Here is a 60,948-nt window from a genome sequence, read left to right as displayed (position 1 = left end):
CAATAGATCAACAATGAAATTCAGTAGCTTTTATTTACAAGTGTTGCCATCTTCACGTTTACGTTGGAAACTTTTCAGACCACCCTCGTATATAATAGTGTGTATTTTACATGAATAATAAACATATATAGGTTTGAATGATGATGTGCACAGCTAGCAAAATAGTGTCTGACTTTAAGGGAATTTCAACAGCTAGATTTTATGTGTGGAAAGTTACGTTTTGGAGGCCATGATGTTGAAATGTCTGAAATGACTATTACATATTTTAATTAATAATCCAAAATGTGTTTAAGGACTGGGTTATAAATAACAAAAGAGAGTTTATAAGTACCATTTCTTTTATATTTGTTCTAAGTATTATCTAGGCAACAGAATATACACAAGAAATATTTACAAGTATACGATAGATACAGGCAAACTATATACAAATCAGTCAGGTGCTGAAGCGATAGCATTCCGTAACTTTCCAACCAGTAGGCTACCTTTGACACTTCAGCTCAGTCTTATAGCTATCTCAGGCCAGTCATAGTCTTAGCTAGGCAAGATCTGCCCCCTTGGGGTATAACATCTGTAAAATTTACACACATTCAGACAGTTCCTTCTGTCAGAGCAGTAAGTTGAAAATTTCATACGTTCTTGTAAATTATTAATAATGACTTCAAACAAATATACTTTAGTGATTTTACTTATAATGCTATTGAAGTTTTATTATTTCATTAAATCTCTCTCATAAACACTTTGCCATAAAAATTTCTACCTGACCCCACAAGAATTTCTGTTGGATCTTTTTTGAGAGTATTCTAAACATTTTAGAACGGTCGCAGTTTGAAGATTTTACAGGTACAGGTAAAATCTACCTTTTAGTAATAGTAATAATTATTACCTTTCAGTAATAAATAACTTTTCAGTAAAACAGCTGAGGTACCTTTGCTTGAAGTCGTTATTTTTGATATTACAGGCAAAATCTCAAACTTAATGCTTACAATACTGCCAGAAGATATTGCTGAGTAGGTAAAATTTATTATGAAATAATTTATTGGCAATCAAAGAAAATTTTTAATTTTGCTTTTGATTTCAAAAAATGCCCATATCCAATCATCAGACAACATTTTACTTAAATGATCAGTTATTAGGCTAATGTAAGAGACTCCAGTTGTCCAATATGGCAATTGAAATGTTAGGAGAGTAAAAGAAGGTTCACAAAATTTAGCGTATCACTTGTTTTTGAGTCAAGTAATATACTGAAACAACTGTTCATTATATTTATTTTTTGTATGTTGGATAGTCCCCACAAAAAAAGTAAAAACAATTTATGATTTGTTAATGTTAATGATCTGAAGAAAGTAGCCAGCTAAGACCTCGGACCTTGTTCACAATTACTGACCTCATTTATGTTATCACCTTATGATAGTTATGGAATCACAATCATTTCAATAGACGTCTACAAGCTTATGTTAGGACTAAAGTACGGTACATGATTAATTTATTTTCAACTTGATATGTGACAGGTTAATGTAAACACTCATGGAAGTACTAGTGATAGGCAATATTTAATTTCACGGTTTCTTGCATTACGATACAATAATCATTTTGATTTAATAAACTAAAATTCATACTTCAACTTCATGTTATTACTGTCTAAGCTACTAATAAATAAATATCTTGAAAACACACAGTAGACTTTGTGAAATAAAAATCTAGAATGGTGCAACAAAACCATAACAAACTTAAAATAATAATTACTTATTTATAAGTAAACCAAATATTTAATGTTAACATGATTGTGTCTTTCTGTTGTGTTTGGGTAAATTATAATCCTGTTTTTACTTGGAGTATAACAATTAAAAATTAAATTTTATGTTCTTTGTTAAATCTTTTAAAAATATAAACACCATACTAACATATAATAAATTATCTAGTATTAATTTTTTATTAAAATTTTTAGCCCCATCATAAATGGCACAACCTTGCAGAAAAACACAATTTTCTGTTTCAAAAATCACTTCAATGAAACATTTTTTTAAACAACATGAACACAATGAGACAAATTTATACTACTGGCTGACAAAAATACTGAAATAATCCAGTAAACAAAAGTTACTGATTTACTTGAATATTTTTGATATTTTTTACAAAATATTGATTACTGCTCTTTCAATTAATAGTAAAATAAATATATAACTCAATTTTTAATCAATTGGTATACTTTATCCATGCAAATCATTTAGGGAATTTTTGAATTGTACAAAATAAAACATTTGTAAGTAACGTAAGAGTTTTTGTTGGCAGTTGTTTTAAATATACAGTATATTTTAATTTTTAACTTAGTAAATAAAATTAAATCAATTTACCAAATACAAAGTGAAGTCCAGAGTTGTTATGAAAAAGTTAACACTGCAGTTAAGGACTGAAAATGGCCTATGAATTTGTACATGAAAGAGCAATAACTGCATATAATCCAGATTATTTTGCTACTTAAGATAATTAATTACTAGTACAGTAAATTTAATAATATAATTATTGGTGCCCATTTCAACACTTGATATCACATTATATAAACTACACCCTGTAACAAAATTACAGTTCTTAATAAATTTGAAGAAAAAACAAACAGATCACTCTAATGGAGTTTGGTAAAGGAAAAAATTGAGCTTATATGAGAGTGGAAGAAATGTATTGGTCAAGAAAAGGAGGAAAGTTAAAATAAAACTAAAGCAAAGATTATCATAAAAGTCCATTTGCATTGCAAAAACAGATATTATTATCACAATGATGTATTAGTTTGTACATAAAAACTATAGATTACGCTGAAGATCTAACCCACTGGATTCTCCGAACACACTTGCTAGCCAGTACCCTGAAAACTCAATAACTTAATTTACATCTAAATGCCACGGATGCCGACTTCGAAGTTGAGCAGCCATTTCGACTTCCTGAGATCTCGAATATTCAGAGCACAATAATATATTGTGCTCGGGTCCGATACAATTTAGAAACGCTCACGAATTAAACAAAATACTCAGGTTAAAGGAACAATTATTTAAATGTCCTACTTAATTGAAACAGTTTTAAGGTGGAGTTAGCTTAAAGAGGAACACAGTCCGGGACGAGTTGGTCCTGATGGTGGGCAGGCGGTGAATATCGCTCCTCTCTTGTCAACCATGGGTGTAGCAACACATCATCCGCAGTGAGCCGCTCGCAGGGGTCTCGCCTCAGCAGACTGCGGATCAGACACTTGGCGCGCGACGACAGGCATTCTGGCACCACGAAGTGCCCTCGGCTGATCTTCGCAAATAAACTGGCATGTTCACTGTCGTTAAAGGGGTACCTGGAATCAAAAATAGAGTTTAGGGACAATAAAAATGATGGGAAGTATAGCAACATAAAACTAACAAGAGGGACTAATTTCTCATTAGATATATATTCTTCTGATACAATTAGGAATTTCTGAAATTTTCATAAAAAGACACTTAAAAAACTACACTGGGGGTACTCAATTAAGGACTTAGTTAAAAAAGAGATTCCTGGAAGAAAAATCTTTTATGTTTTAATATGATTGGTGCAATAAGAAGATTGAATTGCTGTCGTAAAATGTAGTGTTTCAACTTTCTACAAGACTTAACAATGGCAAATATTTGTAACAATCTTTCAAGTAATCCTTAATAGGTTCTTAATAGTAGTAATACAAAACATTAAAACTGAACGTTTCAAACTCTGATGTAATAAAATCGTCTAAAAACAATATTTGTTAAATTTACTTTAACAATTATATAAACTTATTAAAATTCTTTAGGCACACTAAATAGAAAGCACAGCTTACCTTCCAACAAGCATGGTATAGAGGATGACACCAAGGCTCCACATATCAGCAGCACGACCAGAATAGCGAGCATGGCTCCTGAGGATCTCGGGACTGACATAGGCAGGACAACCACGCTTATCCTGCAGAATGTCATCTTCTGGATCCTTCAGGAGCACAGCATCCTCTAGTGTCTCTAACTTCAGCTCACTCCTGCAACATAGGAGAGTTTTGTTATTGAAAGTTCGAGATCTTTCAGAATGTATGGATGATACCATTAGTGCTTAGATTTAGAAAATTCATACATTAACCTCACCCACAAAGTAGCCATCGCCATCATTTGTGGTGAAAATTTATCAAAGGATCTAAGAGCAATCAAAATAAAATCACTATGTAAATATGGCTTCAAGAAGCACGAGTATCTAAAATGATGAGTCACACAATTCACACTGACGAGATAATTGTTAGCACTAACAGTAGTAAACGTTGTACACGTTCCTCTTCACAACACCTATCGGTAGTTACGCAAAGCGAGTGAAGCAATCCGGAATAAAATGTAGCAACGCCACCGTATGAATCCGGAAAGCAAAGGCACTGCGTATTCTTCTAGTTCTAGAGTCGACCGCCGGGACTTGCGTAAGGGTTCTGTGCCTGGAGCAGCGTTACCCAAGGGATTTCATCAGCTGGCAGGCAAGCTGAGGGATTTGACATTTGGCATGCATATGTGACAGAGGTAGTCACGTAAGAGGGAAAGGAGTCGGCTGCCCGTGCCCGATATAGATGGTGCAGGTGGCGTAACCGCCAGGCTACAGGTATAGGTACTGATCCTTTCAACTATTGGTGCAACTTCCATGCCTCTGCCGTGCCGCGCCGCTGGGCTTGCCCAACCCCTGCCCACCTGGGCCTGACCTCTGGGACCTATAACCCCCTACCTTTTTCACCTACCTCGAAAATTATGTTCCACCGCACCAATGATGAAATTGAAAAAGTTTCAATAGCCAAGAGATTAACGGGATCAAAATTATCACTAGAAGTCTGAAAAACTTTCAAATTTTGATAAAGTAATGCGTCAAATTAAATCATTTCTGAAATAGAAAGTCAATGGAAAGGTAATCTCCGGGAGATATTTTGCAGGAAAGAAACAATTGATTAAAAAAAACAAGATAAAAAAGGAACTATTCCTCCAACCACGATTCATTACGCTTTTTGCGACACGATTAATTAATTTTTTGGAACCTTCCTCGAGTCACAGCGGCGTTAATTACCGAAGCGGATCGCGAACAAAAGTTGTTGTAGAGTTGAGGTTATGTAAATTCTGCAGACCGTATCGCATGATCAATCAGATGAGTTTGAAACAAAGCAGCAAGTCAGTCTATTGTTGCGTTCCGAGGTGACAACACGGAATCCATTGTTACCCAATATCAGGTGTACCAACTGATAATAATTCTAATGTTTAACGACTCAGCGACTGGTGGCCTATCACGCGGAGAAAGGCTGAGCCTGCTGCTGAGAGGAGCGCGTCTGGTACGGAACCCTTCTGTCTGGAATGAGTCAAGGATTCTACGGCAAAAACTAACTCCAAGAACATTTTCCTTCTTGATGACGATATCTGAACCGCTACATGTTTTCGTAATGCAAGCTTAAGACGACATGAACGATCCAGTACCTCGTATATTAAGTTAAAAAGTATCAATCCTACATTATTCTATGAGAGAGGACATAGGAGATGCGATAAATATCGGCACAGACTTCTCTAACTAGTTGCAAAACCGCGAACACGTACGGGTTAAGGCAAGAATCTGTTGACGAAACGGGGGCAAAAGGAGCGAAGCAAGAGGTCTTTACCATAACAGGTTGCGGGCATTGGTAGAAATAAAACAATGACACAAGACATCGGTGTTGAAACGCGGTCAAAATAAATTGCGTCACGCGAGCTGGTATCGGCTTGTGCAAATGAATTTCAGTGCACTGGCTGATCGTCTTACTTCATACGTACGCGGGTCGGGTCGGCCTACCTTACGCTTACGTCACGTGGGGAGAGCGGTTGCTGCTGTGAGCGACAGAGCGCTAGTGTTGCGTCATCAGGTCACTGACCTAGCCCACAATCAAGTTCAAGCACTTAGCTCTCCCCGGTCTTGCTTTCTCCCAAGGATTTTATTAACACCTTAGGACTTTTCGAGAAGAACCAGTACTTCACTAATCACAGCTCAGGTATGCACTATTAATTCGACTTCTTTATAGCCCTATTTCCAAACTTAGGTGAGATATTTTATACAATAACACATTTGGTAAGCAACAGCCATGTCTCCTTGCATAATACGGTGTGTAGAAGACTATATACTAAATCATATTTACCTCTTTGAAGTTGGTACCCAGAATACAGACTTATTATAACCGAATCAACTACAACACATCGAATGGAAGGACCGGAGTGCCTGACGCCGCGCAGCCCCTGCAGATCTAGTAGTAATCGATACAAAAGGTCGCATCATAGAACTCCGCATACCGCAGTCCTCCGCAGTAATAAGATAATCGTACCAAGAATTCTGCGCTCTGAAACCAGAATTCTGCACCAAGAACGACGTAACGTTTAATGGTTATTTTGGGATATAACGAGAGTCAACGATAGATGATTTCAATATTTAATAATTTTGATCGAGTAAAACTCTTACTTCAGGTAGAAACCCCACTCACAACTGATAAAAACACACAAGTCGTCGCCTAATATGCAGATCATATCGGGTTCATTTTGAGTAAAATATCTTGTCAAATCTCGCAAATACACAATAGACCGTAGAGTAAAAAAAAGATGGGCTACCTGTGTAAAATGACAAACTATAGCATCAACCAAATAAATTTAAATATATCAAGGCTTTACGGGCAATAACTGCTAAGGACCATTCACAATTAATATTCGGGGAATATTGGTCGTAAACAATTCATCGATACTGCATATGGCGCCGCGCGCGCCCAGACTTCAGTAAACACAATGTTTGTCAATTTGCTAGATGTTTCACAATCATATCATGTACATCCAGACACGTCTTGTGTTGCGACACGATATCGACTAGATGATAACAATTACGATAGGATGCCATCCATACTTGAGAGGTCTGATGAAACTCGAGAGCTCTCGGTGGCGAGTGACGTGTGCACGTAGGCGTGGAATTTCTGTTACAGATTTTTGTAAGCGTTCGTGGAAAAACATAACAACACGTATGTCATTAAGTGAGATTTTGTTTGCGCGATTTCATCATTACTGAAAGAACGTTTAAAAAATGTGATCGTTTGTCTGTCTGTAATCAGACCGTATCGTGTGAGATAACCCGACCGGTTTTGAAAACACTGATTCGGTGCACCGAGGATCAAAAGCAAAAACTTCACTATCAGCAGTCCAAAGTTTGCAATGAAACCGATCACGAGTACCGTAAAGACGCAAAAATTAACAATAACAACAACACGTTTAGCTAATTCCTAACTTTGCACATGAGTCCAACTGGATGGGATGGAGTGAGGTAGTGATTATACACAATTTGAAAACATTATGCAGTCGCGAGAAAGTAGCGGAAGAAAGGGATACTCCTAGTTAACTTAGTCACTCATAAACAAGACAACGAGTTGAGAAATGAGGAACTGCAGATACGAGATGCAAGAATGCCTATAGTCAGTTTCCCCGTCGAGCCAATACATTACATAAACATCTGTTTTATAATTGCACTTCCTGCTCGACAATCGTTTCCTCGTGGTGGCGCAAGGGGATGGCGTCAGGCACTAGAGGCGCGCGGCTCGGCGCGCGATTTACGCAAAGAAAGCGTGGGTGAACGACCTGCCCGGAGAAAGTGTCAGACGGGCAGTGTGAAAGTACGCGCGGTGCAGTGCAGGCTGCAGAGCGAGAGCACCGTGGCGCTGGCGTAAGGTAGTTTCCGCATTTCTACATCTTCGGTTGGCAATGGCCAAGCTAGGCAACGGCAGTGATGCAAGCAGGTTGCGTCCAGTGTTGCGTCGCCCGGCACACGCTTGCGTCCTCGACCGGACCGAACAATCGTCTGACAGGAAGTTGCTCACACAAGACCTTCAAACTGACAGGAACATGATTATAACCGAAGTCAACCCAAGGATACCTAAGCCTGTGTCTTCTCAACTTGATTAAAGTCAATGGCTGAAGAATTAGACGAAACATAAGATAAACTCGCATCTGTCAAGAAGATACAAGGATCTTCTCAATTTGATCATTGTCAATTACTGAAGAATTAGATGAAATATAAAATAAACTAAGTTCTGGCAAGAATGTCCGGAAATACCTAAACCTATGTCTTCTCAATTTGATCAATATCAAATGCTGAAGAATTAGACTAAACATAAGATAAACTCGCATACGTCAAGAAGATACAAGGATCTTCTCAAATCTCCTCACTTTGATCAATGTCAATTGCTGAAGAAATAGACGAAACATAAGATAAACTCGCATACTTCAAGAAGATACAAGGATCCTATCATGTCTTCTCAAATCTCCTCAATTTGATCAATGTCAATTGCTGAAGAAATAGACGAAACATAAGATAAACTCGCATACTTCAAGAAGATACAAGGATCCTATCATGTCTTCTCAAATCTCCTCAATTTGATCAATGTCAATTGCTGAAGAATAAGACAAAACATAAGATAAACTCGCATACATCAAGAAGATACAAGGATCTTCTCATGTCTTCACACTAAAGTGGTTCCTTCTTATACGAGCAATCCATCCAATTGAAACAAAATTATCTGAATAGAATTGATCAGTAACTAAAATTGAAAACTTTGAGTCCACATCGACCACTCAATAGGATTCATTGTTTAGAAATGCACTCAATGCTGTTAAGATTTGGAATATTTTGTGATAACAACGTATATCGCACCACACATCTGTGGTTGCTTTTCAGAAGGTATTGACGAGCTAAACTTTCTTAAGGGAATTATTATGAAATTTAGCCAGAAATATTCAGTTATCGAGTAAGAAACGCTTACCAAGTAAAGTTCTAAAAGCAAACTGGCTATACAAAGAACTACGTAGAAACTCCACGGCCGATGAATCAAAAGCTCATCACACAACCAAATGAGATGCGACGGGAAACACAAATCGTATTGAATTCCAAATAGGGTCGAAAACAAAGAAGCCATGAAGGAAGTAACCTCCACCTCCTCAACCTTTCTCTAACCCGCAGCCGGAGTTGCGACACACGCTTTTAATCGGGCAAGAGATGGTTTCATACTTCTCTCCTCGTGTTATTCGCTGTTTGGTGTTTTTTATCTATTTACATTTAGCTTATAGTGTTTTTAATTTAAACAACCTTTTGACATACTCGTACACTTGATCAAGGAGGATTGCCTTCTTTCTTCCCTCTCACAGAGGCGAAGGACAGGCTCTCGCTCGTAATTACACGGGTAGAGATTTAGGTATGCTTTCCCACTGTTTTGGATGAAAACGATGCTCGGAGAGAAATTGAGGTCTGCGGTGCAGAAAGCGTGGGTGGACGACCTGTAGTGAAAGTGTGCAATTGAAGACTTTCAGCCAGGGCGTGACTTGAACTGCACGTGAGGCAGGGTTCGTCTAACTCTGTAGTCATCGATGGTTCGAATTGCAACTATTGCTGAACCGACTATACTGAGGAGATGAAATAGCAGCCGACCCTGAGAACAATGGGGAGGCGAGCCGCTGTCGCTTGCTGACGGTTGCCGATAGACTTGATCTGTGCTGATCAAACCAGATCGGACACTTGCAGAACTGTTATCCAACAGTGCAACGCCCGCCGCCGCTGGACTCGCCCCGTGGAATGCGGCAAAACCGACGCCTTCTTTGGCAAGCCGGTCGCGTAACGGCCCGGTCCCGCTTGCGACATCCAACGGCCATTTCGCCAGCTTTATTCAAATACATAATGACCCAAGTTTATTTGACTGCGAGCGTAGTTATGGGTCTCATTAGACGGTTTAAAAGGTTCACAACATTGTAATTTGTTTTACCTTTGCTATATTTCGAAACAGAATTGAAACAACACTGATAGCAGAGACCCCCGTGGTTCGAATCTTACTTAAAACCGTTCGTTGTCATTACTCATTAGGACAAATCACATTAACGAAACAGTCGATCCTCGCTAGTAACCAACAAAGTTACCACCTCTCCCACATTCACGTACCTCCACGTACTTGGAAATGTCAGCAACGTAAGTCGGCAATTAACAACAATTGATAATCCAACAAGCTTTGACAAGTCATCTCAAAGTGGCCGATGAGATCACCTCCTCGCAACTTCTCGAGCTGCCTCCGATCGCCATACCACGGGGAATTACACATCACGCGTCGCATTGCTCAACACCGAGTACACGCAGAGGAAGTTCGGGCGTAAGGCGCTCAGCTGATACGAGGAAATCCCAGATTAGAACTTCTGTAGTGAAGTGATCCAAGTTACACAATGTGTTTGTGAGCCGAGACTGTCGCAACGGAGGCTAGGACAGTCTGTTGAGCAACCCATCTACTTGACCTGCCTATAGTAGACTAGACTATCTCGCCACCGCTCCTCGCTACATTTCCCAACTACGATATTTTCGAAACAAGTAGCAAGAGCCAATTAGGGTATCTAGGGTATTAATGAAACGTGTTATCCTCTTCACTATTCAATAAGATATTCTGTAGCATTGCTGAATATGAAGTATATTTGGTTTATGTAAGTGCTTCAGTTTTCCTTTGCGATACCATATACTTTTCCTTGTACGTAATAAAATACAGTAAGAAGTTATCAATAAGGAAAACCGAAGTGCTACTTCATCAGCTATGCCTCTTTGTGTAATTTTTCGCACACAACTTTAATTTTAATAAATTAAGTTGTCACTATACAATGCTAAGGTTTAAACATTATTATTATGTGGCATATGTTTGTCGAAAATTATAGAACATTATTCGTTGTGTGGATAAATAAGTGTGGACACATTCCACACTCATCACAGATACTCAATATCAGAGCCTTAGCCCATTAGTAAGAAGTTGAGCAAAAGGCTACTGACCGATAAGTGAGGCGATATTCGTGATTAGCTCAGAAGGAATGTGCACTGAATCGAATATTCGCTGGAAATCACCGAGTCCCGAGCTTCAGACCAGGATATGTGGCCGCCATACGTTTCGTGGGTGAACGAACCTCTGCCAGAAGCTTGGCCTAGTGCGAGAGCACGGTCATGGGTCCCGCTTTCTCCCGGGTTCCGACATCCGCGAGAGCTTCCTCCACACGGCGAACTATCTGGGTTACCGTCGGTCGATGTACTTCCGGAATCCGGGTCGTACCCCGGCAAAACGTGAATACGACTTGCCAAAACTGGATACAGTACAATAATTCCACTTTTCTGGAGTTTTGGATCTCCAATATCAATAATAAATAAAGGAGTCAATAATTTAAAGCAGCGTAAATGGGTGTGATAATTTTGAAATGGACACATACGAAACAATTATTGGTCATGGTGGGTTATTAAATGTAATCAATGGTTTTCTCGAGCAATGCAAATAGATGTATAATACAAATGGAAACCATCGTCAACCCAAACCTGTCCTAAAACATCCGAGTAGAGTTCATTCTTATGACTAAACTAATTTCATGGGGAAGGAGGAATACTTGACGATATCCTTGTAGGGCAAGATGCCGAGGCGAGATGAGACCGATGCGGGACGCGGGTGCAGGTGAGAGGAGAGCGGGAATGTTGGGATAAGCCGGAAGAGCCAGCCAGGTGATGCGGCGGCAGCTGACAGCTGGTCGGTCCATCACCTGGCCTCTGTCTCACCTGCCTTTCCCGCCACATTCCGATACCGGCAGACGCTCGCTCGACCGCCCGCCATCGCGCGCCGGCTGCATCACTTTTTGTTGTCGTCTGCTTTTGCCGCCCAGGTAGACCGGATGAGAAAAAAACTCGAGGCAATTGTTATTAAGGAGTAGCTAAGTGAAGTACAATACACAGACCGACTCATCTGCGTTGGAAACGAAGCTGGAATACCCGTAAATGGGTTTTTACTAATTGTTCACTGCATGTTTGATACTTAATTTCCGAGGTCGATAGAAGACAAAGCATTTCACAGCACTTGCTAATTTATTCCGATTGCCTTAGGAATCTCTTATTAGTTTCTGAATCAGAACTCGAAACTTTCGAACATACATACCTGCAAAAAAACTCCATGACAGCAAAATATAGTACTTCACAAACTATATATAAATAATCTATACATTATGTGCCACATATGGTAGGCTATATTGGAATACGTGAACTAAGCCAGATATATTTCACAAACAATAATATATTAATAACCTATACATTTAAATGGGCCACATGTGGTATATTGGAATACGTGAACTGTTTAAAACTGTGTATCTTATGCTGCAACATAAATAAATAATACGAAATTAACTGTTGACAAAAATGTTAATTTTTAAATGTAAATGAAGCACACGCTCAGTAATATAGAACAGTCTTATTCACAAAGTAATGCTGAGATGTACACTGTCCTCAGCATAACCATTACGGGAAATCTCTAATAAAGTTAATCTGACCTTCAGACGTGTTTATTGTGAATGAGGACAAGCGATGTTGCAAAAACGATCATGTAAGGTTATTGAAGTGTCCGGGCAACAGTGATGAAACCCGCCTGTGCCTCTGTTATCGTTCACTATTAATTAATACCCGTGTTGAAACATGTGATGAAACGAAATATAGGCAACAGTGCCAGTGAGTGGCTGAGTGCTCAGCTGTTTGGCCTTTATACGTTTTATTGGATCATAGCGGAGAGGAAAGAACATAATAACTTACTGTAGTATGTACGTAAAATAAGACAACAGTAGGGTCGTTCAAATGTGATCAGGAGATAATTTTATTATTTCATCCATCGTGTTGATCAAGAAGCATCTGCAATCAACATTTCAGCCAAAATTGTATTGGTATCTCTTAAAATGATGAAGAGGAGAAAACAAATCAGTTCAACATCATTCCAGTTTCATATCCTATTTTAATGCAACCCTATAGGGACATATCAGACTGTGTGTATTGAATACCCTTGTTAACCTATAAATCCGTAATTCATTCAGAGACCTATCCTTAATTTTACTGTGGTTTTTGCAATTTTACCGTTAACTCATTCACCTTGAATAGATTTATCTAAAGCCACACAGTTTGAACGAAGCAAAAAAACGGCGTTGCAAAAGCGTTGTCCAAGACAAGTGGCGGCAACATTCAGAGAAATGTCTCGGCCGCAGTTTTGTTTCTGAAACGGTCCGACTGAAAGATACAATTACACCGATCTGCGAGGTTGTCTTGGCGAATAAGCATCGCATTTGCGTCAGTCGCGAAATAGGCCAAGGCGAACTTTATCAGTGACAGTGCCACAGCCTCGCGGTATCTCGCAACTCTGTTGACTGCTGCCATCTAGCGGAGCTCCCAGCAAGCGACAAGTGCGCCATTTCAGCATTACAGCAACTGGCGATAACGTATCAGCCTAAATTGTGCTTAGTAACAGATCAGGTGGTCCGTTATCGAAGTTGTACTTATTGTTTTGCGTCGTTAGTGTCACGTGGCTTGACTCCGGGATATTTCAATTCGGCCAATAACATTCTATGAAAATAGTAGTTTCACTGAACCAAAGTTGAATACGTTCTATCATTCGAATTTCCAAAAGCTTACAGGGCACATACATATAATCAATCACTTCTGGACACCCTAAGGGGGAACAACTTTTGGTCGTTATCCTGACCACGATCGATGTTCCGATTTTTCCTCTGGAAGTAACTAGGAAGTGTACATCCATGCGTACGAAAAGAAATTACAACGGGACTCCAAAACAGAAGATAAAATATTCTCGGAATACCAGCAATTTAAAAGAGGGTAGAAGAAAGCAAGGCCATGATCAAAGTCACACAGAGTTAACAATGTTCATGCGGACTAGCATTGCCTAAGTTAAATTATCATCAAAGAAGGCGATGACTTCGAGTTGCATCCACAAATATCAGCCACCACAGACAGCGTCAGGAATAGCTAGCCGCATGCAGGATATTGCTAATCAGTAGGCGATTCATTAGGCCATGCCTGTCCAACTGTGACGCAGCGACTCTGCCCGCCTCAACGACCGGAAAGCGGAAAGACTTCCGGTAATATTTCTGCACTTCTGTTCGCAATAGTGGGAGTGAAGTACGTCACACATCCTCTGCCCGGAATAGACCAGCCTCCGTCGTCACCCCCCCCCCCTTCTGTGGTCCTACCTCCTACATAGCTTCCAAAAAAGTAGGTATTGATCTGGGATGACAGTACGGGTGACGAAACTGACTCACTGACATTGAAGTCAATAATCTCACGTAATAAGTGAGAAACACAACAAGCTTTATCTTATTATAGTCCAACCCAAACTAAATAATTTATATTGAGTCAGCCATGACTACTACTATCATTGTGATTGATAATGAAGACAATAGATCTTGAATGTTTCCAAGACAATCTGTTGTGTCGATGGCTTCAATAACTACACAATAAAAGGTCTTTTTAATCTACAATTCATCGCATTCAGTGGAATACGGAAACTTCTGTGACCTCCATACTCTTTACTTTTCGTAAACCTATGTATTTTATTTTCATGACGTATGTTCCGAATCAAAGCCCATGTGGAGATATTAGTTTCAATTTCTTAAAATTCCACGATAATGGAATGAATTAAAGTTGTTAAATGTTACAATCTTAACGCAATAACAAGGATTCATTTATTTAAATTCGGACATACGGATATGGGGGTTTGGAATCTCGTGCGTTCGATGGAGGAGAAGTTTTGAGGTACATGATATGATGATACTATATACAGGAACATAAGGTGGTAGGTACAACCAGGGCTACCCAAAAGATGTACGAAACATTTAACCAATTTGCGCTTTTTAGACGTAGTCCTCCTCTGGAATATAAATTGGTCTTGTCAGATACATATTCATTATACCTTGAACAAGTGCCAAACTACTTATATAAGTATAGTTATAAAACATCGGATATTTTCAGAATAAAAAGATCACTGAATTATTCATAAGAAAAATATTAATCACTTACACATCGTAAGCTTAATCCTGGCTGACGATACAGAATGCTTAACCAAGTAAATCAGCACACGAACGTATGTAGATAAAGAAAGCGAGCACATAAGATAAAGAATCGCTGTATCGCTGATGTTCTGTGAGATAATGCGATAAGGTGAAGCGCGTGCAGAAGCAAATTCGCAAAACGTCTGAACGCCTGTCGCACAGCTGCGTGAGCGAAGTAGGCCTGGCCGGACGGTGACATTGTAGCCGCTGACACCTTGAAATGTGGCCATGTTGCCAAATCTGGGCGCCGCGCCGTTGCGTCATACAAGTCGACGTTTCAAGGCCGTTCAGTGTAACGACAGGTGAATTCGAATATCCAGACGCACTACAATATCCTTTTCATGACGCAAAATACTGTACTGATGGAAATTAAACAAATGATAAAAAGTGTGTCACTGACGAAGAATATTTCGTAATACTTAGAAACGTAAGAAAAAAATGAAAAGCAAGAGATAATAAATTCAGAGAAATGACGACAGATTATGTTTGTTCGGTTATGTGTGTAGTGCTTTCGTAATCTTTAAGTAAGGCTTCTTTTGCGACAAAAATGATTGGTTTGGCTGGGTATTTCAAAAGTTTTAAACGTCAGTTGACTCAAGAAATATAATAGCCACAAGTCAAGGAACGAATTTTTGCACAAGATTTAGCGATATGCAAAGCACATTTTTGGGACGTTTGAGTGAGTTGCCAAAATTCGAATCTATTTCAAAAGGCAATTTTGTGGGCTCATGCTACTCCAATAATTCATAAAAATCTCAAAGTCTGGGATCTATGTAAAATTGATTTCATGCCCAAAACAGCATTTTGGCTGCCGAAGAGAATTCACAATAGCTGGAATGCCCAAGGTTCGAGAGATGCCCAAGATGAGATCCGCGAAGAGCCGGTCCGAGACCGGGGCAGGGCAGCGCTGCGCATACCGGAGGGTCATTCACTCGCAATTGAACCCAATGACTTCGCTTTGTGCGGCCCAGACTTCACACCGGATGTGCTTTGTACTTTACGATTGTGAGACGGTTTCGATTTCTATGGCCTTTTCCGGCTTAGTCCAACCCCACTTTTACTTGGGCACTATGCAGGATGTACCAACGATTTATCATGTCTGTCTTCGCAGGGCATTTAATTCGTTAGAACAATATAGAACACTAATCTATGAGGAATTCTCTTTTGTATGTCTAATTGTTCGATGCCAAATTATTTAATTAGCAGTATGATAAATTATTAAGATGAACAAATATCCATCTAGTAAAAGCGATAAAATATAAAATCAACAGGCAATCGAGTGTATACTGACATATTTGATCGAGTGAGGAAGCTATAGCATCATTGATCTTTCATAGAAATCTCATGAACCAGCGATTCACACTGACACACGTATTGCAATCAATGAGAGTTCAAAGATCACCTGACTTGTGACCTGATACACAAATGTACCCTAATATTTCATCAGCGACAGTCCGGCAAAGGATTGCGTAACCGGGCGGATCTCTAACCTTGCCACTCGGTCGGTCTAACGATCGATTACTGATTATTGTGTTGCAACGCTCGGGCTTCACGGCTAGGGCTCGGGTTATCGGATCGGATCTTTCATTTCGTAACGCAACATGGATGCCTCAGTTACACAACTGAAGAACGTCACCACATTTTTGGCCGCCTCGTCTAAATATAGACATATCAATAAACATTTTCTGAAGTGCAGTTAGAGTTGTACTTCCAGAGACACAGAAGTTCGCTGTTGTGCGTTAAAAATGAAGAGGCATCAGACAAACTTACGGATTCTGTTTATCTTTCAAATTCACTCAAAAATAACATATGGATATTTGGAAAGTACTTTTCCGCGCAGCATTTGCTGGACTTGGATTTGTCAGCCATGAATTGAGGTCACCCATTTTCATCCCTTGTTTGTTACACAGAAGTGGACAGAAAAGAAACTGTATAACCTCTGGCGGGAAGTAACCTTCAGCTGAGGTCGACCGCCCGCCTCTCATTAGTCCTAACCTCCGCTCGCTCTGATGTAACTCTCTTGCGAAACATCCTCTCTTCCAAAAAAAACATCGAACAAACAACTGCTTTAGCCTAACTACTTCTGGAGATAATAAATAGGTTCTACCGCCCATCCGTCGCTCACTAATTACTTGGACAGTTCATAATTTACACAGCATCCAATTGGGAAAAAATTGGAAAAGTACAAATTTTCTGAAAATTTATGTTGAGGCATGGAAAAGTATGAAATTCAATTTCAATGCACAGTACATTATTAGATATGGCACACACATTCTTTACACTGTAAGACTAGAAATGTTTATTCTGATAGTCATGACAATAGTGATAACGATCTATAGTGTTCGTAAATCACACAATATGTACATTGTACATGCATTAGATAACCTAGAGTAAATTAAATATGTAAAATACGGTAGCCTACAAAGAAATTTGATATTTATTAGAGTTGTACTTCCAGAGACGCAGAAATACGCTCTTGGGCGTTAAAAATGAAGAGACATCAGACAAACTTACGGATTCTGTTTATCTTTCAAATTCACTCAAAAACAACACATGGATATTTGGAAATATGACGCTATTATTGATCATAATAGTTTTTTTTAAAATATTTTATTACAGTGCTCGCCCAATTAGCACAGCTGCTGATGAAGTTGGGGGTTATCCACACAAAAATCATATACTGAAAATTTTGGTTTTTCCGTTTGAGAACAATAACAGATTAATTTTGTATTGGTTCTCAAACGTTATGTTCAGAAATGGAATCAAGCAGGGTACCAATATCATGATCCAAGCGCGATAAAAGCGCGCAGTGACGAATTGATCAATTCCGCCTTGATAAACCGCCAGTAATTATCGCGGAGATAACGACAATGACCGCGGAGAAGCAGGTGCGAGACACATGTGCGAGCGAGAGAGGTAGAGAGGAGACACGTGGAGACCTCTGTGTAGGTCTGCCCGTATTAATAGTTGGGATGCATTTCGTCAGAGGGCGGACCTTGGTGCAAGATGACGCTAGGCCTCCGCTTGCAACACCGACTCTAGTGAAGCAACAACCGCGGCGCGACGTTGCCACACAACGCACTGCCCGGCTCGCCTACCTCGGAACCAGGTCCAAATACTTTTTGGGAACGATCAACAATTGGAATATTTTTGGGGAATTCAAATTTATTGATTAAAGTAACACAATTAGATGGTTCTAATTTTTATAAAAGAGTTTGTATTAGAAATATTTAATATAAATATTCAAAACAAATTATATTTATATTTTATTATATTTATTAAAGGAAATATTTCATTTTCCTTTAGTTGAATTATTATTAATTATTTTCACTTGAGTTGAATATAATTTTATACAGAATATTACTGTAATTAAAAAATGGATAATTTTTTCTTAGGAATAAAATGATTGCTCAGTATTGTGTTATTTTAACAATTATAGCAAATGAGATGCCGTAGCTTCCGGAAAGAACGTTGAGGAAAGTGAGAACACTACGGAATTTTCCATCTCATCTCGTGATGTTGTTAATGTCTCAAAAGTAAAAAATAAACAGTCGAAAACCCCGAAATGTTCCAGCACAAAACAAATGTTCTGTTGGATGGAATATTCGCTTCAGCGTTATGCTAATCTCGTGTTGTGCAAGTACAGAGTCAGGCAGGATGCGTCAAGTTGTTAGTTGGAAGTTGTGCAAACACTAGAAATGACAAATAACGAGTCATGTTTATTCATGATGCAATGACGTGCTGATATGTGAATTGACGCGTGGCCACGAGCACGAGCTCCTAGCTTGGTACGACATGACATCTGAAAAAGGCTTATTAGGATTTGCAATTCGTATTAAAACAAGATAAGATAAGGACGGCCTGGGAATAGTTAGCGATGATAAGTCAGAGAGAGCGAAGGTCATGTGAACTTACGCTGATCAAAGGAGTTTTTTCAACAGAATAACTGCAACGAGATAATGTGTTGATCAAGTTTAAAGAATCTATACACTGATTTATAAGAAGTGTCCATCATCACAATTCATACTAAGCGAACATTCAATGTATTTACAGGGTTAAACGAAGGGCAGAGAGGTCTTCCAAATCGGATAAGACAAGGAATAGCGGTCGATAAATCAATCAGCTAGCTGAATGTGGCAATCTGTTTATCAATAACCAAAGTCGCTGTTACTCCACAGCCTGAATGTGTCACTGATCTATTTTCACGGTGCCAAACGACACCGATAGTGTCCGGCTGAGACACTCAATAATTAGCCATTTCAGCCAATCGAAAACTAAAATAAAGAATTTCCGTATTTTTTATATTTAAATGTTTTAATCTGAATTATTCCAATTAGTAGGCCTAGTAGTGACATTGGAAAGGTCTTACATCCTACTTGGATCATGGGCGGAATTTCACTTACCTATGAGGATCAGCGAAGACGAATTTCCTCAACTTGAGATCCCTGAGCACGATACCCTGCTCGTGACACGCCCTCACGGTCTCCGCCATTTGTCTGAAGAGCCGCCTCGCTTCCGGCTCCCGTAACCTCTTCCGGTGTCTGACGTGGGAGTGGAGATCGCCGTGGGACGGAGGGAAGACCAGGTACATGAGTTTGTCCCCCAGGAGGACTTCGTGGAGGGAGTTGACGTGGGGATGACAGTCGAGACGATAGTGCGCCGTCAGCAGAGAGTTCGCTTCCCTGCCGACAACCTGGAGGAAAGAGGATTTGTTAGTGTCTTCAGCAGACGCTGCGAGCGTATGATGTGCCAGCAGCCTATACTCTTTCATCTCACATCATTCAATCTACTGAATCCATCTTTTCAGCAAGAAATATCTAAATCTCCATTAGCGCGGGAAAGGTATGCGAGGGAAACGGCGATGGCTGCAGATTCGCACGTTGCCGCCAGCCGGTAACCTCGAAGATCCGTGTCCGTGACCCCGGGGTCATCCACTCGTCCTGGCCGCAGTGGCACGGTCGTACATACATCTCGCGAACTCAGACCCAAAACCAAGGTTAGAGCAGTTGGGATATTTGTTTGTTTATTGTTACATATATGTTACATTTGTGTATGTACTATTCTTTGGTAATGACATTGTCAACTAGAGATGGACAACGATAATTAATATGAGCAGAGTAAAACAATTTCTATTGAGTACACATTACATTAGGACTATGATATTTTCGTAGAGCACTATTTTAGAAAAAGAATTCTTTTAAGCTCACACCGATGTTGTAACTGGATGTGAATTATTGTGAAGTGACAACGGTTATTTAATCATTCAGGTAATCAGGGTATCCAAGGGACGTAGAATTTAAAGTAGGATCCAGGACACAGGTATTGGTCCTATTGTCCAAATGGAATGACAAGGTCAGGGTCCACCTAGGCCCATGGGAAGGACCCCACCCCGCGCATCACGATTCACGAGCCCCTCTCTCCACATCACGTATACCGAAGCCGAGTCTTCTGGTTTCTAGCAAACGCGAGACTACCTGAGGGTCGGTCTCAATGCCAAATCAGTAACCCTCACCTAACCCACACCTGGTCAACGAAAAAGAACGCGGATATTTACATAAGTACATTCTGTAGTTCGCTCGTATATCTTAGAAAAATGTCGATGCTCGTACATCTTTCGCTATACTACCGATGTGACTTACGTTAACGTTTAATACTCATTACTTAAGCACATCCCAATTCCATTGCTTCGCATGCTTAGGGGAAATTATGAGAATATATTATCAGAATTTTAGTTGTTTGAGTACGATTACAACGTTACCATTTATCTCATGTAGCGGATCCCTCTTGGCAAGAAAACGCTTGCAAAATCTGACTACATAATCGACTTTCAAGCAAACCTATTTGGCTTGCAGGAATTTCTAAAGTTGGCAAATAATTGGCGAGCGGGATGTGACACAACAGGGGAAACTAGGACCGAACGAGTCCCGGAATAGAGGATGGTACACGGAACAGCGAAGAGAAGGGGCGTATCGCGGTCACCGACCGACAGCGAGCCGGGCGTTCACTGCTTTCTCCCGGTAAAATGTCATCGACCGCGGTGAAAGTATAGGAAAGTCGGGTATCTCGATCCGCCCGCAATTTCGAAATCCCTGACAAGCCGTTTTGGTCACGCATTTGCACGTGTTCTGAGGCCACTAATACTTCTTGACGAGCTTGTAATTTGACTTGCATGTCCCATGGTCCGCGATAACATCAATTACTTGAATAGCAAAGAAAGCAGAGCAAACCCTAATTACCAGATCTCGATATTTTGACGTTATTGTATACTTAAATTTGAATCCAAACCATGGTTTATATTATTTTCCAAAATTGGAAACAGAAAACTATTGGTCGAAAGCTGTCCAATATCCACTGTGCTGCCCGATGCCGTGAGATGGACCACGAAGACCTTGCGAGTTTTACGACGTCAGACGGGCTTTATTTGGGTCAATTGGCAGAAGTGCGCGGCATTGTGTTAATCTAAATTCGCAACTAGGCCACTCGGCTGTTTGCAAAATCCAGCTGCTATATTTAACCCACTCTATCATCTCGCAATATGTACGCAAGTCGCGTTCCGCAGTCCGTACGAGCAACGGCTATTTCTGCAAGTTCCGCCCGCGCAACGAGACCTCGAGTGTGCTTCACAACGGCTGGGAAGTGTCGAATGTCCAAAACTGACGCAGTTGCTAAACTGTATATCTTCGAATCCGGGAAGAAAATAAAAATAACTCGACTTGTTTTAGTGCCTTGGAACATTTACTTAAACAACCCTAATACGTAGTTGATTGAAAATAATCACAAATTGATTAATCTTAGCCTGAACCAAATTCTAAATGTATGTAGCAAAAATCACTTATACATTTTTAACTCATTAGAATACTTCAACCATAATAAGCTCTCTAATGAATCCTGGTTTAAATTGATTTGTTTGCCACCTAAATGAAAAGCTATAAACCGTTAGCTTCCGTAATACTAATGACAATAACCTACAGTAAGTTAAAACATAATGCTACAATACATAATACAACAATAATCTTTTGATTACAATACAAATAATATTTTCCTATGAGGTCAAATGTAAATATTGAATCATTAATCATTCGTAAATTTACGCCTATCTTAATCATTACACAAAGAAAGACTGATGTATAGCAGCAAGTGTAATTTTCCTATACAACAAAATGTCCTCTATTTGTTCGTTTTGATAGCCATAAAGGGTGAAATATGAGACTAGCCCAAAATAAGTATCAAATTCCACTTAAGTCTGGAATGCACACGACAATCGTGGGAGGGGAAGGGTAATGGTTGGTGGGGGAGGGGGTGTAAGGAATAATTTTGAATAAGTCAAAATTAAAATAAATCATATATGCCTAATTCAAAGTAACCTGATGTGTTTCAAATAAGTTGTATACTGCTTTACATATATTTTAAAATGTTTAAAACATTCATATGGCAGGGGGTATATAGGGTAATCTTCCTTTTAAATTCAGGTAACGCTTGGAATTAATTATGGTAGTGAGAAAAGGGGTTTTGAATAAATATTTGACAGTGGGACCGGTACTATAACGTTTAAATCCAGTGACGTATTCAAAACGTAACGTAAAACGTATTCAAAACCTTGAATATCGGAAAATTCAGTTGTTTTGCTAGCGTATCGCTCTGTGGTGTAATGGTAGCACATAATTGAAAAGTTGAGAGATTTTCGACTCCCGGCAGACTAAGTATCCATATATTCAGATTCAATGTTAACGTTAAAAAATTAAATGAAAAATGCCTTTGTTAAAGAGGCGGGAGTTGGGGGTATTAAGCCCTCTCTACCACTCAACCTCGTGATATATATACATTCAATTTACAATAGTTTGATACAATTTCGGTAAATAATTTCGTTTTACGGTGTTTATTTCATTCGGCAATTAAGTTACACAAGGCTTAGTGTAATAATAATTTTTATTTGACATTACTGTACATCGTTTACATAAAACCACTTGGCAGGTGAGAATGTAAAAGAACATGAATTATTTTCCGATCTGGAGCGAGATAAAAAAACCATTTCGGAGACAACTCGCATAGATTTGCCAACAACGTATATCTAGCGAGGTGAATTCAAGTTTAGTTCGGCCATTAAATATTAAAGTTGCTTCAATTATTGAAAATTTTGCCTAAACACACATGCTCTAAATAGGTGACAGTATTAATTTTAAAATAATTAACAACGGCTAGTAACCATGCGGTACAGTGTCATTGTGTACCTCGTAAATTCAAAGTTTACTCGGGTTTTGAAACTTTTGTATGGTTTTATTTATATATATATATATATATATATATGTATGTATGTATGTATTTATGTATTCCGTTTTATCATAGTAATTTAAGAAAGTAATGTTTAGAACATACTTTTCTGCAAAATAAGTTTCGAATTGCATGCATATTGTTATAAATTGTGTTATTCTTACACCATTCCCCCAATAAACAATTTTGCATACGGCCCTGTAGCGGCTATAAGTACTAGACCACACGACGGTCAGTGGACAGTAGGCTACAAGGATTATTGTCCCCGAAGGTCAAAAGGTCCGAGTCGACTGTAGCGCCCCTAACGACGAGGGACAGGTATTACGGCACTTGTAAGGTCGTCTGTACAGGGATTATACGGGTACATAAAAACGTGGAACGTGGACGCTTGTGCTCCCAGTGACGTATGTGACCCACGTGACTGTGGGGAGTTACAGAAGTCGATATTATATGATTATGTAAGAATTAAGTTTCGCTGTAAGGAAGCGGGATTTATTTTCCTTATGCGAACTTTGTTTGAATATCTGTAAAATACTGAAGGAAATATATAGAAAACGCAATAGACATGACGATGGAACTCAAACCATTTTAAATAGAATTTATAAATTTAAATAAATCATGTACATTGTGAGCTATTATAGTATATCTGTACCGCATACGACAATCCAACTTAAGATCAACATGAGGTAGGGGCGTATCTAGAGGTGCAAAAAGGGGACATGAACATCCTGCACAATTTTGGGGCTTAAATTTATTAAAGAATAATTTATGTGTTAAATCTAGGTTCATGTTCACTTATTTCAACTTGACAACTTAGACCGCTGGCTTTTCATATAAATAATGAAAATCGTAATAGGCAATTTATAATAATGGTGATTCAAAAACGAAATTCTGGGTGATACCCATACTGTTGAGTAATGAATAGGCTGTTTCTAAACCTTAATTAAAAAAAAAAAACTAATACTTAACAATATAACATTAGCGCATAAGTGCTAAATAATAAAATGTGAACATTTTGCAAGAGATGGAGGAGAAAATATAATATGAGTACACCATTTTTTTTAATTAGCGTTTTGGTTCGATGTTAAGTTTATGTTAGTATTAGACATTTTTGTACTGGAATATGCACCACAATTTACTTCATACGATTAATTTATAAGTTTTAATTAGTAACAGTCCTGCTATGGAAAGCAAACTTTTGTACCTAAGGTATGTATGCCTACCAATTTATTAGTTTTGAAGACGATTAATTTTGTTATACACGGTTTTACAGTCATTAACTGTAATATACAGTTCACAACTAGGACTGCGTTCATGTACACACAACTAATTGTTCTATGTACGCCATTATGAAACAAATCTGTTTATTAAAGAAACTGCTTTCACACATAGACACCAAAATACCATATTATCAAAGTGGGTTTCTAAAGAAAAAAAACAATTTCAACTTTTAGGTTATAAAAATATTAAAAATAGTGCTGATGTTTCAAAATACAATAAATAACTTGCAGTTAAATACAAAATAAATACAAACAGTTAAAAATGTTTGGTTCTCATTCCGAACTCTTAAAATCCTATAAGGATACAAGATAAATATTTCCGATAGGTAGTTTCTTTAATAGTTATCTCTGTTCAAAATTTGATTCTGACATCCGTTTTCGTCCAAAGCCCATTTAAAAGAATTAAGTTCTTTTATTAGTCCTAAAATATTAAATGATATATAACATAATAGTTAAATAAAAATTTACAAATAGTTACTTAAAGCTAAATTGTACGCCAGGTGGTAACAACATAAGTCAATTACAACTAAAAATTTAAAATGTAGTAAGTTTGAAGTTAACTGATAATTTATTTTAGGTTCTTGTTTTAATTCTCTTTAGATTTATCAAGCAAATAGATTGTAACTATTTGGAGAACGCCACAGCTCGTAATTTTAATTAAAAGGTCAGAACCCCTAAGTAGATCAAGAATTGTGAACCAAATATAAAGATTTTGAAAATGTTGGAATTTTGGAAGTGAAGGTCTCCTCACTCTTCAATGGAATAATGAAATCTAGATCAGACTAGAGGAGGGAAACGAGGGATATGGATGGTATAAGGGCGACAAGCCAGGACGCTAGCGCCGCCGCCGTGGAGCTGGGCTTGGCAAGGCAGGATGTGACAAGGCTCAAGGTCAGAGACAAGGTCAGGCGGGCCTCCCGCCTTGCCGCGAAACCCCCACAAAGCGGCGCTTTGTCTGTCCAGCCACCGGAGGTTGTTCATCTCTACAACCTCGCAGCGCCGCGCCTGCCCCTCTCCACAGTCCCATTTGTTCCGTCGGCCGTCCCCCACGACCGAAACTGACAGCACAAAAGGGAGAAAATGTCGTGGAAATAGATCTTTGTGTCGGCCTGAAAACCTTTCTTATAAATTGATCAAACAAGAATTTAATATGTACAAAACAAAAACAGAATAAAATAACAATAATCACGAATGAAACTAGTAAAAAATTTAAAGTAAATAAGTTTACTTAGTTGAAAGTATTTTGTGTGTTGTAACACGATGAGTACCATAGGAAGTAGTTTTTTTTAACATCAAACATTAAATAACAATAAAAATTGGGGTTGCTTAAGTAAGGCCTCAGGCGATGACCCTACTCCGACAATGCTTTTTATAGGTAGGTAAGTACACAATGCGCTCTTGAAAAGAGGCGACGGAGTTGACAACAACTAGGCCTATACGTAATGACGATGCTACAGCTGAAAGTCATTAGTTAGCAAGAGACTACATACGTCTTGGTCATCAAGTGCTGTAAGAATTTAGTCCATTTGGGCGTTCACAATGAAAATTTAACTAGCATTGGTCTGATAACCGGTATTTCAAAAATCCCATAAGAAAAGATCCTAACTGACAAATGGGGTCAGAACCACTAAACAACAAAGTAAGGTGTACAGAGAAGGCCGTGAGACAAAGAAGGAAGAAAGACAACCTGCTGAAGTAACCTACATAGGGAACCTTGAGGCTGCGTCAAGGAGAGCGGCGCGGCGGGCGCGGGGCCGAGATCTGCATATGAATGCAACCTTGCCCGCTATCTGGTAGCGAGGCGAGTAACCCACCTCTGGTAGTCAGGTATGGCCAATAACTGTTGATACTGTAGTTAATACGGTACACCTTGTAGACCCCTCTCTTCCCAACTTTCCAATCGACAAACGGGACCTTTCTTCCGTTATCGGAATTGCAACAGTGACCAACCGAATTCCTTAGTCTACAAATAGACAATATTTCCACACCTCTTCCAGATTCCTTGTTATCTTTAGAAAGAAACTAGGATTATCTCAATCCCACTGGTTGTTGCTTCAAATCACAAGTAACATCCAGAGGATCCATTAACATTCAAATTATGCTGGAATTCGGTCTTTGATCTCTCGGAAAGACATTTCAGGCGAGAAACGTAATCCTTCTTCTACTGTTGGAATTGGGAAGAGTGAATAACCCTAGAAAATATCCAGAAACAGCTCAAATTGCCCACTAATGGATGTTAAAATTGGGTCTCAGAGAGAAAAATGTTAAAATGTTGATAAGCTAGATTAAAGACATGCTGGGTACTAAAATTAATTTGTTAAGGGATGGTTTCAACTCATTGTTTGTACATACTTAAAATCAGTACAATAACAGGGATTTAATTGATTGCTTCAATCCATCTGTTACATATCGTAAAATCTCACTAAATGAATCTAAAACAGGACATTCCTTGTGGAAATCAATATGGTAGGCCTAATATTCAGATACAGTGGAAAATTAACCACCCCACACTTAAATATTCAATTAGTCTACAAACAAATTTCAAATCATGCATCAGTCTTTAACAATTTACAGGAAGAGGGAATCCATCTTTTAGAACTTAGTGCGCCAAAACAAAAATGTACAATAAATAAATAAAAAAGGCATGCGTAACACCTTTTCCATTAATTGTACAACAAAACAATGACAAAATCTAACTTATTACACTATTTTTGTCAGACACGTTTATGCAAATATGTGCATAATAGGATCAACATTGTACTTTTAATGTGAGAAATTGTGATGAAACCAAAGCAGATTAAAATCTCGTATAGAATAAAAAAAATGTTTCAATCTAAATTCGTGATAATAAGGCTTAAATAAGTCATAACAAAGATTTACATTCCTGGCCACCGAATTTCAGAGACATAAATTAATTGGATAATTCGATTAGCCTATTCCTCAAAACTTAACAAGACAAAGTCTGTATTGGAACCACAGAATATATCATTAATTTGTAGAAAAGTTGAATTTTGAATACCAGAATGGGTTTCATAAATTAACTTGTAAGAAAAAAAATAAATATTGGCATTTAAGTTATCAGTGAAAAAAACCAGTTGTCATTTGACAATGATTATTTAAAAATGAATAAATTATAATTATTTCTTGACCCCTGAATTACTATTTCATCTCATCTGACCTAGGCATTTAAAATTATGGCAATGCATAATTTGAAATAAACTGTACAAAGTTTCCAAAACTATCTTGGAACGCCAATGATAGAATTAATATTCTTGCACTCAGGTGTTGCCAATAAAATCAAACAACTTGTGTTGGTTAAAACATATATAAAATGGCAAACTTATTTGGCAAGTTCTTTAAATAAATAAAAAATAATAGTTGCCTTTTTTAAATTACTGATGGAGATGAGAAACATTATTTATGATCAGCTAAAATAGGCTATGCATTTATGCAAAAATAGTTCTTACCTTACAGACTAGATCCTCTTGAGTATGGACATTAACACAGGAATATAACGAGCTCCCTTCAATCTGGTCCATTATCAGGTACTTATCAGCGACTAGAGATGCAGCAAGGGGGCTCCTCGTTTGTTGATAGTCGCCAGGGGGGCCTAGGGGTGCCGGGGTGGGGTGGGTCGTCTGAACAAGTCCCGCACACAACTTCTTCAGAGGAGGTTCCTCAACCTGGAGGTCCTGTAGGGGATCGTCCTCCTTGATCCTCTGAAGAAGCGCCGAACCGAGCTGTTCCACTTCCATGATTTCACTCACTACACTTCACTCACTGTCACTACACTAGCGGTGGTATCCTTTTCTTCCTTCCACTTCTTGTCCCACTCTGGCGCTGCAAACTATCTGAAACAACAAGGCTCATTTCAGTCACTGATAAAGACTCTCGGAGGTTTCGACTAATTAAAATTACTCTAAACGCCACTGAAGATAAGGAAATGACCTTTGTCACCTGCAGGACCCTCCCTTCCTTCCTCAAAAGACTAGGGTTTGATGAGAAGTCCTTTGTTGGGTTCCAAGTAATAGGTTAAATTATTAGAAGATAATTATGTTGATAAACCCTTTATATTCTTTTCTATAATGGCTCTTTCCTGTAAGGGGCTTTATCTAAAAAAAGACTACTTGATAATAAACTGGATTTTACAATCTATTTTGTAAAAGGATATGATACTTGCAAAAGAATAATATTGATAAAGCCTATAAATATATGATTTGTTATTTTGTGTGACAATTAGAAGAAGAAGGCTTGTCTATTTTTCAAACAAAGGAGCCCAAATCGCGCCGGCGCTTCGGCAGGATCAATACCGGCACACAAGCGTCAGCCTACTGCAACAACTGCAAAGTCTCCTCGACAGTTATTATTGCAAAATTCCTGCCCCCTCGTTTCAACATCCTGTCGGAATCGGAAGAAAAACTTGAATAAACTGCACTTGAATAAGTTTTAACGGTCGATTCCTTTCCCCTCCCACCCTTTCTTCGGCTACAACCCTCCTTTAAAGTCAACCGTCACCCCTTTATTTGAAGCTGCTATTGAGAAAGCCCTTTACCGGTTTTAAAGGGCCTCTCACCGGCCCACTATGGCAATTACCGAAACATTCTCAGACCGATTCTTGGGCCAGACGCAATTCAGTAGATACACAAAAAACTCCCTTGGATTATTAACTGTTATATATATCTTACCAGTTCTAAAGACTATAAAATAATTTAATCCTCACACATACTGTAAACAACTACAGTATAATGAAATATTAGACTCAATTACCAATTTAAAAAGTATTTCAACATTTAATTCCAATCAAGTTAGTATAATTATTGTTTAACTAATTTAAGTATTCAACAAGAATTTTCTGTATTCAAATTCAACAGCCCATGTAATAAGTACCGTACTTAATGAAAATCTAATCCAAAACAGAGTTTAAAAAAGCAGAACTGGAACATTAAATGTTCTTCTACACATTAATTTACCTATATGCAGCAAAAGAAGGGTTCTTTAACTGAAGTACTACTTCAAACATACGTGTTCCCCGTACAACAATGATTGATCAAACACTACGTAACGAGTGATACTGATACGTGTACAAAACTCATTGGCAGTGAGTGGTGTGCCCAGCTGTTACAGTGGCACGGCACGAAGCTTACAATCTGAAACTACAGGAATATTGAGTGTAATTACCTTGTTGCTATTTTGTTGTGGAGGGAGAACAGTCCAGAGAGTTGCCGAGCGGGGGCTGATGGGCCGGTTTCCCTCAACAACAAAAAGAACACCGATCCCAAACGAACGCCATCCTGCTACCAACTGACGATCTACCGACTGCGGCGGTGCGGCGCTAGCACCCCCTCCCCGCCATCAGACTCTCCCCCCACCAATGCCGCCCCCCGCAGCTCATTCATGCCCGTCCGGATATCGCGCTGTCTATCAACTATTTCCCGCCTCTGGGCGATTATGAGGTTGCCTTGTTCAATACAAGTCCTGCCTATGCTTGTCAACACATTTTTTTATAACTATCAAAAACGTGTCGCTATCAATTTTAATTTGCAGGTCTTGTTGTCTCCGGAAACTTAAGGATGAGTGAGAATTCAGTTTCTGATTGAAGTGTAAAAATAATCCAAACATTTAAATGTTAATTCTAAAACACACATAACAAATGAGGAAATTTAAAAACAAACTTTCAAAAACGTACACAAAAGTTTTTGATTTTGGTATTTATTTACAATACCGTGACCATGAAAAATGGACTTTTTTTCATGGGTTGGGCATTTATAGCCAAGTGTTATTATCACAGGTGCATATAAACTGGGGGGAAAGTATATCATTGTATTATATTGATGCCTTTCGGGCATTATTGCATTAAAGATGGAAAGTAACCGACAAAATTTTGTCGAACAACACTTGGAGGGTTAAGGATCAGGGGCATCACGTGATCTGGGATTCGACTTTTGCAAGCTCGAGTTAATTTTTTTTCTAAAAGAGCAAGCAGTGCGCAGCACTGCGCAGCGGGCAGGCATCGTTGACAGGATTAACGTCATCATTTCAGTAAAATTGCCAGAGGTACTGTCAAAAACAGAGTTTTCAGAGGATTTTACAAAATCGTAACTCCTTTGATTTTCGTTACCGACGAATTTTTTCTTCACTATTGTTTTCAGGAAAAATTTTAGTTTTCAGGAAAAAAAAAATGAACATACCTTTCCATGGTCACGATTTTGTAAATTGATACCTTGATTTTTTATAGTTTTTCTACAGCTGGTATATTTATTTTCATAAAAAATATTGCGGGATAAAAAAATACATAGAATGTTATTTCAACCCAATAGTGTTGTTACTGTAGTTTTAAGTTTTCAAAAAACAATCTTTTTCCTGAAAAAAATGCAAGAATGCATTCATGGAAAACTTTATGAAATTTATTTAGGAAAATGTCCAAAGTACATAATGTAAAAATTTGGAAATATACTTACTATTACAGAAAATTATATTAATTTACTAAGTAAAAGTAGACTACGGTACACCATATCAGAAACGTTATAACCTCTCAGCGTTACCGTCTGTTTGGCATTCTTGTGCGCAATATTAAACACAAAGACGTATATTTTTAAGCAAGACAAATAAATTCAGTATACATAATCAGTGCAATGTATAATACAAAAATATACATTATATTTTAGCAAGGAAGATAATTAATGTAATAATTCATCAACCAACAATTAATAGCGGGCAATGAACCAATGATAGCCAAAGGAACAAACGGAAGTTCCGGTTAGTTCTATTCCAGATATTTCAAAATATTTTAAGATGGATGTAGCCTTTCCACTTCGAAGAATATTATTTACCTAAACCAGAATTTGTATAACAATTCATAACAAAAGCTTCTTTTCAGAAGTTCGAAGCCCGACAGATTGCACCGAAGGCGGTGTCTTTAAAACAGACACTTTAAAGAACGCGCGATACTTGTTTGAGCCTAGCACGCCAAAAAAACCAGCTAATGCCGGCCCTAATTATGACCAAAAAGAGTGTTCCTGTTTTGCCCAGTAAGAGATGCCGGCTAAGAAATTTGAGTTTTTAAAGATTCACTAAACATCCATATAAACTTCGTTTAATTCTGATTGGTTTTGGCCCATTTTGTTTTTCATATCTCGCACATTAATACCAAACAAATGCTAAAAATAGGTATACAAACTAGCCTATTTCAATATTTGTATTGAATATTTATAATATTTAATATAAATATTTATATTTCAATATATGTAATTTTCATTATTTTTTTATATATTTATATATTTCATTATATTTCAATTTCAATATATATAATTATATTCAATATATAAATATTTCAATATTTCAATATTCAGTATTTGGAGCATTTCTGTTAGTACATTTTTTTAAATTTCGCACATTAATGTCAACCAAACACGAAAAATAGCTAAACGAACGATTTTACCGAAATCTTGGTCTACATGTTTTAATTAATATTTCACATGTAAATGTCAAAAAGCGCTAAACAAGATTGCAATATGCTTGAAAGTAATATTTGAAATAGATGGCATCAGCTTCACATCACTTGCATATCGTACTAGGCTATTTATAATTTGTATCAAGGTGCAACAACGCCCATTGGGGTTGAAAAATACACTATCCAATACTTGTAATAGGCCCTTACATTGGAAACGTTCTTATTAAGTTATATTGCTGCACTGGGCCTTCTAATCCTTCACAATCTAACACCAATCTACTATAACAAACCGTTATTTGAATAGGATCTTTCTGAAAAACTTTCAGAAATCGGGTAATAATCTTATGCAGAAATTAACATAGAATTAATTTGGGGTTTTACCGAATTTTGAGTGGAGGGGGGATGAATGTAGCACTCTACTCCAACAAACCGCTACTGAATTCAGCATTGTTAGATTTATTTTGATTCAATCGTTTTTGTGTTTTTATATCCTCTATCGAAGTAGACTAGGGTACAATAACGATTAAAGTGTAGAACACAATAGCCACACTACAGTCAAACTTGGAAAATTTCAACATTTTATTCAAAATTTTGGATTAATCGACTTTTACTCCCAGTACTCCTTTACAATAATAACACATTCTGCATAATTGAAAATTTCAAATGTTTATTTGTTCTTTATTTGCTTTGAATTATTGAAGTTCCACCGTATTTTCCTTCCTTGGACTAAATTAATTGCCATAAAGTGTTCAGTGTCACACCTAAATTAAGTAGGCGTATAAATTAGAAGTTTATTTTTGACGATGGAAGGATTGTGAGGGAAACAGGATTTTTCCGGACATTTGCCATTTACCTGAAGAAGAGATCAGATTGCAGATCTCGAAACGTAGTGTACTGATTTTTTGTTTCACTAACGATGGCAAATGTCCGGAAAAATCCTGTTTCCCTCACAAATTAGAAGAATTAGTCAAGGAATTTAATTTTTAGATGTTTTAGTAGTTTTCTTTTCAGAGGTGTAGGTCTTCCAAAAGCCTTAATCACACCCAGACTATCTTCTTATTGATACATAATACTCGAAAATCATTCAATACAAAAATACTACGTTAAGTACATCGCTCTTTGCACACATTTAAAATGATATAAGACCCAAGTGGTTTTTAAAATAGCGAACAATAGCGGTTGACCGCTTCCTTGACTACTCCTTCACATCTATATATAGCACATCCTAGGGGCCTGGTGCCGGCCACTCCCAGACTCAGGTTCACGGTCAAAGCCACTCATTACCGGCACGGCGCGACTTCCAGGGCCGTATCTAGGTGAGCGGCGCCCCCATCCACCTTACTGTAGTAAAGTAATTTTTTGACTGGACACATTCATTAGAGTAAAATAATACTTAAATAGCCCAGTTTTTAGTTATATTTTTAAACATATAATTTCTGAGTGACAAGTGAAAGTTTCTAAATATATTTCAACGTCCGCTTGTTTTTGAGGCAAATACTTATAGAATTGGAAACTTTCAACTTTATTAACACGAATAAATTGGAAATAAAAAATGAAAGGGGTTCTAAGTAAATGTGACCGTCTTGGCGGATTCGGAGAAAACCTCACTCATGTTAATAAACCGAACGGTAAGTAACTCAAATCGCCAATGTAAAACTTCCCAAATATTTCCCATTCAAATGATAAACACCTTTCTCAATAAACTGTTTCCACACCATCCAGAGCTATTAAGGTTTAAGACGAGTTGTTTATACCTATGAAATTTAAAATTAATAGCCTACTGATGAAGATAATTTTTTGGCAACACATTTTCTAGGAGCCTGTTATATATTAAACGCAGGTTGAATGTTATAAAACATACACTACTTATTTGAATTGTATTTATCCCAAAAATAAAAATAATTTATTTTAGAGTTTGGAACAATTTATTAGAGATATTGTAGTGCAATTTTCTTTAAAGGTTTAATGATTTAATTGTATATAATAAAATTGTAGCCATAATGACTTAACCTTAAATGGGTTGTAAAGAAAATTCTGTGTTTGAAAAAACGAAGGTTTGGACAAATATAGGAAAAGAATTTTTCAAAAAATAAAAGAGCAAATTCACGTATAAAAAAATAATGAGGACATAAATGATTTTAACCAAACTCTTTTGCCTAGACCTTAATGCATTACAATCAGACTTAAATGTCCAGTGTAGCCGCATGAAGACTCCTCCCTTTTGATATTTACTCCGCCCCCCCCTTGATGACTGAAATACTACGTACCCTTCCACAGTTTCCTCCTGTTACGCCTCTGCTAGCCGCACGATCATAATGAGTTCTGTCTCCCACGCCTCAGCTCTCCAGTAATTGCCTCTATAACATTGGAAGCTGCCTCACAACATTTAATTGGATAATTGTCGATTAAAAGATCGCACACTTCCTCGTCCTCGTCAGCTAATTGCTAATTGGGCCCGACTACCGTCTTAATACAATTAAGAGTTACGGTCTATGCCGCCGCTGGGCGAGCGCTCTAACCGTATTCTGGGAATTGCCAGCCGGTCTTTGTGCAAGTGGTGGATATTGTTTCCTCGAAACCGATGTATCCAGTGAGAGATAAGGAGTGATAAGAGATGCTTTCGCGATTCCGAAATGTATTTATCATATAAACATTCCCATTATTTACTTTACTCAATTTAAATTTATCGAGTTAAAAACAATTATATGTAAATACCCCAAGATGTAAAAATGCACTTGAAATAATTATATTTTACGCTATTCAGGCAAGCAGTTCAGTTTTATTTCATAATAAAACACGTAAACTGGTTATAATCTAGAAGCCTAAAACCACTTTGCAATGTTTATGCACAGAACATGGCTCTACTTGAAATTGTTAAAGAAATTCTTCTTGAGAAAGAAATCGATCGTCGATCAACCACGTTCGTTTTGTCGGAGGTCGAATGATCGGGATTCTAGTCTTTGATTTATTTAGTAGAGTGCTGACTTGCAATTTTCAGTGCCAATGCATCAATGCATGTGACAGTGACACAGGAAGTACGTTCCGATAGTTTTACACCTAAACCAAATCTAACTAAACCTTTTTAAACCATCCTCGAAATTATATTGTCTCCAAGCTGCAACATCGTATAATAACACAAACGGTTCTAGGCAAAAAAATGTGTTGATAGTCCAGTGGCGTAACTGAAGGAGGGATGGAGGGAGAGCATTACAATTTCCTACAATGTCTCGTAGTGTACTTTATTACACAATTGAAGAGAAAAAGGATTGAGAAAAATGTATCTTCACTATATGACTAAAGAATGCCAAAAACTTGATTACTTGACATAACTCACAATGGGTTTATATGGAGTTGATCCATTATTCAAAGGTACAAATTTCCGGTAACCCCCCCCCCCCTTTGAAATTTCTTTCTGCGCCACTGTAACAGCTACATACTCGGGTACTAAAAGATTGCAACACAGATTCAACCCCCGGTACGTCCATCGCGGCTAGGATAGGTCCACTCCCGACTTTAATTAATTGTTTTTGATACTATTACCTGTAAGCCGTTAGGAGGCCTTTGAAGGCTAAGAGGCCTTAGGAAATGATGCCAGAACTAACGGTGGTGTGGCCATTTATTATTCATTACAATCAGATTAATTGTAATTGGCCACAAGCCCACACTTCTGTAGACGTCCCCGCTTTCTGTGGGAGGATGACTAATGACTCTTACTAAAGGTTAGACGGTCTTAGATAACGTTATATCTAAGACTACGCTGGGTACCCACACTCGTTCTATACATAATTCATCTCGGAAACGTTATGGCATTGAAAAGTATAGAATTGGACATTTCTCAGGCAGTACACATTCCCGAAGAAGGGCAATATTTCTAGAGTCTAAAGATGAATTTAAATTGAAAAATGGTGTGACGTTACACGTCAGATTACATCATGAATAGTAAAAGTTCCGTGAAACTAAAAATATATTATTTAATATTTTTGTAGCTTTGTGCTTCCGTATGTTATGGTGTGTTATCTTCGTACATTACTCACAACTATTTGAATATTCAACCTTATTAGGATGAAAACCCCGTTGATAAGAGGTATTGTTTCGCGTCAAGGAATAAGCATTCACCGTCATATAGAATGTAGTAATCAAAATGCCTAACAGGAACCAGGGAAGTTGGTAGCAATGATGAGGAATGTCATTATATGCATATTATGAACAGTTCTAATTGCAACCCTGTTGAGGAATAAAATGTTAATATTCCTAGCACAGCGACTAAATCTGAACTAAGACTTTTGCAAACGACGGAGACATAAATAGATTTTCGGAAGTGAAAGGAAAGGATTGGCAGGTATCCGTAGTGAGTAGAGAGAAGTAGCCCATTATAAGATGGCTACTCAGATTTCTATAGTGTGATCTTCCGGATTAAGCGGAAAAGTGTGAATGGCTCAGCACATGCATTCATTTGTCATAATTTTTGAAGAATTTTCCGTATTTACCGAGAAAGAAAAGTATATGTTCATAAAAAAGATTTTCAGAAGTAACTCACAGTAGTAATTTGTTATACATTATACATCAGCATAATTATTTAGCCTATGTATGGAGTTGACGAGTGAAGTTTGACTGTACAATTTTCGCCTGGTGGAACCGTATTATTCCTAAATCGACATCTACTAGTACGTTTAATCAATACTAGTCTAAGTATTTAAAAGGGGGTCTAAGTACGAGAGGTACTCATTCTCGTATTTAAGAGAATGAGTTTTATGTGACATTTGAACGATGGAGATTTTGGTTTCACTGCCTTATAGGGACTCATATTACAATACATCCAGTGGCGTCGGGCCGGGGGGGCAACGGGGGGGCACGTGCCCCCCCCAACATTATGCAAAAAAAGAAAAAAATAATATAAATTATCTTTAAATTACGTATATGTATACACTAAAAGTTACGAATGAATAAACTAATATAGATCCCCCGTTAGTCTATTTTTCTGTATGCATCTAATTTGATTTCTGTGTGTGTAAAGTATGCGCGTGTTACAACTAAATTTACAAGTGGCCGTGAGCCGACTCTGGCCGGTTGCGCCCGAGCTGGAGCAGCCGATCGAATGCACCCGAGCCCAGCCGACGCCGGCCGAGGGCCTCCGAGCATTGACGACGCCTGGCGGAGGGATATCATACCAGCTCAGTGCGCGTGTGTTGTGTTGTGTAGGTGGTCGCCACGTTTTTATTCGTTCAATAACTTATTGTTACTAGCTGAGCTGCTATTGTTTGTGTAATTTTTGCGGATGTTCGTTTGTTATCATGTCTAAGAAAACAGTCCTCTGTACTAACATTCTTTAAAAAACTTGGAAATTCAAGTGAAAGTGTAAATGAAGATAGACATTTAGCGGGAAGTAGCACTGGAGGTAGCGTTGGTGATGAATCGCCATCTTGTTTTACGCCCAGATCGTGATGCTACATTCCAGGGCGAAAGTAGAGATCCTTCATTGGGAGTACAAAGTGCAGATATTGCAAAAGGAGCATTTCAGCCTGTTGATTGTTTTAAGGTAAGCAAGATTCAATCCAAATCGAGGCAGTTCAAAGAATCCTGGTACAGTGGATTTAATTGGGTCGAATATAGCCCCATTAAAGACGCTGCATTTTGTTACCCATGCCGACTATTTTGTCAACATAAGTCTGGTCGCGGGGAGGAGTCATTCACTAAAACTGGGCATGAACAATTGGAAGAAAGCTTTGGAAAAATTCAGGAAACATGAGAATAGTGAAATGCATCAAAAATCTAAACAGTTTCTCAATGAGTATAGAAAAGCAGGAAGCACGGTAGCAGATTCGTTGTCCTCGGCACATACTAAAATGGTTTGAGATGAATAGGAGGTATTAAAATTCATAATTGAAAACATTCCTATTCCTTGGAAAACAGAATCTTGCCTTAAGAGGACATGATGAGAGTACTGCTTCATTTAACAGGGGAACTTTATAAGAACTGCTACAACTGAGATCTACTCAAATGGAGGAAGGAATCCAAACATTAATGAAATCCCCAGTCCATTCATACAAAAGTGCCCAGGTACAAAATGAGATAATAGATTGCATAAAAAGTGAAATGCTTCAACAAATTGTCCAAGAGGTGAGTGAGGCTTTGGGCCTACTCAATTATTTGTGATGAAACTACGGATATTTCAACCCGTGAACAGCTTAGCATTTTGCATTCGATACATTACTAAAATAGATGGACACATTAAAATCAATGAAAGGTTTTTGGGCTTCGTTGATGTGTCAGACACTACTGGTGAAAATTTACATCACACTATTAAACAGTATCTGCAGCAGTTGGGTATAAGCTTAAATAAAATGCACGGCCAGGCATATGATGGAGCTAGTAACATGAGCGGCAAATTCAAAGGTGTTGCCTCAAGGTTCCAAGAAGAAGAGCCTAAAGCTTTGTACACACACTGCCATGCCCACTTTGCTTGATCTGGCTGTTCAGAGATTTTGTGAAGAAATAAGACAGCTTCGGAATTGCTTATCCATAGTAAATCACCTGTATAAACTTAATTAATGCATCAGCTAACAGGTTTTCAATATTTGAATCAATATGTAAGCAAAGCGGAGAAACGAAAATGAAAAGACTGGTGAGCTTGTCTCGAACTAGATGGACAGTTCGACACACAAGCAATCCATGTAATTCTAGAGCAGCTCCCTGAAGTGTACGAAACTTTGGAAGTTATTGCAAAACGATGTATCAAATCGTAAAATTGCAGCCGAAGCTGATGGTCTAGCCAAACAAATCAGCACATTTGAATTTGTATTCAGTTTTAAAACTATTGCACAGCGTTTTGAGTCAGACTGATATACTCTCCAAAGAACTGCAGAGTGAATCTCTTGACATTTCTAAGGTTTTTGCAAAAGTTGAATCAGTCATTGACTGTTTAAAACTGGACAGAAATGATGATGGCTTTATTCAGATGTGGAATGAGTCAGAAAAACAGTGTAACAAATATGGTATGAAAGGTTTGTCAGTTGAAAGGCCTTCACTACCACGCAAACGGAAGATTCCGAAAAAACTTGAAGCTAGTAGTAGCTCTTCAGATGCTGCATTTCATCAATCACCTGAACCTGAACCTGAACAGATGTTCAAGACTGGCATTTACTTTGCTGCTTTAGACACAGTAATTGTAAACCTGCAATCTCGTTTTTTCCAAGAACGATTATGATAAAATCAACTGCATTGCCCAGTTACTATTTAATTGGACCGAAATTGACAACAACGCTGTTATGGCAATCCAAAAGTTTTATAACTTGTCTTTAAGTTTCTCTCTGTACAACTTAAGTTTTTTCACTGTTATGCAAAGAACAATTTTGTCAAAACAGACAAAGCAACCACAAGAATAACGTTCCAAGAGTTGGCTGATTTTTTTATTGAGAATGATCTCAAGCCAGTGCACCAGATGTTTGGCAGCTACTAGAAATATCACTTTCGTGGCCTATCACAACAGCAAGCGCAGAAAGATCGTTTTCTACACTACGAAGGCTAAAGACATTTCTTCGAAGCACCATGACAGAAGACCGCTTTAAGTGGGCTTGCCCTGATGTCTAATTGAGCAAGAATTGACGTCCTGAATACATGAAAGATAAAAAACTAGATCTGTTTAGTTGACAGATTTTCAAATCTAGCCGATAGGAGGCTAATGCTTCATTAGAAGTAACGAAAATTGGTTCGTTGAAAACCATTACTGTAGTTCTGTTCACCTTAAAACTTTTGTCTTGTACACAAATTTGTTTTTGTGTTATAAATGTCCTTGCAGTTATGTCTAGAATAGAATAAACTTGTATAATTTTAAATTGAGTCTTTTTACAATCCATCAATATAGTAAAAATTGATTAAAACCAATGTTTAACAAAAATACACATATACTTTACTTTAGTTCTTAAGTGGTAGTTTTCAAAAAAGTTTCCACGGGACCACCCCCCCCCCCCCCCGGAGACCCCGTGCCCCCCCAAATTATTAGGTCACGCTACGCCTATGAATACATCATTCCTTCCATTCAACAAGGATCTATGCCACTCAAGAATTTATTGCGGTCGACTGGTGATGAATAATGACCAAATTCCAATAGACCCTAACCTCAAACTATTTTCACGATATAAACTTCAAGTTGTTGGGTTAGAGAAACTCCAGTTCACAGACCACTAAATATGAATAAGGCAGGTATTGCAGAACTCCTGCTATTGAAATAGTCGAGGATGGATTAGTATATCTGCTATAAAAATGATCGAGGAAGGATCGTTCACCTGCTATTGAAATGATCTAGGATTGATTTGTACACCTGCTATTGAAATGGTAGAGAATGGAATAGTACACCTGCTATTGCAATGGTCGAGAATGGAATAATAGAACTACAAATGAAGTGACCGAGGATAGATTAGTACACCTGCTATTGAAATGGTAGAGAATGTAATAGTACACCTGCTATTGAAATGGTCGAGAATGGAATAATAGAACTACAAATGAAGTGACCGAGGATAGATTAGTACACCTGCTATTGAAATGGTAGAGAATGGAATAATACACCTACAAATGAAATGGCCGAGGACGGATTAGTACACTTGCTATTGAAATGGTAGAGAATGGAATAATACACCTACAAATGAAATGGCCGAGGACGGATTAGTACACTTGCTATTGAAATGGTAGAGAATGGAATAGTACACCTGCTATTGAAATGGTCGAGAATGGAATAATAGAACTACAAATGAAGTGACCGAGGATAGATTAGTACACCTGCTATTGAAATGGTAGAGAATGTAATAGTACACCTGCTATTGAAATGGTCGAGAATGGAATAATAGAACTACAAATGAAGTGACCGAGGATAGATTAGTACACATGCTATTGAAATGGTAGAGAATGGAATAGTACACACCTGCTATTGAAATGGTCGAGAATGGAATAATAGAACTACAAATGAAGTGACCGAGGATAGATTAGTACACCTGCTATTGAAATGGTAGAGAATGTAATAGTACACCTGCTATTGAAATGGTCGAGAATGGAATAATAGAACTACAAATGAAGTGACCGAGGATAGATTAGTACACATGCTATTGAAATGGTAGAGAATGGAATAGTACACCTGCTATTGAAATGGTCGAGAATGGAATAATACACCTACAAATGAAATAACCGAGGATGGAATAGTACACCTGCTATTGAAATGGTCGAGAATGGATTACTACTACACGTGACATGGAAACGGTCGAGAGTGGATTCGTCATAATGGTCTGGCAAGTCTTCTTCAACATTTTATGGGAAATCTTAATGTAGTTATAGCTCCGATGTTCATAATGTTGTAGGAAACAAGTTGGACCCATAAATATTGCAGCACAAAGTATAATGAATTTAGTTATCTGTAGGAATACATTTATCTACAATGAATCACCATTTTCCAAGCCAGTCCATTGTGTTGTCTATGAGGGATAAACAAACATTTCATAAGCGGCGACCATGCAGCGGGGCGGAGCACGGCCTACTCAGATGAGCAATCGTTTCTCAACTGTTTACATAAGTAGTTCTCGTAAAGATGTACCAACTTGGGTATAAAGTCCATGGATGCCACTTCCTGTTGTGCTCAGCCACGGCACCGGAAACCGATGTCGCAAGTGCGGTAATCACAGTGGCAGTGGCAGCGACACAGCTTTGATGATTGCGTCACTTAGGCCGCTCGTGCGTCAAAACGATCTTTGTATGGAATTTTATCTTTCGGGAATTTTATTCCCAGACATTATGAGTGATTTCCTTTCCTATTGCTGCAAATATTAAATCACCATTCTGCGGCTTGTATTTTAAACAAATACGCTTTGTTCGCCGCTGATAGTTATAAGGAAAGAACAAGAATAAATATTCGTTGCCAGAGGAAAACCTAGTTTTAAAATCTAATATTAGCAAATGATAAAAGTTAGCAACCTAATAACTCAACAACACTTTTCCCCGCGATGGATATCTTTTAAATATGTTTTAAATTAAAAATTCAGTATTTCTGCTTTATTTAAAAACAAAATCATTTGAAATAACGTTTTCTCTGTTTCAGGAAACAGTTTCTCGCTAAACACTAAATGTCATTTTTCAACCATTAAAAGTCCGGTTTAACTATTTACTGGTGGAAATGACTTATTTATGTAATAAACAAAAGAATAGTACAATACAATAAATGATTAAAAACATATATGAGAGTCTACTGGCATTATTACAAAAAGTAGGCTAGGCGGTTTGTGGAACTGCTGAAATCATCGACTGGTAGGCCTCATGGTGTGCTTCCGGGGTGCGCAAAAGGCCCTTGAGGCTTAAATGCATGGCAATAAGCGGCCCCTTAGAAGAAGAAGAAGGCTAAAACTCAAAAGTTAGGCACTAAAATTAGTGTACATTCAGATACTATAGTATTTAGGGACCATGTAGTTTAGACCCCAGGCAGTCAAAAATACCAGGTCTTTTACAAACTATGACGAACATGGCCATTAACCTTATGGCTTGTGAGCCAAAGGGTATGGTATGTATATTTTAATAATGTAATTAACGTCTCTACTAGGAAGAGTGATATCCGCATCGTTAGAAAAATCGCTCACATCTTCCTTGTAATAACTCGAATCTAATATTTGAAAAGGCAATTAAATTAAAATAACGAATTTAAATATTTCGTATTATTTAAAAATCCCATAATGTCGTACTTTTAGTTATTTATTGGAATTCTGAATGTCAGTGAATTTCAATCTAATACGGCAAAACATTGTCGTACATAAAGGTCATCAAAAGCGATTTTGGATTTAGCACTTTTTAATAACCGACTGTAGAGACTATTAATCGTTCCTCTACTTTTACAACCGATTTATTGAAGGAGTGCCTGCGACACCAAAGTGGCGCGCGCACAATGAGTGTGTTGTGTGTGCGTGTGGAGGTGTAGCAATGGCAAGCCTATGTACACATGATCTATGGACGATAGTGAAGGACTTTAGAAAGGCGACAGGATCACTAGCCATTGCCGTAGTGGTGGTTAGTGGAAGATTGACAGATCAGATCTGTAGTGAAGAATGGCAGCTACAACTGGACTAGCGGCTGGTGACACATGACTTCAATTTATCTTTTCTACAAGAAAAGGGAAACCTTTTAAGGGATTGACTATTTTTTTTCTATTCAGTCCATTCGGTCGTTTACCATTGTGAGATTAAACAAATGATATAACAATAAAGGGGCGTTTTCGTAATCGAAAACATGAATAAGAGGTGTGTGGTAGATTACTGATTAAGACTCTACGCATTTATTCCATAGTCGAACATTGATATAGTTTTCAATTTTTACTCTGGGTGTAAAACGTGGTATGGAACTAGGAAAGCAGAGAGTTGCAGCACTTTTAGATACAAATTTGATTGCAACATAAACGTCAGTAAATTAATTAACAATTACTTTCACAATACTATCTATATTACCATCCATCTCTTGACGATCTGCAAGTGCTCTCAGTATTGGCTCTTATAAACATTGTATGCAAGACACTAAGGTATCATTCTCATTCATCATCATTCTCATACCTGAGCACCTCTTTAAATTTGATTTGGTTAAGTTAAAAGGCAAGATTAAGCTCAAGTAGAACTCTACACAGAATTTGAACTATTTTCAACATCGAATGGTATTCAAATTTAGGAAAATAAAATGTTTTTTTTTCCAATAATTGATGACTCAGCGTAGTTTCTTCTAAAGTCATTTAATTTTCTTGGAAAAGAGATCTTTTGATGCATTTAAATGTGTGCATTTAATTGAGTAACTTGCCTAATCATTTTATTCTGGTCGCATTCAGTACAATTTTATTACATTTAAAGTTTGGAATAGTGTTAGAAAGGAACGTTCATTTCATTGTGACCACTATTAGCTTCAGACTGCTGGTAAAAAGGATTACATTTGTTAATTTTTTATAAAAAGCAGAGGCCGATCTCCTTTTAAACCTTACTATTATTACCTTAATAGGCCACTGGCATGTGCTAGGATCTTATCAAACAAAAATGGGGAGAGTCGGGTAGACTTTAACAAGCGACCTACACTCGTTATTCGGTTGTTTTTATCGAATGGTTCAATGTTTTTATCCGTAGGAATAATTCGACATTACGATTATTTTAACTTAGCATATGATTTCGACTATTAGTTATAGTAATTATAAGGTAAAAAGTAAACAGCAAGAAGTAACTAATAGTTTGAGACTTCGAAAATGGCGATGAGTATTAGGAAAACATGTTAGATATTTCTCGCAAGTGACGAGATTTGTTTAAGTGGTTTCAACATGTGGGTTTGGGTCTTGGTAACCCATGGGGGGAATTCTTTCTTCCGTTTCACAAAAGCGATTTACTCGTCAAGCTGGTCAAGTTTTCTAAGTATGCAAGTATATTTTAAGGTTTCTTTGATATCTAAGTCTAGGCCATAGTTGGGTTTACTGTTTTGTAATTTTAGTGTTAAATTTATGTTATTAAAATTGTAATGTACGAGGTTCTTCTTGTTAAGGTAATTTATTATAACACTTACTGTGTGTGCGAATTTTACATCTCGAAGTTGGACAATATATCGAATTGCTCGATAAAAACAATCGAATATCGAGTGTAGGCCGCTTATCTCCGGAAGGATAGTCAATACTGTACAAGGCCGATGGTACTGATAAAAACTACAATGGTCACAGACAGGATTTGAACCTGCTCTATCTCTACCTCAATTCCAACGCCTTAGACCGCTCGGCCATCGGCACTCTCATATTGTTCAAGGATTAGTCTGGTAATAGAATAAATTTGATTATTATTAACTGTCATCAATAAGCACGCTGTCAAAATATTGTCCAATTGAAAAACAGAAAAAGTTTAGACTTGCTTATTCTCGTAGTTTTTTATAGAATATAGCTCGTGAAGTAGACACTCAAATATCTACTTGAAAGTTTTGAAACTGTTGCCCATATTCTACGATACATACTGTTAATTCTTTCGAAAATGTAACCTCATCAGAGACTGGAATATTAAAAATTGGAGAGGCAGGGAAAAGGGTACCGTACAGGGCAATGCAACTGTAGTCTGTGGTTGCTTGCTCTATCTAAACTCTCTCGATCGACATTTCTCGGAACCGTAGGCATTCAAAACGTGCCTTTGGGATCTTATGGAAAAATGAACGCCACTGGTTAACAGTGAAATGTAATGATTATAGTTTGGGAAGTGAGTTATAGACACACTACCGGAAGATCAAAATATTACTTATATTAATGTCCAACGACTGAAGTTATTATAATTGAATATCAGGTTTGTGTAAAGATTGTAATATAAGATATTGAACATAAAACTTCTTGTTCTTTTTCAAAACGATCTGTACTGCAACATTGCGTAAAACACTGTAGATTGCCCAACTTATAATAAGAGTCGAAAAGCAGAAAAAGTATTGTTCACTGTAGAACATTGACGTTTTTCCTTTGCGTTTAGAACTCAATGGAGTTGCATTTCAGCCAGACTGGACTGACTCATTGGTTGCCAAAAGGATAAATGGACTCCTATCCTTACGCTTGAGGAGACTCGAGTAGGCAAGAGTCATTCAACGCCATGAATGGAGGAGTAGCTGGACATTCGACGCCCCCGGACTGTCTAGACATATCGATAACAAACTAGACTTCCCTAGGGACGGCAATCCTGACATGCAACCTAAATGGTGTGTCTAGCCAGTGACACCCAAAATTTGAGTTGTGAGGTAGCCAAGCCCAACGGATGTGTGTGGTGATTGGAGAGAAAGGATATACCTTCTGTGCAGACAAGTACAAGGTCTTTGTAAATGCCTTATTTTATGTACCCAAATATCTAACTTCTATTTGAAAAGATTAACTTAAAAATCATGTTACGTATTTGTGTGGTTGTTTTCCTAATTAGAACGTTATCATTTAAAATATAGCCATTATGTTTGTATACAATTTTAAAAGAGAAATCTACCTTGACGCCATATTGAGAGTCTTCTTCGAAATGGTGGTTGAACTAACTCTTACTCACAAATTTACTTCTCTAGCCCGACAGTTAGCAGTACTTGGCTTCAGTACAATATAGAGTTTCCGTAATATAAGTTGGCTAAGGAACCATTATTTAAAAAAAAAACAAAAACAAACAAAAGCTGTCAATAAAATCGGTCCAAGTCAGTGGAGGAGTGCAGTGGAGAATTTTATGGAAGTTAGTCGGTTCCTCGAGAATAGTTGGCCTAAAAATTTGAGGTCTTTTTTCGGTCGGAATTTCAAAAAATTGAATTTTCTTGCATTGATTGTAAGGTCTAATCATATTTTATAAAACATATTGGACAGACTGTTCGGGTCAATGAATGTCATCTAGTTCAAACTTTCCATTTACGGAAATTTAAAATCCAGCTGTACTAGCTGCCATCTTGATTGTAGCCCATAAGAACAATATTAAATCTTATACACTTTACGCCCTTATTTTTAGTCGTATAATTATGAGAGATGTCTCATTTTTAACATATAAAGAATACGCATCCAAACGCTCTTTAGTTTTCGATAATTGAAGACATCATCCAGAAAAATTTAAAATGTGTTTGTATTTCATCCTTTACATATTCTAAAAGTATGCACTTTACAAAAAAATAATTAAAATACAATTAAAAAATAATTAAAAGGGACCGAAGCGTATTAATTTTATTTTTAAATCTCCCACAATGCTATGATCACAAATAAGGGCGTAAAAATGCATGAGGTTTTAATATAGTCCAGTTCGCTTCACTATATCCAGCTCTTAAAAGAAGAATTGCGTCTTGGATAAAATTTACTTTATCTGATTATTGTTTTACGAACTAATAAAAATTCACCTTGCAAGGTAAATAATTATAGATTACGTACGATCATAATCACTAACATGACTTTGAAGTACAACAATTAATACATTAACAGATATAAATAATAGGTAAATTTGTACTATAACTGTACAATACTAACTGTATTGTACAGTATCACAAGTGCCATAGTGAATCATTAATACTTCCATACCAAATATCTTCAGTTTTGTCCTTCATAGAATTGATATTCATCTCACGTTCCTGTCGAATTTCCGATCGACCTTACGTAGCTGAGGCGGCGTGACGTCACCAACTCGTACTCGACGCCCAACTGCTGTGCCCAAATGTGTGAGAGTGAGTCATCGCTGGAGGGGACCTCGTAATCGCGTCATGTTCTGCGTAATTTAGGAAGGGAGAATTTAGGGAGTGGGCCCTCCAGCAATTAGAGGGCTTCCCTAGTTCACGCAAAAGAAAACTCAACCATGGGAATAAAATCAAAGCAGCGTCTATGCCTACCTGATTAATCAGTTGTTAATAATACAGTAATAAGAAAAGTCAAAATAAGTTGCTATCATTTTTATAGTATAAATAGGTTTGCGAGGCAATCCACGGCGTGATAAAAAAATTAGTTTTAAAATATTTTATTCCATAGTAATACCATACGTACAACAGAGCAACATGTGGTGTATTTCATAATATCTTGAAGCCTTGTGGCTTTAATACACAGAGTGCCCTTTTTCTGCCAAATTTTTCAGGTATTATTCCTAGACCGAAAACAAACCAAAATATCAAATCCGAACTTAAAAGTCTCGATGTCTATCATCGATGGTTGAGTCAATGGAAAGCAAATGTTAAATGTATTGCCAATCCTGTGTTAATAAAGTTATTTTTTAGTTCATATATATTTTGTTTTATATTTAAATGTTTTAATCCAAAGAAACCTAAATCCTACTTACTGGTATGTTATGATCACAGACCTACAATGTAATGTCATAATCAACTAATCAGTGCAGCTAAAATTAAATCAGCTGTGAAGTGTTATGGCTTTCTAGCAGTTACGTCTCATACTAACAGTTCATATTGTTTAGTACTCAGTTGAAAAAGAGGATTCTTTCCATAATTTATTACTCGTTGTTATTAAACTTGATATTGTTGGAGTTGTAATTAAATTGTCTCAATAAAAAATAACAACTGTAACATTTTTCATGTGGAATTTTTACGAAATTTACGTTTAAAGTTTTTTTAGAAACAGACGTGAAAAACATGCGTGTAGTAAATATTTGTAAGTTAAGTTGATATGCCAAACAGTGCCTTATTACAACAAGCCCTTCAGATTAAAAAATGTCAAACAAAAATACAGTATGGTGGCTGCCAGGGTAATTATTGAGGTTTTAAAAGTCTGAATATGGCATATATGTTTGCCTTTGATCCAAGAACAATAAATGAAAAGGTTTGTAGATACGGATGTTTCGCGAACACCCTATACACGCATATATCGAAATATTAGGTTGACGTTATAGCAAAGATGATGATCCAATCTTTGTTTATGACACAGGGAAACTAACTCTTGCTCTTTGATTGCCCTTCAATAGCAAGGGATCGGTATGCCATCTTTGGTAGTTTGGACAAGGTTGGCGAATTTCCCCTTGAGGCTTAAGTGCATGGCAATAGGCCGCCCCATAAAAAAAAAGAATCCCATATATTCTAATTATAGCTAATTCGACAAAACAGTATTGCTTTTAACATTTTTGTATTTTTTGTATTATTACTGTTAAGAAGTTGTATTACTATTGAAACATACTAATATATATAACAATATCCTAGATTTAATATTAACAAGGCAAAATAGCATCAAGGCTTAACTGTATATAAGCAATTTTATTAATCGAATACCAACATCGTATTATAAATTAAAATTAAATGAAACTACTATTCAATTTGATTTAATTTAGACTTAACATAATACAGACAATATTTGCATACATCCCGCCACGTACGTCATCTCCTGGCGGCGAGATCGAATTTCATCTGCAGCAACGCATGCTTAATTTTGACAGTTATATATGACTCTTGTCCTATGTTTATAAAAGTGACATAAAATTATAAATGGGGCACGGCTTGGATTAGCCTACTATAGGTAGGCATGGACATGACACCTACTTTATTTATTTAGCCTTGACACTCTGAATGAAATTCCGAAAAATATTGTATACAAAAACATAATCTTCACAGAAAGGCTTAAAAGGATAAACATTGCATAAGAACTTGCACTGAAAAATCCATTAAACGCTCATTAATAGTTTTATTCACGGATGAATTATAGTAATGATAATAATTACTGTTTTTATATTCATCGGAATAAACAGGCGGACAAAGTTTGGTGCAGTGACGTCACAGGTCACCGCTATACAACCATGGTCGGTACACAGCCATGTCGCGGTGATCTGCTCCACCCCCGTGCCACCGGAAGTTGTGAACTCTGATAACAGCTGTGACGACCGATAACACTGTCACCTGTCACTGTATCAGCTGTCATGTCCCACAGTTTAGGTCACCTCTCCCACCTCTTACCTCTACACGGTTACAAGTTACAAGACAAGTCCTAATTGAAAAACTTTTAGAGAGCTCCTGAAATATTTAAGTATGATTGGTATCTGCTGAAAAATCCAACAATCAGTTTTGAGAAGATTTACGATATTATTTCTCGATTGGTAGTTAGAAATGGACGTGTTAATTAAATACAAATTTACAAAGAAATTTGTTATATGGATGAAGTTTGGATTGAATTTAGAAAGGCATTAACAATTTTAAGTCTTATTTGTTTGTATGTTACTCGTATTTTGATCCAACACTCAATATTGATAACATTTAAGATATTACTTTTTCAAATAATATTTAGAAGTAGACGTGTAAATTAAAAAACAAGTTAGGAAGAGAAATTTTGTTATATGGGTTCAGTTTGGATTGAATTTAAAATGGCATTACCAATTTTAAGCCTTATTTGTTTGTATTTTACTCGTATTTTGATCCAAAACTCAATATTGATAAAATTTAAGATATTACTTTTCAAATAGAATTTAGAAGTAGACGTGTTAATTAAAAAAAACAAGTTAGAAAGAGTGTAGAAAGTTTGTTATATGGATGAAGTTTGTTAGATTGAGTTTAAAAAAAGGATGACCAATATTGTTAGCGTTATTGGTTGGTTTGTATTTATCGTGTTTCTCACCCATATTTAGCCTAAGTTATTTTTTTATACTTCAATCTATTGGCACTTAGGTAAATAAATAGATATTTTAGTCATTTTCCGCAATGTAAGCCAATCACGAGTATTATACACGGAATTATTGCAAGGGATGGAATATTTAAAGATAATTTTTCAGAGCATCATTGCAGTGGAAGCTGCTAAATTGGTAATTCCATACAATAATTAACTTAGAGATTCGATATTAAAAACACACGTGATTAATTTTATTTATCTATTGAGAAATTAAAATCAACTTTGATCTGTTGTGATGGTATTAGTAATGGTTTAATTTTTAATGATCAGTTTCAAATTATGACCGACTTTGTAGGCAGTTAGTTATTTTTAGAAATCATAGTCCCTGCCCATAAATAAGTTACAAAAACCCGTAATTAATTACACTTGTTATTTCTTACTGCTATTACATGAAATATGTAATGTGACTATAAACAAATTTACAATGTTCCTATCAGTATTCATAATTTATTAATCACACCCAAAACGCCAATTAATTGTGGTGGCGCATAGAGATAGAAATGTGAATATTTATAAGGAAGAGAGAAAAAAGTCTTAATACTGAAAGCTACCATTTTCATTTATCAAAAGTTTATTCCTTTAATTTAAATATGTACAATTTAAAGTTTAATCATTGTTTTAACAATATAATAAAGTTAATATTTAGTGGTTGAAATTTTCCTCATGATTAATTTTCCATATTTTCCCCATATACGTCAGGTTTTTAACTTTTCAGAGAGAACATATACTTATATCTTCAGGCTTATAGAGGCACATTGAGAATAAAAATTGTCCGAAAAATAGTATAGTAATATTGTTTTTGAAAATATATAATCTATATTTTACACAATAAAATCATACAATAGCCATGCTACGTGGAAAGAGGATTCGATTACCAACGCTCTCCAACAGTCAGATGACCTACACATGACTACACCTCCAACATCATGACTACACAGGGAATCTACACTCATTCTACTCATAATTGAACTGATACTCGCCATTGAAGTGTCGTTTCAAAAACAAATAAACAAATAAAAATTATTTTATTTGAAGTTTGTTTTTGTCGATGGAAGGATTATGAAAGAAACATGATTTCCTAGACTTTAGCCATTGTTTATTAATACAAAAAAGTGTTACTGATTTTTTACCCTCTGAACAATGGAAAATGTCCGAAAAAAATCCTGTCTCTGACAAACAATGTGATAAAATATACGATCTCACTTGAACTTTATTCCACAGCTCAAGTAGAAGCCGCGTCGTCACGCCAGTTTTGTTTTGGAGCTCAAATAACACTCCTCAAAATCTCCCTTCTGTTTTATCTGTGATTTAAGATAACCCTTTGTGTTAGAAACAGGAGCAGTATTTAACAACGCTGATAAAACAGAACCCTTTTAAAATAAATGCCGCTCTTTAAAAGGATATCAAAGATAAAATATCCTGGAAGTACAGCTGGGGCATCAGTTAAGATAAGGAAAGAGTAACCAAGAAGGACCCCTTCCAGGTCTGGGGGAGATAAGCCCTTCCAGACGCTCGATAAAGGGGGTAAAGGGTAATGATCAAGGGAAGACAGTCCTGAAACCGTTAAGTAATACATCAAATTTGAAATCTACCACCACATCGTGACACACTTTGGAAAAATACTTTCAGAAATTGTAAGTGGTTTGTGTAATTCCACGTAGACACGGAGTAGGACGTGACAAGTCGGAACATGTTGACCAATATCAATTTTTCCTGTCTTTATTAAATTGTCTGTATTATCTAATAAACAAACAATAGTTGATATCAAAGGAATTAAAAGGCATCCAGACATTAGAATTGGCCATACTTTTAAGTGCAAGCTTTATCCTTTCAATGGCATGGAGGTTGTGGCAAGGGAGGTAAAGGAATTGCATTTGGCGTTTGAATTGGAACATTTCAACCTATTGGTTAGTAACAACCGACATCTGCGTGATTCGTATTGATGTTGGCCAAAGGACTTTAAACATTTTTGAAAGAATGAAAGATGGATGTAGGAATTTGCGAATACAAAAAATGGCTCCCGCTATAATAAAATTATATATTTATATTATTAATTTCAATTCCCAAATCGACTCTACATGCAAGATCTATACAAAATAAGTAAAACTAGTTCAATATATTTAGTCATACCTGTACAGGTTAGTTTTAACGGACTTCCCTCTAAAGAAAGACGTGGCATTCAACATTGTGAACTACAGCATCCTTTTTGATTAATAACAATAACTACGTACCTTCATCAAACAGTTCAAACTGTAGTCGTTCACTACTATAGTTTCGACTTTTAATAAGTCATCTTCTGGTGTCGGTGTCAATAAATAATAGAAGCGTGGATTATCCATCTGGAGTCGTCATTGTTTAAAATGTACGAACACAGTACAGCTGTCTACTGCCGGCACTGATGTTTTATCGTGTTTAATATTCGTGTGTGATAGGCCTATCAAATGTTGTGTTTCTCGTACTATTTATTCGTTGTGTTTGCACAGTGTTCGCGAATTTTAATCTATGGCGACTCCAGATGGATAGTTCACGCTTTTAATATTCATTGACAGCGACACAAGAATATAACTTATTAAAAGTCGAAACTATAACAGTGTATGACTACAGTTTCAACTGTTTGACGAAGGTAGTAGTTATTGTTATTAGCCAGTTATATAATATGGAAATTGACATATCATTAATTGAATATGAAATAAGAATTCAGTACAATTTCCATTAAGGATTTACTACCCACATGTATAATTTAGTAATCGACAAAAGAGAAACCAAAACTTTATATTAATATCTCTGTCAGTTATACATTTTAATATATGTCTGACATGTTTTTTCTTGAATGATTAAACCTTCTCAAAATCTTTAAAAAATGAGTCCACGATTTTAGAACTAATTAGATAAATTTTAAATTCTGCCCTTCAATATGTCCAAAAAACGTTCAAAAGTTACCAGAGGATATTTTGATAATTCTGTATATCTCCTAACATATTTTCATTAATAGTTGAAAGCACGATACCGTATTGTTGCACCTTTGATGAAAGGTATACTTTTGAAATATTCTGAGTATAAAAAGAGTTACGCGATTTGCGTAACTTATGCGATTATATTTGGAAGGAAAGCGTAGCATCATAACCCGTATAACGCATATAGTTAGTAATGTATTATAAGCTATAATAAGTAAAATACAATTTTCCGAAAATACTGTAAATATTATAAATATTATGAACGATAAATGGTGACATAACAAGTTTCGTAATAGTAATATAGGCGATTGAATAATACACATGCACCACATAAACACTAAGAGAAGGCGTAACTATAAACCAGTTACAGCTTTTTCTCATACCATGTCTCTGATTATATCATCGCTAACGACTAATTAGTAATAATAAACTATCGAACACTTACCATACCTGACATCATCATTGGTGACTAAACAATGACGCCGATCAAATCATCCATTACGCCATCATCATCATCATCATCATCATCATCACTGAGTTGCTCATTTTCTCATCTCATTTCCTGTCGTCAATGTTTCCTTAAATACGACAAACTTCAAATTTACACAATTGTCTTTCAAACAGGTGAAGTGTACATATAAGGAATACTCTGCGAGCTGTTATCTCCATTATGTAAGTACTATCTTTTGAATAAATAAACGCTATCTAAATAATTACAACCTATCTTCTTGGTCTCAAGTGCTGAACTGATGTTACATCAGGCTTCGCACAAGTTTGACAGCAGGGAAAATGTTTACTTGAAACAAGTGCCTCTTATCACATTTTCAATGCCACTACACCTCGTGATAGCAGACTTACTTGAAAATACATGTTCAGAAGCACGAAAACCTCAGTGCTCTTTTTTTTTGAAGACAATAGTTAGAAAATAAATCAGATTTTGCAATAAGAGCATAAACTTTAGCAAAGTGGAAAACAACTTATGGTACATTTAAATAATTGAAGTAAATGTTTTGACAAATTTTACCATTTTGCCTACGCACGATGATTAGTAACACACAGTTGAATAATATGTCAAAAAGACCGAAAAATAACTCAGAGACGCTATTTAAATTAAACTTACTTGCATAATTAAAATTGAGCTTATATTGCAGCATCACAATTCATACACATTCTGATTATTTCTTGAGCGTCAGCGAATTGGCTGGACAAAATTCATTTCTGTTTGTCTGTCCGCACGATATCTGAAAGACAAACTGAACTATAGAGTTGAAATTTTGCATCCTGATTTCGATGATGGTGAATGTCGCTGCTTGAGATTTGGTTGATCATTAGCTAATCTTTACTAGTCTTATGGCTAACCGAAAGCTAGCCCAACAATTAATTTTGTAAACAAGCTGGGTACAATGATTGAGATTTTAGATTAAAAGGTACAATAGACAGGAATGTCAATAATAAAAGTCGACGAAAACATTATATTTCAGCGCAATCTTGTGTTGTAGTACCCTCCCTACCTGACCGGAACTAATATTATTAAACACTGCTATCTCAATGTACAACAGTGTGGTTGTATAATAAGGCAATATATCTTGAGATAAATTTCAACCGAAGGCTTTGAATTTCGCACGACTTCATTTCTACATAGACAATAATAAATTCTATGATGGTACGTACGGTGCGCCGATTTAGCATCCTGGGCGTAGCACCCTCGCTCGTGGCGTCAATTTGAAAATATTCAAAACAAATACAAACATGCAGCTAAATTAACTGTTCGTGCCAATTAACTCGTATTATTAGTTATAATGTCTTTACAGATAAGATTTAATGCTTTAAATGCTCTCTTAAAAATTAATTAATCATTGTTTAAAAACTGAAATCGACATGCGAAATAACACGACATAATTGCTTTTAATAATTGAAAAAAATATTTTATTAATTAAAAATATTTAATTCAATTCATATAATTTCGTTAATCGAATACACTGCTGTTAAATGTTCATAAAAACTAGCAGCTTTTATGAACCACTTAAAGTTTATAAATAGGCGGACTAAAGTGTGTGGACAAAACATTGGTTCTTTGTTTGAACTTTATTACTGAGGAATGCTCCAATCCTCGAAACGTATTGTTTTATTTCTATAACATTATAGTCGGGAAATATCCTAAAGGGTGCTGAATCAACGCAGTGACCGTGTCCGCTCACTGAATAGCAACCCTCTCGATTCCATTCGCTACGGTCACGCACTCGCTGCGCTCGCTTATTCCTCAGTATATTAGTGACGGAGCAAATGGCTTGTTAGGGTATGTTAGTGCCCGGTCACTCTTTTTGTTTTATTCTTTCAGTAACTGTAAATATTTCGTGTCACAGTGTCCTGGAATCCCGACTATGGGTACCTTATGTGCATATATTCACAATTTCGTTTATTAAATTTAATGTTATAGCAATGTTACAATAATATCCTTAATACACAAAATGGCGTCATATTACACTATGTATTGTCATTGTTATTTATAGTACACCACTATCTCTCGAAATGATTGGAATTTCCCGTTTCAATGGTTACTCTGAAATCTATGCACACTTTCTTTCCATTGTCTCCATAAAGTACGAATATTAATTTAGACTATTGCACGCATTTTAAAATATAAAAAGCCACAGTGGTCCACTGGTCGTTTTAACAACGAAAATTTTATTTTTATTTATGTATCGCAGATAAATTATTTATTAGCTTAGCGAAATAAGACACACTGACTTAAGTTGAATGGTTTTTTATAAATGTGACTATGTGTTACAGAATTTTACAGCTAGCAACAGTGCCTAAACCCCAGCATACTATTCATGTTATTCCGCTACAATATACTTAATAAATTACTGAAATTACTGTAACCCTGATGACGACATTTACGGATCTCTTCATCTAAATAAATTTGCCGGTAGGTAACAAAAGAATTTTGCTGTTATGGCACGTTATTACTTTTATGGAAGCAGTTTTTATTATAAGAGTATTTCGTAATGCACGTATCAACAGCGAAATAGTAGTAGAGTTTAGAAATTCCATGAATTGAATTTTCAAAGAAACAACTCCAAATTAATTATCACTAATTTTTATCTCCATGACAGCAACTATGTCAACACGAGATGCTGTTTTCCCTTTACATTACCGACTTTTATCTAAAATAACACATTAACTAAAATGTTAGTTTCATTGGCCTTTGCAATCTAATGTATATAATGTTGACAATAATATATAATTTTTATATCCTTATTAAGCATTTTAGGCATTAGAAAATCCTACAGGCTGAACCTTGCTTGTCAAAAATAGTTTATATACTTTTAAAAACGCAAAAATGCAAATGTTCCTTATAAAATGCAATTTTTCACAGTTTTAAAGTTGTTTGCAAGTTATCTTAAGATTACTTTCTTACCCACCAATGTTACATTTAAAATTTGTTATGCTTTCAGATATTAGAAACATAGCCTATATTATCGTGCCAATTATTTTTATTCGTTATACTATCTTTGCAGATAAGAATTAATTTTTAAATATCCTTAAAAATATAAATTAATCATAACTAAATAACTGGATTCAAAATGCGAAATAAAGAGATATAATAGCTTTAGGTGATGGAAAAATTAAAAAACTAATTTAAATATATCTGATTTCAGATAAATAAAAAGTTCTTAACTTCAACAAAACTTTAACCTCTTAGTCATAGTATGTGGACGGATATAAGATATTTGTTTTTACAGTTTATTACTGAGAATACTCCAATCGCAGTGTTTTATTTTTATAACAATAATGATGGAAAATATCAGGAACTGGTTATTTTTTTATATATAACATTGGTGTTAAACATATTGGTTGCACTGTTGCAACAGTAATGCATTAGCCTTAAATGTATAAAATAACTGGGAAATATTGAAACTCAGAGGTGCTAATTCAGCGCCTTGAACGTGTCCATGTGCTTAAAAATCACTCCCAGGCCTGACTTCAGAACCCAGGGGGTTGCTCATTCCAAGGAGTGCTAGGGCAGCGTACCCGATGGTGCATGTCCAGCCATGGAATTTGAGTGGCGTCATTAAGGCCTATCACTCAGTAGGGCAACACAATTTCTCTTTTGTATTCCGGGGATGTAACAAATTTTATTCTGTATGATGATTGTCTGTTTATCTGTCCGCAGAACATATTGAAAATGAAATCTGCTATAGACTTAAAATTTTGCATCCAACCCTATGCGACATTCCTACCTTGTATGAGTGGTACAATATTTGTCATGCGGATGTATTGGATTCCTTTTTCAAGACTTTGAAAACTTACAATCAGGATGAATCTGTCTGTTTTTATTTCTCTTATTATTCATCACGGCTTAATAGACTTTAGAAAGATAAACTGACACTAAATTGAAATTCTTTTACATTATTCCTTAATTTACTATAGTATATGAATGCAATAATATGAAATTGAGATTAGAGTAAATGATATTTCTGGCATGAAGTTACAAGACGAGATGTGCTGCAAAGATTGCGGTGATATCACACTATCTTCCCATCTGACTACACGGAGTAAGGATCTTACCTGTATAGTATAGTAAGGGTGTTAAATAATGCTTCTTTAGAAGATTCGAATATCCTGGATCTGATTAATGAGATGAGGTGGACTATAGAAATAATGATTACTCCATACTTCCACAATTGACTTCATGGATGTCTGGATATCTTACCATCAAGTAAATGTGCTTTGTGAGGCTCCAATTTAAGGTTTGCATTTCTTAGATTTATTAAATGATATGAGGTAGGATGGGATACTTTCGTATCTTCACAACTGACTGTTTGAATCTGGATGCATTTTACTGTCTAGGTAAGGATATTTCATGGTGCTCCTATTAAATCTTGGATACCCTGAAACTAATGTATGGAATAAGAAAGGGTACAAAAATGAGATTTCCTTCATAAATTGACAACAGATTTCAAGGGCACGAAGCCATCTTACCATGTAGTAAGGATTCTTCATGATGCTCCAAATTAAGATCCGGAGGTCTTGGATCTGGTGAGTGAGATGGAATGATTTACAAAAGATGAGCATTTCCCTAAATACTACTTCTTCAGCACATGCTTTCGTCTTCTCTGTTCAGTGTCAACGCTTTTTAGCCCGTATACCTCTCGGTAGAATGGAGCTAGACAGGCTGAAATATAGAAATAGATATTTCTTCCAATAATCACTACTGCTCTCACACGTGCTGAAGACTTCTCAACTTATAAGGAAAGAGGCTGATTATTTTTGTTACGTCTTTTAGCGTCTATTTTTTAACGTCTACAGCGTAGACTAAAGGTCAGTTGTAGTTACTGTATAATCATACAACATCACTTTTCCAGAAAAGCAGATATTTAAAATATTCCACCACACTCTTATCAGCATTTCTCGCAAAAAATAAAAATTCTTATACAATAGATTTAGGCTGCAAATATACGATATCACTTTGTTTACACGAAAAAACAGGTTTTTTATGAAAGACCCGGTGCCAAACTTCAGACTTCTCCCTATATAAAAGCATAGAGAATAACTAATCTACCATATAAAATCTACAGACATTTAATATTGCCATTTAAATAAATGTGATATAAATAAATTTCTTTGTACAATTATTATGAATAGTAGTTTTTCATGGTTCTAAAAGCAATTTAAGAAATTGCTAAACGTTTGATGTTGAGAAAATTTGCTATTTGTTCTCAAAAACGTCAATTACTTTGGCACCCGATTAAATACTGCTATAGATATATTGCTGACAAACATCAATCTAACAATTTTGCATTTCAGGATCCTTAAACGCTATGTTGCCCAATGTTGTTGCATTGCATGGTTTTGTATTTGATTTAATAAGTATAAAAATCCAAGTTATTAATAATTATATTTTGTTATTTACTGTTTTAAATAAATGGAATTTACAGCTTATTCATATATTTATAGTTATAAGAAAAAAACTTATTTAAAGCTTGAGATTTTAGACGATTTCGTGGCAAACTGAGCATATCTAATTTTATCTGTCAAGGAAAATTTTTTGGCGGTTGACCGTGCAGTAATTAAATTTGCGGTTTCATCTCCTGTAACTTGGCAATTAATTATTACGACAGATTAAACTAATATTCCTCATACACATTTAAGTTTTAATTGAAGACATTAATACATACTAAGCGATGGATAAACAGAAATATGAATCCGTCATATATTGATAGACTACAATAACAATTTTACACTTATTTATTTCATCACTTTAACACACCAGTTCATACTGAAGTGATGGACAAACAGAAATATTTACCATCTGCCATTGAATAGCTTGCACGAAACCTAAAGTGGTTGACATTGATCGAAGACACTTTTAATAGTAGAATAAAGTCATAGTTATTCATTTTGTGACTAAGTTTATTACTCATCAATCTAAATATATAACTCTTAATCAATAAAATTGTAATAATAATGATAATAACATTGATTATAATTTATCCGAAGGGAAAGGCTTTTGAACATAAAAATGTCGTAGTTGAAGCATTACGGACTTTAGCAGAAGGATAGCGAGTATTGCTGAGCCGGTAGTTTCAAATTGCGACTTATTGTTACCCAACAGGTGAGCGCCTGTCCCACGGTGTGGCCGCCGGCCGGTACGTAATAAGTATTGCGAGTCGTTGCGTACACTGGCGGGGGATTGCGACGAGTTGCGCGCCACGCGGCGTTGTGCCGGGCCGATTGCGGGATGGACATGACATAGCCGGTACTATAATGGAGATTGCGTCGGTTCTGTTAAATCAAGTGTTCCTTGCAGTATAATTTGCCTCTGGTTCCTAGTCACCGTGTCTTCAAAACTGGCTGTCCTGGCGGCCATTGTTTTATAGCTCCGAAGAGCAATGTAAAATCTCAAACTCTGTTGAATCCTTGTTCTAATTTTAGAATTATGGGAGATGTCTCATGCTAAAAATCACTGCGTATTCAAAGTCTTTGTAGGGGTTTTAATACAGTACGCGATTTTTAACCAACCCCCGAGGGACCGGAAAGAAAGAAAATGGTTAAAGGCAATTAACATTGTACAATGATTCGGCTACAAAATTCATCGATGAGGCTAATGTTATTTAAGAATGGTTTTATTACAGACCCCATAAGATCTTCGAAAAAATCGGGTCTTTTTTGCGCCCGTCTTGGGAAAACTCTTTATACAATCGTCCCTTAGGGTTAAAACTTGGCAGGTACGTTGCTCTTAAACCCTTCTTATTGTGAGAGTCAAATGTCAAATGATTTTCGCATGTCTATCTTTATGTCAGTCTCTTGGTAACTCTTTATGCGGTAACTCTTGGTAGAATGGTCCTAGAGTCATGAAACTTAGTAAATAGTTTCCTCTCACTAGGAAGAACTCTATTGGTTTTGGAATCTAAGGGCAGTCTGTCTGTATGTCCAGCTATCTGTGCGATAACTCTTGGTAGAATGGTCCTAGAGTCATGAAACTTAGTAAATAATTTCCTCTCACTAGGAAGAACTCTATTGGTTTTGGAATCTAAGGGCAGTCTGTCTGTATGTCCAGCTATCTGTGCGATAACTCTTGGTAGAATGGTCCTAGAGTCATGAAACTTAGTAAATAGTTTCCTCTCACTAGGAAGAACTCTATTGGTTTTGGAATCTAAGGGCAGTCTGTCTGTATGTCCAGCTATCTGTGCGATAACTCTTGGTAGAATGGTCCTAGAGTCATGAAACTTAGTAAATAATTTCCTCTCACTAGGAAGAACTCTATTGGTTTTGGAATCTAAGGGCAGTCTGTCTGTATGTCCAGCTATCTGTGCGATAACTCTTGGTAGAATGGTCCTAGAGTCATGGAACTCCTACCCTCTCTAAACAGGGTTTAAAAACTTCAAACTTCAAACGTGAATTAACTTTAAGTAATAAATAAGTGCATTAACGCTTGATACAAACGTTCTAAAGGTTTGAAACTTACATA

The 60,948-nt window shown here is 36.7% G+C and overlaps 1 protein-coding gene across 3 annotated transcripts; it reads right to left on the bottom strand.

Moving 5' to 3' along the window:
* Positions 1–320: 320 nt before the first annotated feature.
* Positions 321–29,799, bottom strand: LOC124364859 (tribbles homolog 2). 3 transcript variants are annotated; one of them, XM_046820649.1, is made up of 5 exons: positions 29,645–29,799; positions 27,934–28,317; positions 19,322–19,611; positions 3,821–4,012; positions 321–3,328 (listed from the first exon to the last, which is right to left on the bottom strand). In XM_046820649.1, the coding sequence occupies exons 2-5, from the start codon at positions 28,219–28,221 to the stop codon at positions 3,085–3,087; spliced, it is 1,014 nt and encodes a 337-aa protein (XP_046676605.1). In that variant the 5' UTR covers positions 28,222–28,317; positions 29,645–29,799; the 3' UTR covers positions 321–3,084. The 3 variants fall into 3 exon arrangements, with proteins under 3 accessions (XP_046676605.1, XP_046676606.1, XP_046676607.1); XM_046820650.1 differs by having other exon boundaries at positions 27,934–28,313; positions 29,645–29,787; XM_046820651.1 differs by lacking the exon at positions 29,645–29,799 and adding an exon at positions 29,437–29,556.
* Between the last annotated feature and the right edge of the window lie 31,149 nt (positions 29,800–60,948).

Source organism: Homalodisca vitripennis, chromosome 6 (genome assembly GCF_021130785.1).
Source record: "Homalodisca vitripennis isolate AUS2020 chromosome 6, UT_GWSS_2.1, whole genome shotgun sequence".
Lineage (NCBI taxonomy): Eukaryota > Metazoa > Arthropoda > Insecta > Hemiptera > Cicadellidae > Homalodisca > Homalodisca vitripennis.
The sequence above is the reverse complement of the archived record's forward strand: the minus strand, read 5'-3'. Positions and strand labels throughout refer to the sequence as shown.

Coding starts and splice junctions, on each gene's coding strand:
- LOC124364859 (XM_046820649.1), bottom strand. CDS start 28,221: ATGGAAGTGGAACAGCTCGGTTCGGCGCTTCTTCAGAGGATCAAGGAG. Junction 4,013..19,321: donor GTCTTCGCTGATCCTCATAG/GTAAGTGAAATT, acceptor CCTATGTTGCAG/GAGTGAGCTGAAGTTAGAGA. Junction 3,329..3,820: donor TATACCATGCTTGTTGGAAG/GTAAGCTGTGCT, acceptor TTTTGATTCCAG/GTACCCCTTTAACGACAGTG.